Source organism: Rhodamnia argentea, chromosome 5 (assembly GCF_020921035.1).
Source record: "Rhodamnia argentea isolate NSW1041297 chromosome 5, ASM2092103v1, whole genome shotgun sequence".
In the NCBI taxonomy this organism is placed as follows: domain Eukaryota; kingdom Viridiplantae; phylum Streptophyta; class Magnoliopsida; order Myrtales; family Myrtaceae; genus Rhodamnia; species Rhodamnia argentea.
In genome coordinates this window covers 18,204,941-18,277,029 of record NC_063154.1, presented here as the reverse complement: position 1 = coordinate 18,277,029, position 72,089 = coordinate 18,204,941, and the positions used below count along the sequence as shown (strand labels likewise).

Below are 72,089 nucleotides of genomic sequence, written 5' to 3'. Positions count from 1 at the left end.
AAATTTTCTTATTGATATATGATGGAAGTTAATTGTTCTGTCCAATTCGAGAGGGATTAAGCTAGGTTGACCGTCCCACCAATTCTGATGGTGGGAAGGTCAAATTTGGACCACAAATTTCTCTTGGTGAAACCGGATCATTTGCTGATCTGATTTCATTAGTTTGACCGCCTACTTTTTTTTTATAAATCGTTTAGAAGACAAAATTATAAGACGTGGAATTTTGACTGACAAGCCTATCATGCGAATATGTGGTGCGTATATGCTAGACGTGGACTTTTGGGTGACAAGCATCTCACGCAAATATGTGGTGTGTACATGTTAGACGTGAACTTCTAACCGACAAGCACATCACATGGATATATGGTGTGTACATGTCGGATGTGGATTTCATATAATGCGGATATATGATGCGTACATGTCAGACGTGGACTTTTGGGTGATAAGCATATTACACGGATATATATGTGCATACACATAGACATAAACTTTTGATCGACAAGCATATCACGCGGATATTTGATGCACATTGTTCCGTCATTTTTATCTTCAATTGTGTGGGCCCTCTTATAATTTTGTATTTTAATTTTAGCTTACTAGTAGAGAACTAGAGAGGAGCTCTTCGAATGCTACTTCGAGTTCTACCATTGGACTAAGGAGATATGTCTATTCATAGACTGGAAAAACAGCTACAGTGAATCGAAAGGATGTGAACTCAAAAGTTATGTCAGTTATGCTCACATAAGTTGAGTCATTGACTCATGTCGGTTACGCTCACATAATTAAAATCCTAAAGGCTGAAACTGCAGCGGAACGAAAAGTCACATGAATTGAAAGGACACATCACCAATGTTGAGCCATTAAACACTTACAATCACAGCAGTCCAGATATGCACTACGATCTCTCACTGCAAAAACTCCATGTCGCAAAACAACTATCATGGTTAGTAATGAACTCGAAGAAAACGATAAAGTCGAAGAGTAAAAAGTTTTTGGAATAGTTCGAGATGTTCTTTCTTCTTGGAAAAAGTACAAAAAAAAAATTTCTAAATCTTTTGCACACATGTCAATTTAGAGTTAAAACTTTTAATTTTAACAATTGTGTCCTAAATTTTTTCTCGATTTGTCAATGACTATCTAACCAATTTTGGCTGAAAATCATTCGAATGGACATGACCATTCTTATTTGGCATAGTTAGTGCTGACGTGAGCAATGTTTATTTTTTTTAGTTTAACTACTTTTTTTTTAAAAAATCCTTTCCTTTTTCCTGTTTTCTTTTCTCTTTTCTTTCTTCTATTTTTTCCCAACTGTGAGCCGACAGGGTCATCGGCAGACCACAAGCAAGGTTTGGGCAAGGGCCTCAGTGTTTTCATCGGCCATCCCTTGCCCATATCTAGGAGAGGGCTGCAGCCCTCACTTGAGACGCGCGCTTGTTGGTCAGTTACGCCCATGGCGCTCTTCCTTGGATCTTGGGAACGGCTCGGAGACTCTCACCAGACCATGCGAGGGTCATTGTTCGTGTTAATATCAGTCATGCGGTCGTGTCACATAGGACAATTGGTATTTATGTTAGTGATTTTTTGCCAAAATTGTTTTGATGGACTAAATTATAAATCATCAAAAGATTTAGGACTCAATTGATACAATTGAAAGATTTATGACTAAATTGACATTGATGCAATAGATTTGAGACTATTTTGGCACTTTTCCTTTTTTTTTCCTTTAATACTCTTTTTCTTTTTCCTAAGTTTAATTTTTTTTCTTTTCTTTTAAATTTCCCTGATGCGGCTTTTGGTGAGCACCACATTGAGCAAGTATCACATCGGCACCACCCGTCTTAAAAAAGTAACATAAAAAAGGCATGTCATTATTTTTATTAGCCAAATTGAACGGGGCTAACGGAAGAACTTGATTAAACTAATTTCACAAATTTTACGATATGATTGAACTTTTTATATGTTAGAGGATTCAATTGTGCTCTTACGACAAGTCGCAGGACTTTTCAGTAAAATACATGACGTTACACATCGGCAAGTGCTTTGCTTGGCTAATAAGAGCAGAATTCTATGTGCCTACGTGAGGTCAAAAGCTTAGAAGCCTCACAATTACTTTGTTTGCTTCTCTTTTTGGTTTTTTGTTTTCTTATTCATGGAAATAGAGAAGAGATTGGTCCCAACTCATGGACCCCAGAAGTAAATATGCACTTGCCCAGTCGTTTTCCTATTTAAGCAATTTGATACACAATGATCATTGTTGATGTAATTTATATACAATAGGTTGAAAAATCCACTTTTGATCGGAAGCAGAAATAGAAGAATCAATTTTTATTCAGAAGTAAAAAAAGAAAAATTAATTTCTATCCAGAAGTTGATTTCTAAAACAAAAGTGCTGCCATGTGCACCCTTATAAACTTCCAGATTACATGTTTTTTTTTTTTCCTTGTTTTTTTGTCTTTTTCTCATTCATGGAGATAGAGAAGAGATTTGGTCCCAACTCTTGGGCCCCAGAAGTACATATGCACTTGCCCAGTCGTTTTCCTGTTTAAGCAATTTGCTACACAATTCCTATTTATCATTGTTGATGACATGATGTAACGTAAGAATATGTTAAAAAGTTACTTAACTATCCAAATCAATGGAAATGGATTGTCGATTGTTCAAAGAAAATTAAGAAGCTTGCATATCTTAAATTGGTCCAACAAAGATTCAGCAAAGTAGCAGGTAGAGAAATTTCCAATCTAAAAATTATTTCGTCAAGAAACTATTAAGAAAATCACGAAACTTAAATTGACACAACTCGTATGATGACCTAATTTCTGACTAAAAAGTTCTCCTTTATGTAGTATATTCGTGCACGAAAGTTCTCAATTATGTGCCAACCTTTTAACTTGACTTCGTTAAAGAATTTGTAACGTGAATGTGGAAGAAAGAACCCATACAGAAAGAACAGATGAAAGCTACTGTCATGTAAATAAGAGAGCACCCATATAAATATCATTTAAAGGCATGGCCTCTCAAGCGGACATTACTTATCGAATAAATCGGTTAGATTTGGTCTTGGGCTCGACTTGTCTCAGGAAGTTTTTTGTTTTTCCATAATTTCGGTATTTAGGAAATGTTTTTGAATTTTTCTTATTGATATATGATGGAAGTTAACTGTTTTGTCCAATTCGAGAGGGATTAAGCTAGGCTGACAGTCCCACCAATTCTGACTGTGGGACGGTCAAATTTGGATCACACATTTCTTTTGGTGAAACTGGATCACTTGTTGATCCAATTTCATCAGCTTTACTGCCTAATTTTTTTTTAATTATAAGCTAAAATTAGAAGACAAAATTATAATACGTGAAATTTTGACCGACAAACATATCACGCGAATATGTGGCACGTGCATGTTAGACATGGACTTTTGGCTGACAAGCACATCACGTGGATATGCGGATATGTGGTGCGTATATATCAGACGTGGACTCTTAGTTGACAAGCATATCATGCGGATATATGGTGCGTATATATCGGACGTGCACTTTTAATCGACAAGCATATCACACGGATATGTGTGCGTACATATTAGATATGAACTTTTGGCCGACAAACATATTACGCGGATATTTGATGCGCGTTGTTCCGTTATTTTTATCTTTAATTGTGTGGCCCTCATATAATTTTGTCTTTTAATTTTAGCTTACAATTGAAAACAAAATTGGAAGTGAAAATGATGAAACCCCAAAAAAATTTGAGGTCAGAATTGGACCATCCCACCATCAGACTTGGTGGGACGGTCATCATAGCTTTTTCCATTCGGGAGAGACTGAGTTGTATCTGACGGGCATTATGGCCTCGAGAAACTGATTTCACAACCCTCTTGAGAGAACAATTCTGTTTTGTGTGCTACATTTCTGTCAAACCTCCGATTGAGGACAAGGTTATTTCTCAATCATCGAGCAAGAGAATCAACAAACATCATGTCAAGAAAACGGAGTAATTGGACTTGTACTCTTTATTTCTCCAAACATAGGAACACCACAACTCTATTTTTGTCCTCTAGGACAGTAATGTTATCTCTTTTATGTGAACAAGACAAGCCATCAATCTCTTATCATCCTACCCAGGCTCGTTTCTCTCCACACACGTTTTGTCACTAACCCTATCTTCTTGACCTTCACGGCTCAAATTTCCCATGGTTGGTGACTCATCTTTCTTGCTAGAGTCGCCCGTAATTTCCTCCACGAAGAGCCGAATATTCTCATCGGATGATCCGCCTTCCGCCACTGTTTTCCTAGTCGAAATTGACCGAAAGGGCTAAATTGGCATAATTGAAAGGTTAACAACTGAATTAATAAATCATCAAAATGTTTAGGACTAAATTGGCTAGATTGAAATGTTCGTGACTAAATTGGCATAAGTACAATAGGATTAGGACTTTTTTGGTAATTTACCCGCCGACAAAAGGTGAGCAAGAGAGCAAATCTAGAGAGAGAGATCATCCTTTGGTGGTGGAAGAGAGAGATCTATTTATGTCATTAACATATCATTGTGATAGTCGAGAATATGATCTTATCAGTCCATGATTTAGCCAATCTTTTGGGGGATTATTTTCAATATTTTCCAAAATTTTCCGACGAAATCAACCTTGATAGATCAAGAAGGAGAGATCAACCTTTGCTGGTGGAAGGTGAGCAAAACTGGAATTTAATGTTAACGATTCACTTGGTATTATGTGACATCTTCTCGAACAGAGTAATTTTTATATGGTGAAATTACTCCATACATAAATTGAAAGCCCAGTTATACGGAGAAAAAGTAGAATTTGATTAAAAGATGATGAGCCGTGAGCCATTCTCCGGCCACTTAGATTGGAAATTTTTAGACTTGTGGATATTCTCTGTATCCGATCCCAAACTCCTTCCAATTACATCTAGAAAATTAATGGAACTTCATCGGTGCGTTGTTTCACTGAAAACACAAAATTTACAAAATATTTTCTGGAAAAATGATTTCTTATATAGCTTAGAAAAATTAGTTAATAAAAATAATTTTCATTATCGACAACAATTGATGCATGCCTATTTTTGTGGGTGATAAAAATATTTTTGATGTATTCATTTTTGTAAGTGATATAAGCAATCTTTTTCTCAAAAAGTATTTTTCAAATCTTAAGTTTTCCGTAAAATAAATGCAAGCTTGGTGCTGTGTTTAAAGGAAATGTCCAAACTATGGGCTTGAACATTAATACATGCACAAGTTCAAGTTCATCATGATTCTCATGATTTACTAGAGTTATAATTTGTCCATAATCGTGTCGGCAAAAGATAGCTTAGTGTGCAGTTTATTTCCATAACTTACCAGCTAGCTCATTATCTCACCAAAACTATTCCTATAGCACGTTTTGAAGTTTTACGTGACAAGTTGAAGATTTGCGGTCTCGAGTCTTCCACTTGAGGGGATGTATCAACCAAATATAACGCAATCGGTTTTGGAAGTTTTGGAATCATATCTTTGGAAGTTGGAAATTGTTTTACTTTATGTATTTCTTTTTCTTGCAAGTAAATCTTGCATAACGTACTCCTGAGTATATAAATATCCACCTAAGCTTAATGGAAATATACAACAATTTCTATTACAGCAGCCTCTTAATAGAATAATTCCGTTTTGCGTACTACATTTCTTTCAAAACTCTGATTGAGGACAAGGTTAGCAAGAAAATCAATAGACATTATGTCAAGAAAACGGAGTAGTTGGACTTGTCCTCTTTATGTCTCCAAACACAGGAACTCCACAACTTCATATGCTATTTGTCTTCTAGGACAATAATGTTGTCGCCTTAATGTGAAGAAGACAACCCATCAATCTCTTATCAACCTTCCCCTAACACGTTTCTCTCTACACATCTTTATCACTAATCTTATCTTCTTGACCTTCATGGCTCAAATTTCCCACGTTTGGCGAATCATCTTTCTTGCGGGAGTCGCGGGTAATTTCCTCCACGAAGAGCTGGATATTCTCATCGGATGATCCACCTGCCGCCACTGCCTTCCGAGCCTCGCCCTTTAGTGCCGCCGCGTTTTTTCTCAATTGCTCAGCCTTTGGCCCAACCATGACCTCTTCAATGCATTTCTCGATCACTTCACTGCTTATGTTTCCATCAACTTCCTTCTTGATCCTCACGCCAATCTTAAAGACATCCACAATGAGCTTCGCGTTGGTCGGCTGGTCGGTCCACTGTGGGTAGGCTATGAGAGGGATGCCCGAGCAAATGGTCTCGAGCATGGAATTCCATCCACAGTGAGTGATGAAACATGCCACAGCCGGGTGTGACAAGACCCTAGTTTGAGGAGACCAACTCACGACTTGACCTTGGTCTTTTGTTTCTTCAAGAAACCCTTCCGGAAGTTGCCCCGCACCATCAGGCGCCGCGAACTCAGGCGGCTTCACCACCCAAAGAAACGGGCGCATTGCGTTCTTTAGAGCCGTGGCTATCGCTTCCATTTGCTTGGCTGGTAACACAACAATGCTCCCAAAGGATACATAGATGACTGAGCAAAGAGGTTGCAAGGTCAACCATTCAATGCAAGTCTCATCTGATTTCCACATATCTACACTTGCATCCTCAAGTTCTTGATCTAGGCCTAGCAACGTTGGAGGGACTAGTGGACCGATCGGCCTTATTGGATAAAGCTCGCACATGGAGTCTATGACATGTTTCTCAAGCTCATGGAAAGAATTTCCTAAAACCCATTTGAATTTCTCCATGCCTTGGAATAGTTCAGAGAATAGTTTGGGGAAGCTGCCCAATGGGTTGTTGGGAAGCACAAAGGTCGGCAAATCCTCGGTCTCCATCGAAGGTAAACCCGGTAGTTCCACAACGATATCAGGGTCCGTTGGAGTCGGGAAGGCGCTGAGCTTATTGAAGAAGCGATAGTATATCGCGTACAACGCGCACGGCTGTATCCACAACATGGCACAAGGGACGTTGTACTCGACGGCTACGTCGCAAACCCATGGCACGAAAGGGTTCGTGACTAGGCATAAGAGTTTCTTTGGACTCGTGTAGTGTTCTTTGATTAGAGTCGAGAGATTACTAGGCCCATGTTTACCTAGGGTTTCCATGTAGAAGTCGAGGTTGGTCTTCCGGTCATAGTCAAGGCTCAGGCCATCGGAGAAGAACAGGAGCTTGATACCGGTGACAAGGTCAGCAGCACCAGCATCGGAGGATTTAAGAATCCGATGGCGGGCGATCTCAGTGGTGGCAAGGGTGACCTGGATACCTTTGGCAGCGAGACGCTTGCCAAGCCGTAACATCGGATTGATATGGCCTTGAGAGGAGAAGGCCACCAAAAGGACATGGTTCTCCTCTCTCTTCTCCTCTGCCTGAGCCATGAGCAACCACCACGCACCGGTCGCCACTGCTGCCGCCGGCACGTGCACAGAGAGAGAGAGAGAGAGAGAGAGAGAGAGAGAGAGAGAGAGATGGTGCTAAAGGAAGGAGGGTGTGGAGGAAAATTTGATAGGTAACTGCGGTCTACCACTGATTTCCTTTTCGTGTATATATAAGCGGAAATCTCGTAGAAAACCAATCGTAGGCAATGACGCAAGGTGATGGGGCACAAGAGACTGTGTGCACATGGAATTTTGGATGCTTATGGCGAAACCTCTACCCAAGAGAATATCACTCGCGACAGATAGATTCAGAGATGATGGCGAGAAACGAAGAACCAGCGAATTACATTATAGAATTGGTTGGGAATTAGCCTTTTCCAACAAAATTGGTTGAAAAAATGGGCTTATTGCATGTAATATAACAGTCCATGCCTTAATTTGTTGGAGGTATTATAACGTCTGTCAGTGTGACAAGAGTCCTACGCGGGAAGAACAGAAAAATTACTAAAAAAAGTCATAAACCTGTTGTAATTGTGCCAATTCAAAACTAAACTTTTTGTTTTGCCAATTCATTCATAAACCTTTTGCAATTGTGTCAATTCAGTGTATCCGGCAAATTTTAGCCGGCTGGCCGGCGACCTAATATTTTATTATTATTTTGATTTTTCTTTAATTTTTATTATATTTTTTTCTTTTCTTTTCTTTTTTGTCTTTTCTTTTTCTTTTCCCTTCCCTCGGCCTCGGCGAGGCTGAGGTGGCCATCCTCCGGCCGATCACCGAGCTCCGGCAAATAAAAGATGGGAGGGAGGAAGACGAGGGGAGGAGAAGAAAAAATAATAAAAAATTAAAAATTAAAATATTAAAATATTATGTCAATGGCCAACAGGACAAAATTCTTCACAAGATGAACTGAATTAGCACAATTACAAAAGGTTTAGGACTGAATCACCAAAAATAAAAAGATTAGGACTGAATTGACACAATTACGTCATAAAAAAAATAGCACAATTATAATAGGTTTAAGACTTTTTTTGGTAATTTCCCTAAGACGAACAGAAGGAAATTAATTGGTTTAAGTGTATGGAACACTAGGATAAGTGATATCTAAAGACATGAGTTTTCAATTGGACATGTGAGCATTGGACTGGATCTGTTATATGTGATCTTGACTGCCTTCCGGATGGTTTTATGGTTTGCAGGATCTTCAAGTTGGTAAAAATTGAAGATTAAACAGTTCGATTTTCCTATTAATAGGTGTGTTAGTCACCTCTCAAAGTCAACCACGAGAAAGTTGGGATTGTCAAGCGAGCACGGGTAATTCTCTAACAGGTGGCGCTTGTGCTTCGCACGGACTCTTTCAGGCCCTACCAATAGTAATTTGGTTTCTCTCATTCATTTATCATTATTTCAAAGTTGCTAGTGACCTATGTACTAGGCCGGTTAGGAGCTCGGTAAAGCGCGATTAATGAGAGAATTGGGTTGTGAGATTTGGTTACACTATATTAAACTAACGCTCGTGGATTGGTACTTAACGAAAACTTTTCATACAATCGTGGGCGAGTTTTATCTCCTGACATGCTTCTACATGTCCATGCATTTACCGTAATAAATCGAACATATAAAGACTTAGCAAATAGAAATAATGTAATAAATAAATAGCAAAAAAATGCAAAAGTGAATTAAGAGTTCATTCAAGTTTTCTAAAATAGACCAATGTTTCAAAGAAAATACAAATATGCAGATGTAACATGCCCCGAAAAAATTAGGAGTGAACATGTCGGACCGACCGAACCAGGAACCGCTCGGATTGGACCGGACCGGTGGTCCGATTTCTGGTTCTAGAGGGCGACGGTCAAGTTCCTAGTCCTAATATTGGAACCGGTGTTCGGGCAATCCGATTTCCGGTTCCAGGGGTACCGGACCAAATCGAACGGCCCGAACCCGACTGAAAGATTTTGCATTAGGTGGCCAAGTTAAAGAGATGGTCAAGAATCAAGTCAAATGATGGAGACGATTGAGAAGCATACTTTCATTCAAGCTTTCTAAAATAGACCAATATTTCAAAGGAAATATAAATATGCAGATGTAACATGCTCCGAAAAAATTAGGGGTGAGCATGTCGGACCGACCAAACTAGGAATCGCCCGGATTGGACCGAACCGGTGGTCCGGTTTCCGGTTCTAGAGGGCGACGGTCCGATTCCCGGTCCTAATATTGGAACCAGTGTTTGGGCAGTCCGATTTCCGGTTTCAGGAGTACCGGACCAAATCGGACGGCCCGGACCTGACTGATAGATTTTGCACTAGGTGGCCAAGTTAAAGAGACGGTTGAGAATCAAGCCAAATGATGGAGACGATTGAGAAGCGTACTTTCTTATTTCTCCGTCGATCATCCTTACCTATGTCTTCTCTCTCTAGATCTCTCTCCGTCTCTCTCTCTCTCTCTCTCTCTCTCTCTCTCTCTCTCTCTCTCTCTCTCTCTCCCCTCCTGCCTTCTCTTTTGGCCGTGTTCCAATGTTATGTAGTCCTGAACCTGAACACTTGTGAAATGACAGCTTCGGTTGTTCGTCTTCCTTTTTCTCCTTTTGGGTTTCCAATGTCAATAAGTTCTGCAGCTATCAACTTGTAACGAGACTGCTTCAGTCCGCACGGTGAAGGGTGCTCACAAGTCGCCAAATCACCAATTAAGAGCAACCAGCTAACATAGAGTTCGCCAAGTTGACAAAGCTCACAGATCCATTCTATTTGGATAGTTTACCGGTTCCATTGGATAGCCCGAAAACCGGACCAGACCGGTTGATCCAGTTTCTTGGATTGTCGGTTTGATCCGTGGTTCAGAAAATTGGGAGTCGGGACCACCGGTCCAGTTCCCGATTCTTGAGGAGAACCGGACCCGATCGAAAACCGATCATCCCTAGAAAAAACCCACTCTCTATAAATTCCTTTCCCCAAAACAAGCTTTTAAACATGCAAATAAAAATCTTACTAATATCCTTCATGGAATGAAATCCAAAGTCCATAATGTAAAAGTGGCAATTTTGAATATTTGTGATTCTCAGATTGTGTATATAAGGAAATTAAATCTACTCTAAAAGATGAAAATATGTAATTTTATCCTAAACACGCATACGGGCTTTGCTAGCATAACAATCTTTAGGTGATTGTGAGAATACCAGTATGTTGTGAGCCACAAATTTGTAAAAGAGTGGACCCCACAACAATTATAATTAATTGCTATTTGTTTTTTTTATAGCCAAAAACAGACTGTTACAATTCCTACCCTCTATTGTTGTTTCTCCATATAGCATAAAAAACTAATTTAAAATATATAATCATGGGAAGAAATACGCAAATGTGGAAATTCGCTTTATATGCAATGCAGCTAATTTGATGTGTTACCAATAAATAAAAAAAAACCGTTCATTGAAGAGAATCCTAATATTCCTATAACATGGCAAGTATCGTGATGCAAATAAAATGTGAAATTTCCGTGCCGATTCCTTCTAGTCGAGCCTCTCGATATGTCATTATACCTCGAGAAGTAGAAAGAATTATATACACAGACATATCAGTATGCTTAAAGGTGCAAACGTGAGCACAATCAGACATGCAAATATGAATTTTTTGCTAAATTTGCAAATATTCAAGACGCAATTTCCTATATGCAGAATCACTAAAGGATATAAACATGGGATTTATAAACCATGCCCTAGTTATGATTTGAAAAATGTAGGTCCAGCATGTCAATCTAACAACCGAACCTAGCACGTAAATACCTAAATGGAATCGCGTGCAAACATGACATGAAACACGATAGCAAATCTAAATATGAACAAAGGACAGACTTTTATTTATATGGAAATTAAACATGATGCAAATTGGTATGACCTAATTAAATTTAACAACACCAAACATACACCCCCAATATTCCTTAGGGAACCGGATCAACCCGGACCATGCTCACCTCTAAATTGTGTTACAACCAAGACCGCGACAAAGGATGGTGCGATTGACAGAATAGACACAACAACCCTGATCCATAAGGCAGCAACTAACTCTGGGGCTATGAGCATCCCGCAGGAGCCCTTACCCTAGTAAAGCACAGAATAGAAAAAATAACGAACTAATAAAAAATTAAAATATTACATAAATATCCACGCCAGCACTAATCATGCCATGTAAAATGACCGGCGTCCACATCAGCGATTTTAGATCAAAATTGTTTGGGATTGTATGGGTATCAATGTAATAGGTTTAATACTTTTTAAAATCAAGTCTTCTTTACTCACCTTGCCACGATGCTCCTCGTAGGCTTAGAAGTCATCAACTTCACTTAGATTTTTCCACCGATTGAGATCCCTTTTAAAGATGATCATGGATAATGGCAGGTTGTTCAGTCAATCTCGATCTTGATTAAGAGATAATTAGGCTTCAAAGATCATTATGCAAGTCAATTAGGATTAGACTGTCAATTTGGTTCGCAAACCTTCAAAATTGGAAGATGATGATAGCTCGAATTTGATCGATTCTACCCTATATACTAGCTAGCTGAACCAAGTGCCTTTTCCAAAGTAGATTCTTGAAGGAAATAGGGGGTCAGATTTCTACGGGACATCACCGAGTCGGGAAATATATATATATATTTTTTTTGCATAAATAACATGGTGACTTTTACCTCTTCTCCTTTTGTTTCTCTCTTTTTCTTTGGGAAATAAACTCGAAGGAGCCTAATCCCGTTTTTCCAAATTCTGCTGAATGCTTTTTGAAATGCAAGTCTACGGTGTTCAATAAATAAAAAGAAATTACCAGAAAAGTTATAACATATTGCGTTGGTACCAATTCAATCATAAACCTTTTGATTAGGCTAATTCAGTCTTAAACCCTTTTGTAGTGATATCAATTGAGTCCCTTCGTCTAATTTTGACTGAAAATTGTGAGTGGACATTGACCGTCCGACGTTACAGAATCGACGGTAACATGGACATTTTTACTAATAGTACAAAATTTTTGAATTTTTCAATATTTTTCAGTTTTCTTGTCTGTTCTCTTTTTTTTTTTAATTGTTTGGTGGCCATAGACGAGGGCTGGGATGCCCCCGTCGGCATGGCCAATGGGGGCATTGCAGCCTCTACCAAAGTGGGCGAGGGTCGGCCAATGGCTCTTGCTGGTCCATAGCAAAAAAAAGAGAGTAAAGCACAAGAAGGCAAAAAAGAACAAAAAAAAAGATACAAAAAGTATAAATATATAATTAAAAATATCCATATCAACGATGGTAGTGCCACAGAAAGATTGATATTCACATCAATAATTTCTGTCCAAATTGGCCGGATCGGGACTAAATTGGTCCAATCAAAAGACTAATTTATGTTCTAAGGACATTATCGTCCAATACTGTCTATTTGCAACACGCGCTCAAGTCGTTCTCTTTATAAACTGGTTCACTCAGTAAGAATTGCTGTTCCATTTTTCCTTTGATGTACGTTGTGAGAGTTTGACAGGCCAATTTATATTCTAAGGACATTATCGTCCAAGGACAGTGAGTTCCCCCGCCTATTAGCCAACAACAATTCTGTTTTGTATTACTTTTCTTACATAATTTCGATGCGGGTTGTATATATTACTCTGCCGTAATATTGATTTTCATGTTCACCCCGTTTTGTCTATCCACTGGACAATTCTAAATTTACCCTTCACAATGCTAATCCAGACACCTCTTCGACTTGGAGGAGAAAAGTAAGTTTCCACCCCGGTTAAACTCGAAGTTATGACAAAAGATAATCAGATTTACAAAATACCACACACACACACACACACACACACACACACACACATATATATATATATATGGTGGATTACATGCTATAAAAATTACGCATATACAAACTAACCAAAATATATATGTTAGTAAACTATAGTTAAAAAAACTGGTTGAAATAAATCTCCTCAATTTTAGTCCAAATAATGTCACATCAAGTTTTTTCCTTAACAGATATATCTTTTGGGGGACACCCTTAATTAATCCTGATTGATTGTATCTCATATTGTGATATCTTATTACCTTTCTTATTACCCTAGATAGCTATTATGTATAGCCTATAAAGGCTATTGTACTCTTTGTATTTTTCAGTCATCTCAATTCTCACCCATCTGGATGTCCATATTCATATATATGCAGGACTATATTTTTGGTCAACTTAAAATTTAGAACCTCAAATCAGGATCGACATATCTTCGGCGTTATCTTTAGGTGTGAGGAAAATCATTCTCACCATGAGAGGCTTGTCGGAGTTAGCATGTATTATTTCTTCATCTTATGCAGCAACTTTATCAACTTTCAGTTTGTCTTTAAATGGCTCCTTCGTGTTCTTATCATAGTCATTATCCACTAAGAAAGCTTTATCGGATGGTCTTTTCATGTTGATTCGCCAATTGCTAGCACGATGACCCATCTCCCCACAAGAATGACAACGCTTAACGGTCGTAGTTAGCTGTTTAGAAATGTTTGGCTGAGTAGAAAGTTCACTAGGAGGTTGTGCTGTAACTTGAGCAACTTTGGCAGTGCTAGCGGTACTCCTAGTTGCTCAGTTCGGCAAGGTAGAGCACTAGTGCCACCTAGAGCAAAACTGCTCTACTTTGAGTACGTGCTGATGTACATCTCCTAAATCCCAAATGTCAATAACTTCTAAAGCATCCTGGATATGAAGTTGAAGACCATCAAAGTACTTGTTCACAAGCACCTCTTCCAAACTTGAATGTTGTTGCGAATCATCAAATCATTGAATTTGTTGGTGTATCGGTCTATCGTTCGCATGCCTTCTCTCAAATTTCGATATCTTTTATAGGACTCGCTCTTGTATCATTTGGGAAGAAAATAATTTTGAATCTTGTCCTACATTTTCTCCATGAAGTGATTAGAACCTTGCCAACAGATTGGCCAGTTTGCTTCTCATGTCTCCACCAAGCTATGGTCCTGCCACGGAACTATATAGAAATGATGACTACTCGGTGATTTTCAGGGACATTCCTATGCTTGAAACTTCATTCACAAGTTTTAACCGATCGACAATTTCATGAGCGGAATTAGTATTAAAAAAATTCTGAAATGTTTCTCTTGTTTTCGTTTTCCCAATTCGATTCACGAATTTCTTGTGCGTGATAAGGAGCATTCTTCCTTTGGAAAAGATTCAGCACTTTTTGAAGAAGAAGAATCAATATTGGAGTATTCTGCTCTAGAATGGGGGTGGAGGATTGTTTGGTCAACCCTTAAACATTGAACTTCTCGAGTCAAGTCATTAATTTGTTGTTGTATATGCTGCTGCAAATTCTCAGCAAGTGTGTGTACTTCATTTAATGGAATGGTTCTGGCACCTCGACGTCTTGCTTATCTTGGCTTTATTGTCCTATCCTCCAAAGCTCTAATACCAAATGATGTAGTCTAAGAAGATTGGCCCACAATCAAGATTAGCTCGCTCAGCTAAGAAGCTCAACCCGCATTAAAGCTCGACGAGCCTCTAATCAATAAGCCTAACATCGATAAGCCCTCATTAGCAAGTCCCTCATCGACAAGAGTCTCATCTTTGACTTTGTCATCTCCCATGCATTGGAAGCTTACAACAAGATACTTTGGGATAGTCACAAGCAATAAAAATATCGTTGTTGAAGCTCCTAGTTTGTAATTTCTATGTGCTTTAATAATTTCTAATTTCTAGTTTTGGCTTTAGTCTTTTGCTTTAAAAAACCATACAATTTCTATAGAAAAGGGACCAAATTTGATTAATGAAATTCACTTAGCGCAATTTCCTTGAACCTCAAAGAGTTCATACCTCTTGAAAACCTAAAAGAGTTTTCATTCCATTCTTGAAAAGGCAGAGGTTTTCTAAAAGTTTGTATCCTTGAAGACTTGCAGCCATTTCAATTTCCTTGGAGGCCCAGGGCACGCATGGTAACACTTACGCTTCAGAAATCAACTTCTGGCGAGAAATTGATTTTTTTACTTTTCCTCAGAAGTAGAAGTCGATTTTTCTACTTCTACTCTGGAAGTTATTTCTAATCAGAGAAACTCTTTTGGTAATGGTTGAAAATTTCTACTTTTGAAGCATTATTAACACAAAATATTCTATGAAAAATTATTATCGAAGGTCAAAAAATTTCTACTTCATTTTTGAACATTTTAAATTTCTTTAAAAATAATTTTTATTATTAAAATATTATTTAATTTTTAAAAATAAAAATTTATTATTTATTATTTTAAACTAGCGGCAAGAGACGGTAGCTCGGGAGCGGTGGTAGGGGCGGTGGTCGATGGTTGGTAGCGATTGGCGACGGTCGCGACCGGCGAAAATTGGCGGTTGGCTACAATCACGACCGGTGAAGGTTGGCAATGGGCGATGGTCAACAATTGGTGGTGACGGTGATTGGCGATCGTGGGTGGCAATGGGTGGTGGGCGGCGGAGGTCGGAGGTGGTTGGCTACTAGGGACAATCGGCGGGTGGCGGCCGGCGAAGGTCCGTAGTGGGCGAGGGCGGACAATGGTTAGCGGTTGGCAGAGGTCGAGGGCGGCGGCCGGTGGAGGCCAACGATGGGCGGCAACGGGGACCTGTTTGCGGTGGCAAAGATTGGCGGATGTAGATATGATCGAAAAGAGGGTGATGGCGTAATAAAAAGAAGGTGAGGCGAGAAGTACTTCTTAAGTTGGAGAAGCTATTTTTTTTAACTTCTCAAATTTGGGCAAAAACAACTTTAGAAGTGAAAATTCACTTCTGAAGTGGAAATTTCTTTCAGAAGTAAAAATTTTTACTAAATGGACTTTTGCTTTAAAAGTTATATCACCAAATGGATTTCTGCTCCAGAAACACTTCGGGAGCAAAAATCCACTTCCAGAAGTGTTATCATGCACACCCGTAGAAGAGAAATTATTGAAGTTCATATCATTTCCTCTTTCTATCCATTCATATTCGTCCACTTCCTCTCAATGTCGACCTTTCTAAAATACTCATATGAGAAAACTCAAAATAGAAAAGTTGTAGATCCAAGAGTTTTCGTACTTTTTGGCTTTGGAATCAAGTTATTCCAACTTGTGTCATGAAAGTTACGACATATTCCCGAGTTAGCGCAAAACTGATATTTCTACTCGCTCTTGTGACAGGGTTTCACATTTATAAGTCACCGTGCCGATCCTTTTATTTGAGTAGTCTATCTGGAACGAGGTCACAACCAGAGGGGACTTCAGCATTTAATATTGTGGGGCAGGTAATTTAGTGTCCGGTTTGGTCTAAAGAAGATTTGCTACTTTCAAGTCACACTGTGCGACTTAAGGTAGTAACATGTACATCCGAAACTGGCGCTGAGCAGGAGCATCGGCAAGCGAGGTCAGAGGAAGCACTAGATGCTCCCATCGAAGGACAGCGACAATTTCCCATTGAAAGACCGATGCCTCCTCCTCTTCCATTTTGATAATTAGTTCATCCTATAATCTAGTTGGAGCTAGCTTTTGAGATTGATCTTAGCAGGGCCATGTCTGCCGATTACAGCTGCTTGTCTCCCTGAGGATTCTTGTGGCTTCCATTGATTGTAAAGTCGAACCTCAAAGTTGTTGACAGGCAAGTATGAATATGTCTTGGGGTCAAATCATGGGAAAATCAGCTGGTGGAAAGAGTCAATTGTGCCAAATTTGTCAGACGCAAATTCAATGCCTGGATGGGTTGTGGGGGTCCAAACCCTATCGAAAGTGCTAAATATACCTATGTTCGATTCATGCCAAATAGGGTATCGTCAAGAAGTTCCTGACGAGTGTAGCCCATCTATGCCTTTTGATCGAACCTGTAATGATGGAATATTTTTCGTTGATTTTGATCAAACCTTAGGTCAAAATTAGGCGTGTACATTTTGTTATGCTAGTCATGATTCCTTATTTAAACGTTTGGACCCATGAGAAAATGTAAAGCATCGATTAAACGGTCCCCTCTTTTAGTGGAGCATCAATTGTAGCTGCATCACACACACACTCACTCTCTCACTCTCTCTCTCTCTCACATCGAAGGTTTTCGCGTCACATGGGTTACGGTGTTCTTGACGACGGTGGCTAGTAGCAATTGAATTTTGTCGGAGGGGGACGCAGGGCGGTGGAGAGAGAGTGAGATTCCATTGGGTATGTGTAATTGTTCATAAATGGCGAGAATGTTAGGTTGGGACCAAAGGTTTTCATAAGGTGATTTAATGTCTCAATACCTTAAACACAACTAAACGTGGTATGTGAATCTAACTTGTCAAACGAATGTTCCGAACCAGAAACAGCAGCTTGAGAGGCACCAGCTGTCGTCAAACGGATGTTCCGAGCCAGAAACGACCGCTTTACGCAGAACCCAACGGCACTTTTTCTCCGCCACTGTGTTTGAAAGACGGGTGGCCTCCTTTCCACATTGCCTTCCATCTTGATCATCAGTTCATCATTTCCACCTTCGATCGTACACAAAGGACAGTCAAAACCCTAAAAACCTGTTGACCGGGCAGCATGAATGTCGCCTTGGTCAAATCTCCTGGAAAATTAGCTGGTGTGGAGGGAATCTAATATCCCTACTTTCGGTTGGCTTTGATGCCCTTTTGTCATTGATGCGTCTCTTTGGAGATATAGTTTTTCGATAGCTGTGTCAAATTAACTTCTGGCGAAATTAGCTGTGTTCTAACACCAAAATAAGTACCGTACCATAATTATGACATATAAGCTTTCTTTTTCATGACGATATATTAACTTTAGAGGACTTAATTTACGGGATCGAAAACAGTAATACCAATGCATTTAAGAAATTCGTGTGGTCCTCAACGATATTGAGTGATAAGAAAATTGAACAAAAAATATTAATAAATTAAACATGAGTTAGACAGAAAGATATGTTTTGCGGTGCACGGGATCCTATATTTCTTTGTCATTTTTGGACTATATATGCATGGAATATTCCACACTTTAAAGTCTTGTATTTTTCCTCTTAAATCATGTGAACATCCACCAAACAGTAAGCGACTCGTCCGGACACATCTGTCTGTCAGAGCTTCGATGTCTCAATCAAGAAGAACAGACGAAAGGGGAAACCAATTTTCCTTTTTTCCCTCGTTTTGTTTTGGAGTCCACTGTTCGTAGTTCTTTAAAAAAAATCGTAATTTGCCTTGTTTATTTCGAAAATCCAAGTTCGGATAAAAATTATACACATAAATATTTACTTATATCGCTTGAAATAATTAATAATTAAATAATATTTTTATTACCAATAATAATTTGTGCCTAAATATTACGTAGATGATGAAAATATGTTTCGTTCATATGTTTTATTTAAAGATGTAAGCGATAATTTTTGAAAATTATTTTTCAAATCATTCATTTTTTAAGAAATAACTGAACTAGAGTAGGCATTATGCTCACCCATCGCCCATTAGCCTTTTCACCGCGCTCGCCCGCCTCTCCCACTCGGCCTTTTGTTGAGTATCTTGTTGAGTTGAGCTCGAGCTCGAAGATTTAGCTGGAGAGGCTCGCTGCCCTAATTGAGTTTTTATTTTTTCTAAAAAAGATTTTTCAATTGACATAAATTGGATTTGTCAAAATGAGTCATAAACCCATTTCTTAATTCCTATTTGATGGAATGTATTGTTATATGAGTTATTTATATTTAAAAAATGGGTCATACATGAGTTTAAAATAGTAAAATTCAAAATAATGAGTGTTAAATGGGTTCATAATATAATTAGACATTCCAACCTCAATTTTGGTGTGAGTTTTTCTATATTGAGTTAAATATGAAAATGTTTTAACTATATAGGCTAAGTTGGATATGGTTAGGTATGGATTGGGTCATGTATGTGCCACTAAATTTGTATTACATAGAAATGGGTCAAACCGGTTAAATAGATCAACTTGAATTGGATTATTTTCGACCTAACTCGATCCGACCCACCAGTTTAACGGGGCCAACGTAGACAATTAACTCATGTTATTTAAGCATTTTTAAGATTGAGGCTACACAAATTGATAAGTCGAGTCGAGCTCGAATATTTCGCTAGTACCGTTAGCGAGGGCAGCAGTACTAGCCGCGACAGTGACACCGTGGGCGGCGGGGCCACTTGCCAACGGCGGTGGCTCAGAGGCCTTTTCATGCAGCGCAGTGGAAGGAATCGTCGCGACTCGTTGGGGATGGATAAGGTCAGAACTCAGAACGGAAGGAGGAGAAAATAGGGGGGAAATGAAAAAGAGAGAGAGAGGGAAGATCAAAATAAAGTTGGGCGATCTAAATCCGGTCCTGGCTACGTGTCAGCTTTAAATTGCATGTAGAGCATAGAGTACAAAATATCGAATGGCATCTCTAGCATTCCCTCAAAAGTAAGGGTCAATCATACACTTGATTTTGAAAGGAGAAGATATCTTGCTGACGATAGTCGTGGAATCTCGAAACCACAATAATTGTTTCGATTGCAAAAATATGAGAAAATTTATAAATAAAGAAAATAAGAGAAAAAAATAAAAAAAACAGTTGTAAATCTATTGCTATTCAGTATTAAACCTTTTAACAAATAATTTTAGTCTTGAATATTTTCATATTTTGCCAATTGAGTTCATCTGTCCATTTTGGTCGAAAATCGCTGATGTGAACATCAACCATCATATGTTGCACGTCCGATAACATAGAAAATTTTTATAATTTATTTTTAAAATATTTGAACATTTAATTATATTTTATTATTTTCTTTCTTTCTTTTTTTCTTTTCCTTTCGATCGGTAACACTCACCAGATTTGGGTGAGGGTTGCCTTGCTAGTGGTCGACGACACTCTTTGAATCCGGGCGAGGGCTGTCACTCCCATGGCTAGCAAGGTTGTGAAGGCCCCGGGGGAGGGCATGAAGGCCTACCCCAAGGCCTTCGCGGCGTCACCGGCCGCACACGAGGGCGCTCGCCAAATCCGGGCAAGGGCAGTCGGCTCGAGACGAGGCCCCCCACCCTCGCCAATCAAAATGAAAGGAAAAAATAAAAATAAAAAAATAAAAAAATATTATAAAAAATTCAAAATATTATTAGAAATGTCTATGTCGGCGCCGGTCATCCAACATTGGATGTTCGGTGTCCACGTTAGGAATTTATGTCAAAGCTAATCGGATGGGCTCAATTGTCAAAATATAAAACGATTTAAGTTTAACTTAGTCAAATTAAAAGATTTAGGAATGAATTAGAACAAATATAATAAGTTTAGGACGTTTTTTGTAATTTTCTCGAGAAGGGCTATAACACAGTTAGGAAAGCTTGCAATGTTTTCGGGTAGACAGTGGCAAGAGATGATTGAAACCAATTGAAATCAACATTGTCTAGATTAGCTTTTCAGCAAAGATTGTCGACTTTACACGTCAATTGATCGCGAAGGCATTGTACATTAGTCATTCTCGTGTGTACAAGAAAGATACGGGAAAACATAGACTTGGCTACAAAACGAGCCTCGACTATCGAGGGGCTAGATGTATGATTGAACGAGATAGTCTTGCATGATTTATAGAATCATATGAGATGCTACGTAATTTATAAAATGTACTGATTTATTAAATAATGTATCTAATTGAAGGAATGCAGCTAGTACAAACGAAAAATGCATGCAAATTGTCTCCGCTTTTGTTTTCTGCTTTCTTTTTGAAAATGAGGAACGATAGGTTTTCGTGGACGGACAACTTTGCCCCCTCTTATCAACCGTTCGATGCAAGCGTTTCAATACCTTCCGTATGATTGATATCTACTATCGACCCGTCTGTTGAAATCTCGGGTCGACTGCGGACTCGGGTCGACTAGAGTTTGAAGCGCTAGCGGGTGCGTTTGGTTCGGAGAGAGAGAGAGAGATAGATTATAGTAAAGTGAGGGCAAAACTCGAATACAAAAATATTAATGGGGTTAAAGTTGGAAGGAAATAAATCCACTAATTCTTGAATAGCATATCGAAAAATGCCAAACGCAAATGCCGGGTGAGAGTCGCATTGGGTGAATGGACTTTGGAAATGTAAATTTCGTCTCAAGAGCCTTTGCAGGCCCAAGTACATTAGAAAAGCCAAACCGGAAGACCTTGATTAGATTCATGTAGATGTTGGTTCTAAACCGAAAGACCTCGATTAGATTTATGTAGAAGTTAACCAAATATTATTGAAAGTAAAATACATCCAAAAATTCTGACAAAAAAAAATACATGCAAAAATGACCGACATACTTATAAAAGAAAGATTCTAAATCATGACTATCTTTTTCACTTTTGGGTGATAGTTCAAAAACGAAAGTGATCACACGCTTATGCTCTGTTTATTTCATGAAAAGTAGATGATTCAGAAAATATTTTTTTAAAAAATAATCGTTTGTATCGCTTGAAATAATTAATCAATAAAAAATATTTTTTTTCGACAACAATTTATGTCTAAACACTTTTACAAATGATGAAAATATTTTTCCGTCATTCATTTTTATAAGAAATACAAGCGATCTATTCTTTATAAAATATTTTTCGAATGATTTATTTTTCGTGAAATAAATGGAAGCTTATTAATTATCAGTATCAAGCATGGTTCAACTCGGAAAAAAAAGAAGAAGAATATTTGTCACGCGTGACGCCATTAAGCAAACGACAAAGGCGCAGTTCCACTTCCTTGCGGCTGTTCTTTCTTCCTGGTCACAAATCAAATCCTAAGACGGTCAGTCAAACACGAACCTCGACCAAACCCGCCAACAAGAAAGCCTCGCGACAACATGCGCTTGCACATATCAACACTGCCCGATGAGCATCGGACCTTCGTACTTACCCTACCAAACGTTCCCCTACAACGTCAATCCGGACATGAACGACCGATAAAATGAGTGGAACAAACCTAAAACTCTCCTCTCATCTACTGCTATATATTTCAGCTACTCCTCCTAGCACTCTCTCATCACCACCAACTTCAATCTCTCTCGATCTCGATTTCAAAGACACTCGTCTCGAGCTCGGTGAAAAGAATATGGGGTCAGAGGCGCTCGTCCACGTCCTCTTGGTCTCGTTCCCCGGCCAGGGCCACGTCAACCCTCTCCTGAGGCTCGGCAAGCGCCTCGCCTCCAAGGGCCTGCTCGTCACCTTCACCACCCCGGAGAGCATTGGCAAGGCGATGCGCAAGGCGAGCAACATCGGCGAGGAGCTCTCCCCCGTCGGCGATGGCTTCATCCGATTCGAGTTCTTCGAGGACGGGTGGGACGAGGACGAGGTGCGCCGCCAGGACCTCGACCAGTACCTACCCCAGCTCGAGAAGGTCGGGAAGGTCCTCATCCCGGAGATGATCCGCCGCAACGGCGAGCAAGGCCGCCCCGTCTCGTGCCTCATCAACAATCCCTTCATCCCCTGGGTTTCCGATGTTGCCGAGAGCCTTGGCCTCCCCTCGGCGATGCTCTGGGTTCAGTCCTGCGCGTGCTTCACCGCGTACTACCACTACTACCACGGCCTGGTCCCGTTCCCTTCCGAGACCGCGATGGAGATCGACATCCAACTTCCGAGGATGCCGCTCCTGAAGCACGATGAGGTCCCGAGCTTCTTGTACCCGACGACCCCGTACCCTTTCCTCCGGAGGGCGATCATGGGGCAGTACAAGAACTTGGATAAGCCATTCTGCATCCTGATGGACACTTTCCAGGAGCTCGAGCATGAGATCATTGAGTACATGTCCAAGATCAGCCCCATCAAGACCGTCGGGCCGCTCTTCAAGAACCCTAAGGCCCCAAATGCCACCGTCAAGGGCGATTTCATGAAGGCTGACGACTGCGTCGGCTGGCTCGACTCAAAGCCTGCTTCCTCGGTCGTTTACGTGTCGTTCGGGAGCGTGGTGTACTTGAAGCAAGACCAGTGGGATGAGATTGCTTATGGGCTGTTGAACTCCGGGGTCAACTTCTTGTGGGTCATGAAGCCGCCGCACAAGGACTCTGGCTATGAGCTGCTGACGTTGCCCGAAGGATTCTTGGATAAGGCCGGTGACAAGGGCAAGGTGGTGCAGTGGAGCCCACAAGAGCAAGTCTTGGCTCACCCCTCGGTGGCTTGCTTCGTGACGCACTGCGGTTGGAACTCAACAATGGAGGCTTTGACCTCCGGCATGCCCGTGGTGGCATTCCCGCAATGGGGCGACCAGGTCACCGATGCCAAGTACCTAGTCGACGTGTTCAAGGTCGGGGTGAGGATGTGCCGGGGCGAGGCGGAGAACAAGCTGATCACAAGGGACGTGGTTGAGCAGTGCCTCCTCGAGGCGACCTCGGGACCCAAGGCCGAGGAGATGAAGCGGAACGCAATGAAGTGGAGGGCGGCAGCAGAGGCCTCCTTCGCAGAAGGCGGCTCCTCGGACCAGAACATCCAGGCCTTCGTGGACGAGGTGAAGAGGAGGAGCCTGGAGGTGCTGGCCGCAAGCGTCAAGTCAGCGGCCAAAGGAGGAGCGGACCTAGCCGGCAAGGTGGCGGCCAATGGGGTTGCGGAGCTGAAGGAGTCAAAGGTCAACGGGGAGTTGCAGGTGGTGTCATGAGGTGGAGATGAGAAACTCAGGTGTGTCTCGTTTTGGTGTGTAGATTGTAAGGTGCAAGCTAATTGGCTAGGCGTCGGAATAATTTGGCTTTGACCAAGATGGGGTTCGTGTTTTGTAACTTGTAATTTAATATTTCTTTTTCTTGATTGTCTTTCTGTTTTTCCTATATAAATATATATATGAGGTGAGGATCCTTCATGGGATCCTGTGCTTCTTTGGGTGTCCCATCGAGTTTAAGCATATCTCTAATAGCATTTTGTCCGACTATAAATGACTATCTTTGTGACTAATAATGAATGTACTAGACAAACACCGGCACTTAGTATTAATTACTTTCTAAAGTAAGGTAAAAAACTTATGTAAGCTTGGACCAAATAACCATACGCTATATATATTTTTTAATTGCGTCGAACACATATTGAGTGTCCCGTCGAGAAGAGAGAAAAGAAAGAATTGAGCGGAAATATACTGGTTTGTACGGAAACAATTGTGGCAACATGCGCACAAGGATCCTATGATTTGCGTATGCATCTGTGAGATTTGATAATGTAACATTGCAATGAGGAGATATCGAAACCGACAAATCATCGGCCTGGCAATTCTTAGGCACATGTAACCCACGTGACGCGAAATTTTAACCATAATTGTGACGGTTCGTGACGTCTCAAACTGAGCAATCTATGCGTGCTAGCAAGCATCGCAATGTCCACAGCAATTCGGTCACGAATCAATAAATGTCAAGTTACATGCTATTGCTGGGAATGTCTGATTTTCCCTTAATGCCATTAAATCGAAATTTAACGTTGATTAAATGAAGACGATGTCCTAATTGATGGGGTCGGCTTCTAACGGTGTCACGTCCTAGTCATCGGAAAAAGGAGGGGAGAGCCACATGCGTACCCAACGGTCGGTCACCACTTACCTCGACGTATCTAACCATTCATAGAAATCAGCCAGTGCACCTAACCCGCCCGCAGATGTTTATCTAGCTTATGACCGGTCTCTATTTTCCTACATCTTATTTATTTATTTATTTTTCTTTGATTTTCATTAATATTTTTTTTTTTTGTACGACAATGCTCGGGTCAATTAAGTTAGTTTCTAACCCAACTCTAGTCGTGAAGTACCCCGCTAATTCCATGGTCCACCAAACACAAGATTTGCAGCTACAACATTGGAACTTTGGAAGACATGCTTTGGTTTGGTTAAAGGATGCATTTGGGGGTTCTATAAAGGGTCTAGACCACCAAACGCCACACCGGACAAATCACTCCCATATGTGTCTTTGTCCTTTGAGTTAGAAATCCACTGGATTCCCCCTATTGATCCACCTTTAATGAAAAAAAAATTATTAAAAATTATGAAAATAATATTAAAAAATATCCACGTCGGTATTGGCCATGCCAGATGGGACAATCGATATCCACGTCGCCGATTTTCGGTCAAAGTTGATCGAATTGATTCAATCAGTACAAATACAAAAAATCTTAGGACTAAATCGGCACAAATACAAAAGATTTAGGATTGAATTTGCTCCAATTCAAAAGCTTTAGCACTGAATTGGCATCCAAAAAAAAGTTTAGAACCGAATTGACACTAATACAATAAGTCTATGACTTTTTGAATGCTTTTCCCCGTACATCCTACACTTCACATCCCCGTCCGTAGCCAACCCTTGAACTTCCTCACTGTCTCGACGGGCAGTTCATGGGGCCACCATTTGTCAAAGACAACAATATAAAGAGAAAAGCTGTTGCAAATAAATCCCAGGTCAAGTATGGTATGCGTAAATGATTTCGCATTGGGGATAATTACACAAATAATTTATGAACTTTGACCCAATATATTGTATCGTCTATCAACTTTTAATTTGTTCAATATGATCCTTAAACGTTAGCTCAATGTCCATTGTTGCCTCTAAACTTTTAAATTGTTCACTATAGTCTTTGGATTTTTGGTAAATGTTCAACCTAATACTTAGATTATATGAAAATTTCTAATATTATCCTTCCATTATTCCAATTTTGGAGAAAATAATAAATATTTTTATATAGTCTAGAAACATTTCTCTTTAATAAATCCCGAAAATACTAAAAAAATAGAAAAACCAATCTAGACGATCCCGAATTGCAAAAATCCATCGTTCGTTACCGCCAACGGTAGTGCATATTGATTAGGACGCCGTTTCGCTTCAAGCGACCGAATTTGAGTCCAATCCGATGTCGTCGACTTGATCCGCCGGTTCTTGACACATCACCGTTTCGCCTTCCAATTGGGTTTCTGCCTTTCCAATAGATGACTATATCATGAAAATCTCATTTTTTTCATATATCTTACCAATTTTATTTTATGAATATTTTAAATTAATTACATAATTACAACATTATTTATTAATTATAGATCTTAATAAATTTTTACATTAATTATTACTAATTATATTATAAAGATAATCTTCACAAGAAAAGAATTATAATATTATAAGTATCAATAATTTAAAAAAATACGAAATTAAAAAAAAAGGAGCCCGGTGTAGGCCTTGCTCAGCGACCAATTTGCCGAGCAGGCCTCGCTCGGCACCCCAACCGCCGAACGAGGCCCAAATGTGTAAATATTTATTTTTAAAAAATATTTTTGTAAATATTTATTTTAAAAAAATTAATTTGGAAAAAAACCCTTGGGAGAGATGCTTTGGTTAAAGGATGCATTTGGGGGTTCTATAAAGGGTCTAGACCACGAAATGCCACACCGGACAAATTACTCCCATATGTGTTTTTGTCCGTTAAGTTAGAAATCCACTAGATTCCCTCTATTGATCCACCTTTAATGAAAAAAAGAAATTATTAAAATAATATTAAAAAATATTCACATCGGCTAGACATGGCCACGGGCCGTGAACCGCTAGTTTTCGGTTCATGAACAGTCGATCATGAACCGACAATTTCGGTTTGTGGCCATGGTTGAATTGGAACCAGCCCTTGAAGGGGCGGTCTCGGTTCCAGGCCGGTTCAAGGGCCGCTTCTTGGTCGACCCAATTTTGGCCGTTGGGGAGGGGGGGAAAGAGCGATTGGCTCTTTTTCCCTTTTTTTTTTTTTTTAATTCGGAATCGCCGGTTACGGGCCGGTTTCGAAATTTTTTAAACCATAACCAGCCCGTGAGGGGCCGGGCCGATTCTGGTTCGGAACAGGCGGTCCTAGTCAACGGGCCGGTTTCGGTTATTCCACGGGCCGGTTCTGGGCCGGTTTCGACCCAAACCGGCTTGTGGGCCATGTCTAATGTCGCCGATGGCCATGCCAGGTGGGACAATCGATCTCCACGTCGGCGATTTTCGATCAAAGTTGATTGAATTGATTCAATCAGTATAAATACAAAAAGTGTTAGGACTAAGTTAGCACAAATACAAAAGGTTTAAGATTGAATTGGCTCCTATTCAAAAAATTTAGGACTGAATTGGCACAAAAAAAAAGGTTTAAAACTAAATTGACACCAATATAATAGGTCTAGGACTTTGTGGATACTTTTCCCGTGCATTCTACTCTTCACGTCCCCGTCCATAACCAACTCTTGAACTTCCTCACTGTCTCGACGAGCGGTTCATGGGGCCACCATTCGTCAAAGAGAACAATATAAAAAGAAAAACTATTGCAAATAAATCCCCGGTCAAGTATGGTATGGGTAAATGATTTCACGTTTGGGATAATGACACAAACAATTCTCGAACTTTGACCCAATATATTATTTCGTCCATCTACTTTTAATTTGTTCAATATGGTCTTTAAAATTTATCCCAATGTCCATTGCTGCTCCTGAATTTTTAAATTGTTCAATGTAGTCTCTGGACTTTTGGTAAATGTTCAACCTAATACTTAGACTATATGAAAATTTCTAAAATTTTCCTTCCATTATTCCAAGTTTGGAGACAATAATAAACATTTTTATATAGTCTAGAAACTAAATTGAATATGCAAGGGCGACATTGAGCATTGAGTTAAAGTTTAGGGAACACCGAACAAATTAAAAGTTCGACATTGCACATTGGGCCTTGCATATAAATGGGTGAAAACGGGTAAAATAGATTAATTTAAATCAGATCATTTTCAATCGGACCCAATCCGCTTGCTTAACGGGCCTATGCAGAGGGAATTTTCCCTTACATCGCTTCTAGCAGCATTTTAATGGATTGCTATAACATCGTTACCGTCCTTAAAAAATGTCGCAAATTACGTGAAAAAAGGAGCCGGCAAATTTATGTTTGGTTGTAGTGGCGGTCGATGGTGATATTCACTTTTTAAGTGCTAAATAATGGGAAGAGCCCATAGGTTCGTTTAAATTGATTCAAGTTATTATTATAATTTTGATTTATGGGTAATTTTAGGTTGAGAGACCAAAATGGAAGTCTCCCCCTTAAAGAATAGTATAGATATATATGAGATGATTCGGTTGCAATCAGTGCAAATCATCAACCTGGTGGTTGAACCGGTTGAATCAATTGATTCGAGAATCGAAAATTAGATAGGTTTTTCGACTGGTCTAGATTTAAAAGCACTACATTCAATACTAATCATTGGATCAGATGAATCTCAAATGGAGCTCACACAATCTAATGGCAGACCCAAATGAACTAGGTTGAATGCCATCGGAATTCCTCTCTTTTACCGGGCAGAGAAACTTGTCGGCTGGACATTTGTATGATCAACCAGAAGTAGACACAAATTAGAGTAAATTGCATATAATTCAAAGTTGATGTCCTGCCCAAGCGACAGTCCATGAATGACAGATTTTTTTTTTTTCAGAAAAAAATTACGATCAATGAGGATTTAAGACAAACCTTGTCGCCGACGGGCGATAAAGGTAAGGGACGGAACCAATGTTCTATGGAAATATGTAACAAAGAAACCTCTTCCCGATCAATTTTATGTAATAATACCATTGTTAACCATGCTTTTAATTAAGCACATACATCTATCGACCAGGTATGGACTCAAGTTAGGAAGCGTACTTAGCCTTGTAGTCCTTCCAGAGCTGGTCAACGCTCTTGCCTAGCAGGTCAACAAAGTAGTCATCGCTGTAGCCACTCCTCATCTTCTTGTTCAGCTCGGCCACGAACCCGTTCCTCAGGCCATTGCAATAGTCAAGAAACCGCGCCGTCACGTCGTAACCTTGGTCCCACCTATCGCCCTGGCCTGGCCGCACCCAGTGGTCCGGCACGTACCCCGACTGGAGCCTCACGAAATCCGCAATCCCCTCGATGAACCCCCCGGGGGCCTGCCCGGCCCCGTTCCATTGCCACACGTGCGTCATCTCGTGATACAAGACCCCCGCGAACTCCCCCTTCACGTCCCCGGGGAAGCTCCCAAGGTACGTGGCGCTCACGTGGATCTCGTCATCGCTCGTGTAAGCCACGCCGTCCATGTTGTCTACGGACAAGCTCACTCGGGCGACGTCCTTTCGGCCTGCGGGATCGTTTTGTTGGAAGGTCCTCCATATGAAATCGGTTGATTCGGTCAGCATCTGCTCGCTGTAAGGGATCCCGATCTCATCAGTGAAACGGCTGCTACCGGGAGTGCCGCCGGCGTTGTTCGTCACGGTGTACTCCACCGCATGGGATTGCATGGAAGACGATAGGATCACGAGCGTAGCAAGGATGAACATGGACAGCGGGTTAGTTGTTTTGGGGATGGAGAATGGTGTTGAACTAATTGGGCTACTTATGGACGACGATGAAGGTGGTGGTGATAATCAAATTGGCCGGCCGCTGAAATGGTCAACATATAATGTGATTTGGTGGTCATAATCAAAAGACAATGCAACATATACAATGAGAATACATTAGCTCTTCCAGTCTAACCCGTTTGTCGTCGTGCATGGTCTTTGGAACACTACAAATCCAAGGCCACAATGAACAACCAATGTTCTGTCCTTAGGATTCTTCGCCGTGTACTTCGAGAATGAACTACACTATGATTCCTATTATAAGAAAGCAGACATTCGAGAGCAAAGGACAAGTTTTGCAATGCTAAATTGATTATGACAACCCTGCCCCCAACCTCAACAATTTATCGCCAAACTCCTTTTTCTGCCCCAAACGACACCTATTCAGCTAAGATCAATGACACGCAACTCAGCTCCAGGCTATTTGCGCTCTCCTCCACCTCGATCACCTGCGTCCGAGCCTCTAATGGAATCGGCTTTGCGGCAATTCACCCACCAATTGACTTCCCATCGTGTCCACCGAAGCACCCTAAAAGCACCGGAACACTCAGCAACCTCGAAACCCAACTATCTAGAACTAAAAACTGCCACTCGGCTCACCATCGTCCCCCTCTTGCATTGCACAAACTAGTAGGTGGTTTAGAGATGTACTTGCCTGGTTTGGAGCTCAGTGAAGATGGAATCAAGACTGTTGATGAAGTGAGCCCGAGCCGCCTTCCGTCACTCTTCGCACTGCGGCCACCGAGAGGACGAAAGGATGAGTGAAGATCGAAGGAGCGAGGAGCCACGGTCGAGCGCGGGTCTTGCAAATTCACCGTCATCATACGGTGGTGTCGCCGGTTCAAGAACGAATGAAGGAACTGCTTGTTATGTGGGGTATTGCAAAGGAGAAAAGAAAAAGGGAGGAAGGTGGCAGGGGCATGGGGGAAAATGACAACACGTGGAGGACATGTAGGGGGAAAATAAAGTGGCGTGGGGGCTTAATATAAAAGGCCTTCGCAGTTCAACCGTGAACTGAATTCGCCCAGGGACCAATTTAACAACTAGGTTCATAAAACAAACGAACACCACCGGTCCCGGATATCGCGTCCACTATTCTCATAGTCTCAAGCTAATCCAAAACTCATTCGCCTAATAATAACTCGAATCCGATAAATATTAATCCACCCGATAAAAATTCGGCAGGAAATCTAGGTCGTCACATACATGTAATTATTTTTATTTAAAATGTTTTTCAAATCATAAACAGAGTCTTGCCACATTGATTTGGAGAAGTGTGATCCCCAATCTCTACTAAATCAAAGTGCAAGTTGAACTCAATCCTCCCTTTTGGCTTGTATCTGCTTCTATCATTTGTGACGGTTGAATGGGTCAAAGTCAAAGCCCTGAAAGGGGTTTATCGTGTTTTTGCCGGCCTTCGGTCTCAACTTATTGGGGAAATACTGGGCCTCCATAATGCGCGGCGCTTTTTTGTCTTCATTTTTATGATGTTAATTGGTCGTTTGGTCTACAGTGGTTAAAACTTAAAAAGGCACGCGGTTTTGACAAAATCACGAGTTCGATTCATGTCGTAGGCGAATTCACATGTATTGTACCTAGTCACGGCCGGTTCGGTGGAACCGCCGGTTCCGATTCAGGAACCGGCGGTTCCGGTTCCACGAAAAGGTGGAACCGGAACCGGCCGTGAAAAATTGCGGTTCCGGTTCCAACCGGAACCGGCGGTTCCGGGCGGTTCCGGTTCCGCTGGAACCGGCGGTTCCGGTTCGAAACCGCCGGTTCATTCCGATTCATTTTTAATAATAATTTTTAAAATAATAAATAATATAATAAATATAATAAATAATAAATTATAAAATACAATTAAATTGTACATTGTAATAAAATATGGGAAAAAAAAAAAGAAGGAATGGGCTTGAACTTAATGAATTATCATTAAGCGACCTACATATCTTCTTGGGGATAGAAGAATCAAAGCCCATGTAGTTCTTTTTACCTTTGAGAACCCCAACTTACCTCATCGTCAATCGTCGCTACCCGTTGTGGTACCCGTGGCGGTGGTATCTCCAACATCATCGCTAAAAAATTCGTGTTCACGATCTAACTCTTGGTGTCGATATTTCGCCCCTCGTCCAATCGCCGACACAAGCTTGAGCTTCCACGAGTCCGGGCTTAATCTTGAACGGCGAGAGTCCAAAATTAATCCTCCGAAACTAAATGCTTGTTCAACTGCAACCGTTGAAGAAGGGGTTGCTAATATTTGACGAGCGATGAGGGCGAGAACTGGATACTCGATTTGGTGACTCTTCCACCACTTCGAGGATTTCGAAATCTGTACTATGTTACGCATCACGAAACTCAAATTGAGTGGTTAAATATTTTTCTAATTCAGAAATATTACTGTTGCCCCTTTTTGTTTTTTTTGCCTACTCTTAAGCATATTATACCCTCTACTAAGTGAACTACCACCTTCGCTACGTGAGGCGAGTAGATTGTAAAGATCCAGAATCACTTAAACCATATCTACTACAAAATTCTCCATATAATGCTACTATAGATTCTTTAACATGTCCTAATATATTTAAAATATCTATTGAATCATCCAAATGTAAACAATCATGATAATACACATTCAAATAATCTTGTAAACCGTCTAATTTAATACGTGGATCAAAAACAATACCAACTAAATAGACAAGAGGAATTTGCAAATAATAATGCAACCATTTTTCTCGCATTACTAAAATAGTTTGACCTAATTCGGTATCTTTTTCATATTCACTAAAAACACTACTAATATTAACACACTCTATTAAAAATAAATGCGTTGTAGGATAATAAATACCAGATAAAGTCTTAGTAGCATCATTAAAAATTTTCAAAATATCTAAAATTTTCTTGCAAACGTCCCAATGTTGAGGAAGTAAAGTAATTTCGGGAATATTTTGTGAAATAAACATACATAATAAATCTTTATATTCAAAAGTTTGCCGAAGCAACTCGTACGTAGAATTCCAACGAGTCGGAATATCTTTTGGAAATCTTCTTGGCCTTCTCCCATTTTGTTTACAAAATTTTCCCCATGATTTCATACATTGGGGACGACGCCATAAAAATTTAATTGCACTTTTTATTGGGGCGAGAGAAGTGTCAAGAGTTCGTAAACCATTTTGTACACATAAATTTAAAACATGACAAGCACATCTAATGTGAAAAAATTGTCCGCCAAAAGTGGGTTTGCAAATATTTTCTAATTCGGGAATAGAAGCGGTATTTGCGGCGGCATTATCAAAACCAATTGAAAATACTTTATTTATTAAATTATATTCTTCTAAAACTTGCCTAATTATTCTATAAATATTATGAGCCGAATGGCTTTCATCAAAAACTCGGAATGCAATAAGTCTTTTTTGAATCATCCAATTGTCATCTATCCAATGACACGTGACACTCATATAACAATGAATTTGCCAAGGATCACTCCAAATATCGCTACCTATATGCACATGTCCATTGAATTCCGCAAAAAATTTTGCTAAAGATTTTTTTCCTTTTTTATAAAGATGAAAAACTTCGCGTTTAAGAGTATTTTTTGGAATAGTTGGCGCTATGCGAACCAACGCAGTATTTATCAAATATTTCATATTAAAATTTTCACCAGTATTAAACGGAGCATGATCAAGGGCAACATATTCACCTAATGTTTGTTTATAAAGTGCTTCAGTGAAACGAAATAAAGGATGAGGCTTAGAAGTGGCGTACCCGGAAATTTGTTGTTGCGTATTGTCGATCCCCGCTTGCGTTGGATGTTTTTTCGTCAAATGCCGACGGAATGTTCCGTAGCCGTCTCCTTTCGTGAATTTATAAGTTTGCGAACAATATTTACATTTTACATTATACTTACCTTCGACTTCATCACGTACTTTGTCGAAGTGTAGCCACAAGTCCGATGTATTATCTCGGCCCTTCCGTTCCGGCTCATTTGCCGTTGACGTTTCTTCGACACCGGTGGGATGATGAAGACTTTCTTGTGTTGGGATGTGCTCGACGTTCGGAATCGGGACATAGTTGATATTATCGTCGTCGTCTTCCCAACTTGCATACTCACGAGGATCGTATTCATGAAAGGGATAGTCGGAATCTCCCATAGCCATCTTGCCCTTGTCGGCATTTCTGCTTCCACTTGCCATTTTTTGAGAGAATTGATCGGAAATCCGATTGAGAGAATTGAGTCGGGATTGAGAGAATTGGGAGAATTTGAGCGATTTGAGAGGATTTCGGAGAGAATTCGAGAGATTGTTCAGAGAATTTGTGACAAAAATGAAAGGATAAGCATATGCATTTATAGGCAAGAATCATTTTTTTTTATTTTTATTTTTATTTTTAAAAATGGAAAGCAACGGCCCAAAGCCGCGAGCGCGCGGGGGGGAAGGGGGCCCGGGGCGAAGAGCCCAACGGCTCTCGCCCCGGGCCCACTCTTTTTTTTTTTTTTTTTTTTTGGCGGTTCGGAACCGGCCCGGAACCGGCGGTTCCGGGCCGGTTCCCACGTTTCCGGAACCGTGGGCCCAGTCAACGGGCCGGTTCCGGGCCGGTCAACGGGCCGGTTCCGGGCCCACGGGCCCAAATGGCCCCCTCTAATTGTACCACACATATTTCATGTGGAGAGATCTATTGATTGTTAGTATTTCGGTCCTTGAGATCGTCGTTTGCGCAAAAATAGTTAAGACTCGTTCGGAATATTCTGTAAACAGTGGAGGACATTCACGGTAAAGTCCAGAGGAGGTCACTTCTATTGCTTTTTTTTTTTTAATCATTCAAGTAATGATAAAAAGGAAAAAATTGTCAGCATCCATGGCGGTACGTAGAAGGGCTAGTGTTCACGTTAGTTGGATGAATTGAATTGGCACAAATACAAAAAGTTTTGGACTAAATTGACGAAAATAAATGTTTGGGACTAAATTGACATAATTTTAATAGGTTTAGGAATTTTTGGTAACTTTCCTCAATTTTTTCAGGGAGAAGAAAATTTTGATGACATTGTGTAAAGTTTGGATTCCCAAGATTCATACCGTATGAAAAGGGAAAAGAAGAACGCGTAGTATTTTAACAAGAAATTGGAGAAAATCTTCTCATTTAGGCTTTGTTTATTTCACGAAAAATAAATTATTTTTTTTTAAATTTCCTAAATGATTGCATGGAATAAATAGCCAATGAAAAAATGCACAATATTTCTAGCTTTACTTATATGATACCGTCTATCGAAGTATTGTAAAACATTACTTAATGACAAATCATATATGCTCTTTATATTCATGTGATCTCTCTCTATCTACAGTTTAAGATTTGGGGTTAAACTTTTTAACATGATATCAGATACCGTTGTCAAAATTATATGTGTTGCTTGTAGTTTTGACTTGCACATAAGAGAGTTGTTGAATGATTGTCCAACATCGCTTGACAAATGGTCATATATACTCATTATATTCATGTGATCTCCCTCAATCTAAATTGCGAAATAGATTGAGAAAACTAAAGGATGTTCCTGGGATTACATGGTACATGAAAGGAATCACAAGCGTAGCAAGGAAAAGTTTAGACATGATCTAGGGTTTTCTTGCCCGGTTACCTTCTTATTCCTTTGGGTAACCATTTTTTCTCAGGGAGAATGCTGTTGAACTAATTGGGCAATTTAAAGACGACGATAGAGGTGATCATAATTAACTTGGATAACACCCTGAATTGTGCAACATGTAATTTTGTGCTAGTGGATTGGTCGTCGCTTGACTATAGTTTGATGGGGCTTTTCAAGATAAGATTACCCTATGGATGAGATATTATCCAATCTCTTCTTATCTAATTGTCGGGTAACATTGGAAAAATATATTACTTTACACATTTACTATTATTTAGTCTTGTCTCCTGACGATTGAGGACAAGTTTCCGTTGACTTTGATTTTAGACTTATACTTATGCCGACCTCGATTTTTGTGGAAAGCTTCGGGATTGTCTTAATTAACAATTAAAGAAAAAGTAAAAGTCATAAACCCATTTTATTGATACTAATTCAATTCTGAATTTTTTAATTAAATTAATTTATGCCTAAATGTTTTCACCTTGGTACCAATTGAGTCCATTCTCCTAATTTAGATAGAAAATTGCTGAGATAAATGCCGATTATTTTAACATTTTTAATGTTCTTCTTTTCTTTTCTTTCATGTTAGGTGCGAATGGCTGGTGAGGGTTGGCCTTGTCCAGGTGAGGGCAAGCTCCGACGAGGTTACCCTTGCCGGGCCCTACAAGGCCCTCGCCCGGGCCTAGGTGAGGCCCTAAGAGGCCGATCCTTGCCCATGCAACGCCTAGCAAGGCTGCCTTGGCCTGGCAAGAGCAACCCTCGTCGGCCAAAGCCTATTATGGAAGACAAAAAAGAAAAAAAAATTCAAAAAGAATTATCAAAACTTCACTAAAAAATATATCAACCTCGGCGCCAACTGTTCCATATCGGACGCCAATTTACAAATCAGTAATTTTCAGTTTAAATTAGCCAGATAGGTTCAATTGGTACCAATATGAAAAAGTTTAAGTCTAAATTGGTCCAATTAAAAGATTTATAACTAAATCAGTATTAATTAAACAGGTTTAAGACTTTTTAGGTTCTTACCCCTAACAAAAACATATGGAACCAGTCTCTTGCAACCAACGTGAGGAGCAAAATTTGAAAGAGGAACTGCTAGCTAGCTCCACGCGTTTCGTATAAAAATCAGTAGTTTGAAAAATATTTTTGCAATTTCGATCGCCATTCGAGATGAGATTTGTCCTTTGGGCATTTGCACGAACTGTCGGAAGTAGACGCCAATCACAATCAGAGTAAGCCGCAAATAATCCAAATTTGATTTTTATACGTTTTATTTCATAACGCAGTTTAACCATGCTTTTTGTCAAGCACATACATCTGTAGAACGGGGATGGACTCCAGTCAGGTGGCGTACTTAGCCTTGTAGTCCTTCCAGAGCTGGTCAACGCCCTTGCCTAGCAGGTCGACGAAGTAGTTATCGCTATAACCAGTCCTCATCTTCTTGTTCAGCTCGGCCACGAACCCGTTCCTGAGGCCATTGCAGTAGTCGAGAAACCGCGCCGTGACGTCGTAACCATGGTCCCACCTATCGCCCTGGCCTGGCTTCACCCAGTGGCCAGGCACGTACCCTGACCGGAGCCTCACGAAATCGGCAATCCCCTCAATGAGCCCGCCAGGGGCTTGCCCGGCCCCGTTCCATTGCCACACGTGCGTCATCTCGTGGTACAGGACCCCCGTGAACTCCCTCTTCACGTCCCCCGAGAAGTGCCCGAGGTATGTGGCGCTGACATGGATCTTGTCACCACTCGTGTATGCCACGCCGTCCATGTTGTCGATGAACAAGCTCACTTGGGCGACGGCCTTTTGGTCCGCGGGACTGTTCTGTTGGAAGGTCCTCCAAATGAAACCGGTGGAATCGGTCAGCGTCTGCTTGCTGTACGGGATCCCGATCTCATTAGTGAAACGGATGCTGCCGGTAGTGTTGCCCGCGTTGTTCGTCACGGTGTACTCCACCGCATGGGATCGCATGGAAGATGAGAGGACGACCAGGGTAACGAGGAAGAGCATTTGGGTCGACATAGTTCAGGTCAGACAGTTGTTTTCTAGTACTTCTGGTTCGCGTTATGCGCAAGAACATTGCCTTCCAACGTTGGCTATTTATAGAGGAAGCTGAACCACAATGCACCGTCCGGTAGGTCAAATTTGTGATCCGAAGGCGGCGGTCAGACGCGGAAGCTTCCACCTTGGGATGTTGTTTAGTCCAAGTGGATTGGTCGTCAGTGATAAGAGTCCAACCTGCTTTCCCTGCTTAGTCATCTTAGCATCCCTCCCAATGGGCAGGCAGCCCTGCTCGTAAAAAAATTAAGAGGTGGAGATATTAAAATCATAGATGAGGGTTCAACTCCCATATTCTGTAAAGAGGCAGAGCACAAAAGTAAAAAAGAAAAGAGTCAGAAATAAGACAGATCGAAAATAAAAAATCTAAACCTTCCGAACAATATAAATATATAATAAATATAACATAAGCATTTTTATACTATTAAAATTTCCAAGCAAACGTCCGTTATAGACACACAAAGAAAAAAAAGGCTGGTGGCGCGAAGCACAGCCTGCAAAGCTGGAGATTGCTCTCCTACGGTAGTCGAGTAATCCGGCGCCCGGTCTGGATGCGTTTCTTATTTTAACGTATTGGTGCCCGTATGCTCTGTACCTCTTATTCCTAACAATTATTTTTTCTTTCCCTGTAAGGAAGAAAGTACCTACGAGTTCAACGTCCTAGAGTTCAGACGACGAGGCTTCTTTAGATCATACTTAGGACCAAGCCTTTTCAAGTCACTCTTAGGATCAAAACGCCCATCATAGACACGCAAAGGCTAAAAAAGGCTGGCGGACGGTGGGCAAAGTCTTCGTTGACTTTGACAGTGGTCTTCGTCCTTTTGCCGGCCATTAAAATCTGAATTTACTGTGGAAAGCCATGGTGCCCTTTGTTAATAAATTAGCAGTTGGAATCGGTCTCTTTCTTTGACCAAAAAAAAAAATAAAAAAAATCGGTCTACTTCCGCCACCATAACTGGCGGCGCCTTTTTGCTTCCATCGTTACTTTTTGTACCACCGAGGCCATTGGCTTTTTGTAGCACCGTAACTTCACCATAATTAGATACACAAATCACAAAAAAAAAAAAAAATGAAGCAGAGAAAATTATACTATATATTCGCATCTTTATATTAGTTTAGAGATAAATCTTAATAGTCAATTGTTGGAAAAAATTAATGAATTGGAGTAACAATGTGGTCGGACTTTGAGGCGCGTAATCACTCTCTTTTAAGATCAATTTGCCCCACAAAGTTGCTACGGGTTTCTGGCAAATTCCCTTCAGGATACAACAAAGTCGCGATGAGATTCTTGGATAGCAATTCCAGTAAATCTCCTAAAACTCTCTACGAAACAATGAAGATTGGCTGTCTCTTTTTTGAAGGAAAATGAAAGAAATAAAAGTTCACTCAGAAATTGAACAGAATTGTCCTTTATATAACACTAATAGAACACATCTCTTGGTGTCCAAACTGTACATGTACGAACGCACCTATTCATGTCCGAAACATCGCACTTATTCGTGTCCGAAACATTGCACCAATTCATGTCCGAAACATTACAATTCGGACATGATTGTTCGTGAGTGATAACAATCATTCAGACACAACCGTTCGTAAGAATTGATTTCAAAAAGGAGGAATAATAATAATAATTAAGGTTTATTTCCATCCGCGGCGTGCAAAGTGCTAAGTGCGTCTAATAATCGCGTCAAAATCGCGCAATCACACGCGCACCCTCACGCGGGTATAGTGGGGTCTAGCCCACTTGCCTATTTCTTTATTCTGAAAGACTATTGTGACCTTCTAACTAATAAAGAGACTTGCATTCTTCTTTCTATCCTATGTGGGATTGAAAAGGTAGCTTTTGTTTTAACAAACAAACTTCAACAATCCCTCACTTTGTTTGTAAAACAAATAATTTTTTTTAAATATATTTTTTAAATATGATACAGCCAAAATTTCATGAGATCGGTATACATACATGAAGGTCTCTTTCGAGTTAAACCTTCATTTAGTGCAAGTATCTCAAAGTTCTATCAAAGTGACAAGTTGCTGCTGGCTTTTAAACTTATTACTTTTAGTAATAGTACCGGACATACTGCACATATATTAACTTCTTGTTTCAACGAGAAATTTATAATATACTTAGCACTGTTATGGCATTGTGCTTGTACCTTTTTATGAGCTCTCTAGAAAGCAACCATAACTTTCGTAAGAAGCGGCACCACTTCTAAGCTCATATAGGTGAAGTATCAATCACGTGTTTCTGTTACTAATGAACACGATACATTAATGTATTATACTTCATTAAGAATATAATTCAGCCTCTAAAACGTAACGGACAATACTGATTTCTCATGTCGGGGCTTATATCGGTATTATACAATCACTTTCAGTAACTTGTTTTTACCCATTAAACTATATTACTAGTGATGTGCTAGTATTTGGTCGGGTTACCATTACTGGTGATTTAATTAAATGGTTTCAACCCCATTTTTTTTGAGCTCATTATTACTACCTCTCTTGGTAGTGCCTTCGTGAAATGGTCAGCCAAATTCTTGCTTGACCTTACATAGACAATTGTTATGGTACCATCTTTAATCAATTGTCTTACATACTCATGTCTTAGACTAATATGCCTAGACTTACCATTATATGTGCTACTATATGCTCTTGCCAAAGTAGCTTGACTATCACAATGGATAGAAATATGAGGCATTGGATTAAGCCACAATTTGATATCTAACAACAAATTTCTAATCCATTCAGCCTCTTTTCCAGCTTCTGCTAAAGCTATAAATTCTGATTCCATCGTTGAGTGAGATATACAAGTCTGTTTCTTGCTTGCCCAAGATACAGCACATCCTCCTAATGTGAAAATCCATCCGGAGGTAGAATGTTTATCTCCTACGCTTGTAATCCAACTAGCATCGGTGTATCCTTCTAGTATAGCCGGATAATTATTATAGAACAATCCCAAATTTTTGGTTCTCTTAAGATATACAAAAATTCTTGTAACAGCATTCCAATGTTCTATACTTGGATTACTAGTGTATCTACTCAATTTACACACGAAAAATGCAATGTCAGGTCTAGTACAATGTATCGCATACATTAAAGATCCTATAGCACTCGGATATTCAAGTTGTGCTACTGCCCTACCAGAATTATAATTTAACTTCACATTGGAATCAAATGGAGTACTCGCCACTTTGTAATCAAGATGCTGAAATTTATTTAACATTTTTTCAGTGTAATCTCCTTGGCTCAACGAGTAAGCCCCACTATGCTTTTTTACTTTGATACCCAATATAGTATCTACTTCACCCAAATCTTTCATTCTAAAATTCTAAGTTAGATACTTTTTAGTCTCATTGACTCCGGTCATATTAGTTCCAAAAATAAGCATATCATCAACGGATAAACAAACCAAGACTCCATAGTCTTTAGTAAACTTAGTGTAAATACACTTATCAACACTATTATGTTTGAAACCATTGGACAATATGACTGAATGAAATTTCTCATGCCACTGCTTTGGAGCTTGCTTAAGTCCATAAAGAGATTTAATCAATTTACACACTTTCTTTTCATTCCCAAGAAGTATAAAACCTTCTGGTTGTTCCATGTAAATTTATTCATTTAAATCTCCGTTTAAGAAAGCAGTTTTGACATCCATTTGATGAACACAAAGATCATAAATGGATGCGAGAGCAAAAAGAATCCGAATAGATGTTATACGTGCTACGGGGGCATAAGTATCAAAATAATCTATTCTTTCCTTTTGTCTATATCCTTTGGCCACCAACCTAGCCTTAAAAGTTTGCACGGTACCATCAGAGTTATATTTTCTCCTAAAAACCCATTTACACCCAATATGTTTAGATCCTTTTGGCAAATCTGCTAATACCCAAGTATTATTAGACATAATTGAGTCCATTTCATCATCTATAGCTTCTTTCCAAAACGAAGCATCTCTAGAAGACATAGCATCACTAAAATATTTAGGATCATCTTCTAAATTAAATATTAAAGGGTATTTATTTACCACATTATTATCTTTGTCTTCTTCAACAAAAAAAATATGAGTAATAAAGTCGGGACCTAAATCTTTCAATTTTCTTGGTCTTGTGCTTCTCCTTGGTTCGATCATAATTTTCGAATCCTTTATTTCCTTTTCATGAGAATCTACTTGTATTTCTATAGGCTTTGAATTATTATTCTCAATAATTTCAAAGTCCGTAGAATACTTATTCTCAAAAAACTCAACATCTCTTGATTCCACTATGACATTTGATTCTAAATCAAGAAGCCTATAAGCTTTACTATTTTTAGCATATCCAAGGAAAACACTTTTAATTGCTCTAGGACCAAGTTTTGTTCTCTTAGGGTCTGGTACTCTATAATAAGCCAAGCACCCCCACACTTTAAAATAAGACAAGTTTGGCTTTCTACCTTTCCACAATTCATATGGACTTACGTTAGTCTTCTTGGATGGTATTTTGTTATGAATATGACATGCAGTAAGTAATGCTTTATCCCATAAATTAATTGGTAGCTTTGAATTAGAAAGCATACAATTAATCATTTCTCCAAGAGATCTATTTTTTCTTTCAGCCAAACCATTCTGCTGTGGAGTGTATGGTGCTGAAGTTTGATGAATAATACCATGTTCTTCACAAAATGATGAAAATTCATTCAAGAAATATTCACCACCTCTATCTGAACGTAGAACTTTAATTTTCTTTTCCAATTGATTTTCTACTTCAGCCTTATATTTCTTAAACATGGTAAATGCTTCATCTTTAGATCTTAAGAGATAAATGTACAAATACCTACTGCAGTCATCCACAAAGGTAATAAAATACCTTTTACCACCACGAGTTAACATTCTATTGAATTCGCATATATTGCTATGTACCAAATCTAACAAATTCGAATTCCTACTTGTACTCGGAAAAGGTTTCTTCGTTAATTTAGACTCAACACAAATTTCACATTTATCTAATTCTCCATTAAAATTGATAAAGTCTAATTTTTTCATATTCTTTAAATATTGAAAATTTAAATGCGCTAATCTACCATGCCATAAAATTGAAGAGTCAACAGTATAAATAGAAGATTCAATCTTATTATTGATACTTAGTTGATACATGGCATCATTGGCATAACCCTTTCCCACAAATATTCCATTCTTCGACAGGATAACCTTGTCGGATTCAAACAATACCCGAAATCCCCTTTTACATAACAAATCAACAGAAATTAAATTCTTCCTAATCTTGGGTACATACAATACATTCAGAAGGGTAATTTTCTTTCCCGAAGTGAAGTCTAACTCCACGGAGCCTTGGCCTTCAATTTTTGCAACACTGGTGTTTGCCATTTGGACCTCTCGATAGTTAATGTCAACAATCTCTTGAAAGTTCTTGATCATGGACTTATCCTTGCACACGTGGACTGTTGCTCCGGAATCCAACCACCAACCCGATTGAACAGAAGTACCGTTAATTTCAGTAATCGTGCCCACAACACCATCAATTTTCTCGGAAATTTCCAAGTTTGAAAAATTATGTGTAACCATGGCCACATAGTTTTCTTCAACAGCATTGGTATCCGCCTTCACAATTGGCATTGGTGTATTCTTCTCCTTGGAAGTATTGTTCTTGCGATGCCTATAGTCCCTTGCAAAATGGCCCACTTTGCCGCAAACGAAACAGCCTCATTTCTTTTTCTTTTGTGCTTTCTTAAAATTCTGCTCTCTCTTGCGTTTCAAGTTCGGGTTATTTTTGGATTGAAATCCATTACTCGTCAGGACATTCACTTTAGTCTCGTATAGTCCAGAATTTTCACGCAAGCGTGACTCTTCCTCAATGCGAAGATGTTTTTGGAGTTGAACCAAAGTTATGTCCTCTGTCTTGTGCATAAGCCTTTTCCCATAGTCCTTCCAACTTGAAGGCAATTTAGCAATGATTGCTCCAACTTGAAATGCTTCTGGTATGTCGATTTTGAGAACACGAATTTTGTTTACTAGAACTTGTAGTTCGTGGACTTGCTCCAGAAGGGGTTTAGCATCAATGAATTTGAATCGAAATATTTAGCAATCGGATATTTGTTAGTATCTTGTTCCTCTGCTCTGTACTTGAATTCGAGTGCATTCCAGATTTCCCTAGCCGACTTCATTTCCGTGAATAAGTCATACAATCGATTGGACAGCATATTGAGAATGTGCCCACGACAAAGTAGTTCGTCTTCATCACGTTTCTTCTTTGCCTTATTCACCCTCTCAATTTCTTCAGCATTTGGTTCTTGTCCTTCAGTGGTAGGAACAAGATCTTCAATAGGCGCCAAATTCGGGTCCAGAATATATGATATCTTCAAAGCCGTAAGCGAAAACATCACTTTGTCCTTCCAACGTGAGAAGTTGTTGCCGTCGAACCGATCTAACTTGACCATATCCCGATTCATCACTTTGATGGTTTGCGACTCCATTGTTGTGCGAAAGTTGATCCTAAAAATTGTTGGAAAAAATTAATGAAAGGGAGTAACAATGTGGTCGGACTTTGAGGCGTGTAATCACTCTATTTTAGGATCAATTTGTCCCACAAAGTTGCTACAAATTTCTGGCAAATTCCCTTCAGGATACAACAAAGTCGCAATGAGATTACTGGATAGCAATTCCAATAAATCTCCTAAAACTCTCTACGAAACAATGAAGATTGGCTGTTTCTCTTCCGAAGGAAAATGAAAGAAATAAAAGTTCACTCAGAAATTGAACAGAATTGTCCTTTATATAACACTAATAGAACACATCTCTTGGTGTCCAAACCGCCCATGTACGAACGCACCTATTCATGTCCGAAACATCGCACTTATTCATGTCTGAAACATTGCACCAATTCATGTTCGAAACATTACAATTCAAACATGATTGTTCGTGAGTGATAACAATCATTCAGACACAACCGTTCGTAAGTGACAACCGCCATTCGGACGCAACTGTTCATGTCCGAAGAGTTGTTGACACTCGAATTTTTAGTCGGTTTTCCTTTAGTTTTATTTTCCAAAATTTCCAAAAATTCATAAAAAGTCAGAAAATTAAAAAATCAACATTGGAAGCCTTGGCCAAGCCTAAGGAACCAATTTGGAACAAAAAATAATTTTTCATATTTTTCACATTTTTTTTATTTTCGAAAAATAGGAAAATACTTGAAAAATTCATAAAAAATACTTTTCGAGGTCACAAAAATACACAAAAATGTTCAATATTTTTCTTTTAATTCCCTTTTCATATTGACCTCGAGAAAAATTGAAAATTGAGTTCAATTTTAGGTGTTTCTTCATGACGCCTAAGGTTGAGTTTTCATAAAAAAAATACAAATTGAGTCTTTTTATTTGCAAATTTTTTGCAAATTTTAGGTCTAGGCATTCAATTGCAGCCCCTTTGAACTTTAATTTGATCAATTGCACCATCAATTGCATGAATTGCATGAATTAGGCCAAATCCCCCAAATTATTTGCAATTTAGCCCCTTAATTGGCCGATTTTTGAAATTACTTTTAATTGAGGGACTATGCTAGTGAAATTGGACCGTCTCCCCATGTTTTCATGCATTCTAAATCGATTGGAATAGGTTTCGTGGAGCAATTTGATCAATTACACATCCAATTGAACTTTTCCCCAATTTGGGCAAATTGAAAAATTTGGGGTTTTCATAGAAATTGATAAGAACTTTTGGGCAAAATCACATTTTTAGATAAAATCCAAGCCCCTAAGTCCAATTTTGAGGTTTAAATTGCAAAAATTCCCAAGCAATTACGATTAATTTTGAAAATTATGGGAATTTCACTTTATGAACCGGTTCAGACCGGTCTGACCGCCGGTCGGACCGATCGAACCGGTCCAGCACAGTTCATCATCTTCCCCAACTTACTCGCACGAATTGCAGGTTGAAGGCCGAGATTCATCACTCAAATTGAAGACCAATTCAAGCTTAATCGAGTCAATTGTTGGAGGTGTCTTGTTCATGGGAACAGCCCGCATCGATTGGCACCGACGGCGCGATCAATGGCCGCCGGAGGTGGCCGGAATCGATGGTCAAAGTCCCGGCGTGCTCAAAGTCAACATTTTCAAAAAAACAGGTTGAATTAGTGCTCGTTTGAGCTCGACCATAGGCTTAACGGACGTTGGACGGAATCCCAACGATTCTGTCACCGTCCGGCGACCTAAATGCGTGCGTTTGGCACGTGAGAGCCTCGGCGGAGCTTGGCCCATGCACGCGCAAATTTTGAAAACGAGTATAAAAGGCTGGGATGATTCTAGAACGAGGAGAGAGGCTCATTTGCTCGCACAGCCAACAAACTAGAGAGAGAAAGAGAGAGTGAGAGGTGAGAGAAGCTCTCGCGAGCTTTACCGTAGCTCGCCGGAGTTCGAACTGCGCAACTTCGGCCCGGCGAATCTAGGCCAAATCGGAACGTCGGACCACCGCAGGAAGTTCGCCGGAGCCACTAGGAGTCGATCGCACCGACCGGATCAGCTCAAGACCTTCAAAAACGGTGAGTTGAGCTTCACATCCTTCCACCGTGCGATCATGGCATCTCATCCTCGCGATCATGATTTTTTCAATTACCGTGTGCCTTTTACTGCTTGAACATCCCTACTCATCTTCGTATTGTTGTTTTGTCTCGATTTCGCACATAAACTTCCAATCGAGCCTCCGAAATCCAACCTCCATTGCCGTTTCCTGTCGAAGCTTGTCTAGGTAAACCTAGACCAAACCAGGTCAATCTGACCTGCGGGTAAGGCTTCCGAACTCTATTTGAGTGTTTCCCGTGATTTAATTCGCCTATATTGCTCTGTATTGCTCGATTAAGTTTCGCGATATCGTTACGTGCGAAGTTCATTGCTCGTATTTTAGCCGATAGAATTGTCTGATTCTGCGATATATTGATCTAGTGGAATAGGCGAGTCGGTTCGCGGTGGTTTTGTGCAATTCCGGCGAGATCTCACCGTTAGATCTCGCCGGAACTTTCCGGCCGTTCATTCCCGTGTCGTCGCTAGGAAGAAGATGACCGACGTGGCGTGGTCAAATAGTCAACAAGATGACGTGTCGAGCCCGGGTTGGTCCACGGTGTCGCCGACTCGGCTCGGCCGTTGGCGCGGACGAGCTGAGTCGGCCTTGATCCGACGGTCACATTAAATAGATGAGTTCAATTGTGGGCCGTTGGATCGTCTTTTTTATTTTTAGATATTTGATATAATAGGAAGAAAATAGAAAATAAGTGAAACGGTGTCGTTTTTGTTTAGGCAATTCGGCGTCGTTTAGGGGTAGAGATAGGTCGACGGCTCAGATTAGATCCGGGACAAATCGCGGCCGTTCGTTTGTTTAAGATGACACGACGCCGTTTAGGATTGAGGGTCGAGTGTGTCGTCGTTTAGACGCGGGAGGAATGAACGGCTAGGATGAGTTCTAGATTGCATCGTGGTCGTCTGTTTGACTCAAATTGATGCGACGTCGTTTAAGGTTAGGGAAGAATACGTCGTCGTTTCATTTAGTATGGGTTCGACGGCTGAGATCAATCTTAGGTTTGATCCTGGCCGTCCGTTTATTTTTAGTATATTCGGATATTAGGAATTAATATTAGAAAATCAAAAAATAAATAGTATAAATAGTAAACGGCGCCGTTTTGGGTGTCGTGAGTGAGTCTACGGGCGGTTCGACCGGGTTGACCGGTCGTTGACCGGGTTGACCCGGTCCGGTTTATTAATAAAAAAATAAAAAGAAATTTCCCAAAACTCCAAAAAATTGCAAAAAATACCTAGAAAATTCATAAAAATTCCCAGATTTTCACAAAAAATTTCTAAAAATTTCTAGATCGATTCGGGACTCATAAAGTCTGAATCGAAAATTTTGGGACTTCGAGAGTCGATCTATGTCGATCCGAAAAATTTCCAATATTTTTAAAAAATAAATAAAAATTCCAAAAAAAAAGAAAAAATTAGAAAAATTCAAGAAAATCACAAAAATGGGAAATGGCCACATTCAACTGGCCAAATTGAAATTTTATGATTTTCGGGTCCCGAACCCCCAAAATGACCATTACGCCCTTCTGGGCCTTCCGCCCCAAATTTTCACCAAATCACTCCGAAACCCGAATTTGATTTTTGTGTGTGGGCCGATAGGGCCATTTTAGACATACCGAGCCTTGATCGATTGATTTGATTGCTTGTGATGATTTTGATTGCGCTTTAAATTTTTGATTGTGATTGATTAAGATAGTAAAATTCATATCTGCATGAAAACTTAGAATTGTTAGGGCCTACCTCACCCGATATCGCATCTGCATGAAATCCTAGGTTAGAAAAACACTCAACACCGGTAACCGAAAGGGCGTCAATATGAAATTTGGCGTAACCAAGTCCCCGGACCCAAAAATCTCTGGTTTTCGCGGAACCGAACGGTTTCTCCCGATCGCTCGGTAAGGTTTTCCGATCGTACCTTCCAATAAATCGATCGGTGGCGACTCCAAATTGCATGTACACCTCGCACATGCCACCCGACCACACAAGGTCAATTTTGATATTTGAAAAATTTTACCCGACATCGCGATTCGAGTAATGGGTCTTGGGAGAGACCCGCGATCCCCTATATACATATAAAAGGGGGGGAATCGGCTCGTTAACCCTTCTCACCCCGCCGGGACCGACCGACGGAGGGTCGCGACAGACCGGCGACTCCACTGGGGAAAATCAAATTAAGAGGACTTAAGCCGATAAAAATGTTGATTGTTTTCTAACCTCGTTTTTCTGCAGATGCTCTTGAAGATGAGGTACGTCCACTAACAAAAGTGTTAAATGTTGATGCAGATGGGAGTTATAAGGGGTGATGTCTATGCTAACCATTTTTGATGCAGATATGGAGTTTCGGGTTGTTTGTTTATTTATGCAAATATTGAAGCGGTGTTTTGAATATAAATTGTTGTGCATGTCTTGCATATTTTGAGGATCACGACACTGCACACACAAGCGCCTAAACCCGAGCCGCGAAATCACCTTTTAGGTCGCCATAGATAGGGATCGGTATGCGAAGCTCTTGTGATTGATTGCACTTGGGTTGACCATACTTGATCCCGCTCGCTATGCAAGATTGATGGTCCTACCCACTTGTTGTTTGATTGCGCTTGTGGGCGGCCCATCGATTTGTATAGCGGGAGCCTTTTTAGGTCCATACCCGAGCCTTTTTGATTTCTTTAGAGTTGAACCTCACTTGTCTCATGCGCATGTGAAATGGACAGTTGGTATACCTAAAACCAAAAACCAAAAAAAGAGTAACATCAGTTGGTAAGGCTTTCTACCCTCTTTATTTTGAGCTTGTAAATTTAAATTTTGCATATCATGCATTTTCATTACATATCATCACAATTTGTAAGATCGTTTAAGTGATCGGGGTTGAGGGTCAATTTTCTTTTTTAGGATAGATGGCGCCCCGAGGTCGTGTTGATGTACCCGATGTATTCACATGGGAGCGGAGGACCATTCGACGCGAGGATCGAGTACCCGCTACTTTCCGAGTTTTTGGATTTGTCAATGGACGAGAGCTCAATGGACGGAACCGCATCCGTAGCGAGAGTTGCGATTATACCCGATGTGGACGATATTTGGCGCTCGAGCGCGAAAAGGAGAGAATTTGGGAGTTGTATATGAAATTGGCAAGAAAGCCTCGTGCGACCAAGACGGCCCCAAAACACTCCCCGATCAAGAAAGAGGAAGTCATCACCATATCCTCCGATGATGAAGAAGATGTCAAGCTTCCCGATATAGTGGAGATTTCATCCGATGAGGATACCATTCCGATTGCTTAGATTAGTACGACTTTGGGGCATTTTCTAGGCTTCATTATATTTTGAGTTTATTATGTACTTTCATCGACATTTATTGTCCGAACATCTCTAGATACTATCATGTTCTATCTATTTTGACTTTATTGTATTAGACTTGTAAATTTCATGAGTCGTCAATTTGTGAGCGACTTTCTACCCCGATTACGCTTAAACGATCCTAATCAAATTACATGCCATCTTTGGGTGAGATTAGGTCCGTAACTACCCTATTTGACTTATTTGGGTCAAGTGGGAGTAGTTGACCCTCATGTTACCAAAAGATGACATTGAATTTGGTTAGCACATTTGCATCACATTTCACGCATATGCATATTAAACTGTGGTAATTGACTTTAGGATCATCATTTTTACATTTTTAGATCATGGGGAATGGAGACATCAAAGTCATCCCAATACCGCGCAAGGAACTCGCTATATGGTGGGATCGCCTCGACATTGTCAACAAGGCTTACGTGGAAGGACGCTTGGGACGACTTGTAGATTTGATCAAAGTGGAATACCAACCGGCTCTCATCCAAGCATTAGCCAAGGCATGGGACGCACGCACGATGACATTCAACTTTCGAGGATTAGAGTTGACTCCTACGCTCGAGGAGTATACCGCTATTATTGGGGCCAAATTTGAAGAACGAATAGCTCAACCCCCTTTAGACATGGACTCCACTCGTTCATTATCGAGTTTTCTCCGTCTTAAAATTTCTGAGATTGAAAAAGTCTACAAGTCCAATTCCAACAAATTCACCTTCTCGTTCCTTTTCGACAATTATTCCTCTCTACCCACCGAAACCGGTTATAAATCGGGAAAGGTGTTCATCTTGGCTTTCTTTGCATTCGTTCTATTCCCGACTTCTAGAACTACCTTTGACCCCTCCATAACCCATATAGCCGGACAAGCATGTTGTCGCTGGGATTATTCGTACATGATCTTAGCCGAGACTTTCCTCTCCCTAAATCGTTCCAAAACTTCAAAAAAGGCTGTTTTCCAAGCGTCTAGCGGATTACTCCACTTGTGGTTCACTTCTCACATAAAGACTTTCCAACTCCGAGTGGGGTGCTATGAGATCAATGAGCACATTCACCCTCTTAGATCCTTTCTTAAATGTCAATCCCTTGTGCCCAAATATTCGTTTAAAAAGTGGGTTGAGCTATTGGACAATTTGAAACCCGAACATATTAGGTGGCGTCCGACTTGGCCCAAGATCGTGGAGGCTCGCATTTCGGGAATTGAAGATAACCCTGTTCCCTTATTGGGATGTACCGGCGCTGTGGCGTATTACCCCATTCGAGTGGTGAGGCAATTTGGAGTTCTACAAGAGATACCACCGGATGTTTGTCCCGGGATTTTCTCATTCGACATGACACGTGGGAAGCTTACAAAGGAGGCGAAGAAGTTATATCAATATCGAATTAAGCTTATTCTTCACGCTTTGAAAAATTCCCCGCTACAACAAGTTGAGTGGCCGGATTATTTGGACGATGAGATGAACATTCATAGAGCCTCCAAGGAGTATATCCAGAAGTTTAAGGAGTATCGCCAATCAACGGTCGAGCCATATGTACCCGAGTGCGTATCTCCTCGGATTGAAGAGGTGGAGTCATATGAGCCGGAGTATATAGTACCATACGTACCGGGAGTAGAGCCGTACATTCCCGAAGATCCAGAGCAGTGGATGTCAGAGGAAGGAGAAGACCCATACCGGTGGGATTCCGACGGATCGGAAGAACAAGAAGAGTGGAAGCGTCCCCGACTTGGATAGATCCATTCCCCCATTTAGATTTTGCATATTTGTTATCTTTTGGATACTTTTGAACAATTTGATTTGTAATAGATATATATTATTTCTTTTATGAGCATTTCATGCATACATATAGAAAAGTCAATTACCACGGATCAATGTCTCCAATCCTTTAATATTTTCCATACTGATTTCATGTTCTGAAAACAGGTGAGTGACAAATACGAGGACTCGTAGCAAAACGCGCAAATTAAGGATGGAACGAGAAGAACTCGCACCTCGTGTGGGTAATTTAGAGAACCAGATGAATGTGATCACCACAATGGTGGCGGAGATGAAGGCAATGATGATCGCTAGCCGGGGCCCTGCGGGCTCATCCGATGGAGTGAACGCTAATTCGGCGCCCGCCGCTAATCCCACTCTGAACCCGGAGCGACCTCATAAGGATCCTCCCGTTGTGATTGACACGGAGAAAAAGGAGAAGCAAGTCCTCAAAATGGAAGAGGAAATCAAAAGGCTTGCTAAGATCGAAGAATGTTTGGCGAGTCGGGGTTATGAACTCTCGAGGTTCGACAAGGTTGCACCATTCGAAAAGATAGAGGTTCCCGCCGACTACAAGGAACCGGACTTTGTAAGGAGATATAATGGGACCGGGTGTCCCAAGGCGCACTTGAAGTATTATTTGCGCCGAATGTCGCAATTCTCGGACAATATCCCATTATCGGTCAACACTTTCCAGGAGAGCCTATCTGGGGCAGCCCGGGCGTGGTTCATTGAATTAGAGCCAAAGAGGCTCGCCGATTGGGATAAACCGGCAGACGAGTTCCTTCGGCAATACAAGTTTAACACTTTGACCGCCCTCACTAGAGAGGACCTTCTCAGAACCGTAAAAGGAAAGAGCGAGGCCGTTCGCGCCTACGCCCAGAGATGGAGAGCGTTGGGCATGCAGGTAAAACCTCCGATCCCGGAAGAAGAATTGATAGACCTTTTTCTCAAGGCCCTTCCCTTTGAATTTTTCGACAAACCGAACACCTCTGGGTGTCGGACATTTGCGCACTCGATCAAGGTGGCGTAACGCCACGAATGGGCATTAAGAGAAAAGAAGATACCCGAGGCGCCTTTCGGACGCCAATACCCTTTGAGAAGGGATATTAGGGAACAAACTGGAGAAGTAGCCTTTGTCCCTAACCCGCCAAAGCCCAGAAATTTCTCGCCTTCAATCCCTACCCAAGGAACGTCCTCCTGGACTGCTTCCAAACCACCGGATTTCGGAAAAAAGAACCCGGTTGTTTTCACCCCATTACCCCGACCCTTATCCAAATTATTACCCATGCTGTTGGAGAACCGTTTAGTTGCAAAAGAGCCACCTAGAGCTCACCCGCCAAGATTTCCTGGGTATGATGAGACCCGGACATGCGTATACCATATGGGAGAAAGGGGGCATAACGTCGACAACTGTCTCGCTCTCAAGTTCAAGGTGCAAGCACCGATCGATGGAAAAGTTCTAGAGTTTGATAAGACCGAACCTAATGTGCAGCGGAACCCGTTACACGAGCATCGCGAGGTGAACGCGATTTTTGGAGGTGAAGAGGAAGAAGTTCTCGAGTTTATAGTGGATATGGATAAGATGCGGGACGTCTTGACATTGGCCTCGCAATACCCCGAAGGAGAGAGTATTTCCCGGAAGCAAAAGGAAGCTTGCTTAGAAAAATTGATCAATCTGGGCGTTATGGAAAGAATGGAAAACAATGCATTTAAAGGGGCCTACGTGGCGGTGAACATGCTGTCTGAAAAGTTTGCAATGAAACCTACTAGGGGAGCTGTTTTGAAAATACCCTCGGGATATTTGATGAGCATTAAAGATGGCCAAGAAATCGAAGAGATAGATGAATATGAAGTCCGCCTGGATAAAGCACGCAGAGGTGATAGAAGATTCATGCAGAAAGCTCTTGAGAGAGGTGAAGTAGTGGACAATTTAGGAGAAGATAGTGGTGGCTATAACTTTAAAGTGTTGTACTCGGCGCCCCAGAGTTTCTTTGTCGATTCTGGAGATGTAGTCCCCGATGGGTGGGGCGGCATGGATGACCCCGCAAGTGAGGAATTTGTAGGAACAATCGATGAAGTTAAGGACCAAGCGGTCCCTCGGAATGAACAGGAGAATCGAGAGGTCGATATGCGACTTTCTAATCTGGAGACGCACATGCGTCATTTGACAAACATGGTGGCGGATTTGTCGCGGTTGATGACCAAAAGGAATACCATGGCGGTAGAAGAGAGCATGCAGATTCTGGAAATGCGGCGAGCCATTGAGACACAAAACCGAAAGGTCGCCCTATTGCAAGGGCAAGGAGATGATGTGTCAAGGAAGATAGATGATTTGAAAGAGCTGATTACACCACTCACCCAAGTAAGAAATGTTCCGCCCCAAGGCATGAACCCAAGAGTGGTCTTCCGTACGAAGTATAATGGCGCTGGGTGTCCTCCGGCGCATATCTCATACTATCTTCGCCAAATGGTTGGCCACCATTAAGATGATGAAACATTGATCCGGAATTTCGGACATAGTTTAACGGGCCCCGCACTAGCATGGTTTCAGTTAATTGACCTAGACTGGGTCCCGAGCCGGGAAGATTTATCGGAGCACTTTATACGCCACTTTGAAGCTGGAATTAGAGGTTATTTCACTAAGGCCAATTTGCTGAATATCGAAAAAGGTGAAGACGAAAGTTTTGAACTCTTCGCCGGGAGGTGGAAGAAGCATGCTGTGATAGTGCAACCGCCGCCGTCGGAAAGAGAAATACTTGAGTTCGTGCTGAAGTCACTTCCGGCGGAATACTTTGATCGCATGTATGCGTACACTTACTCGTCATTCCAACATCCGGTGGAGATCGGTATGAGAATTGAGGGGATTATCCTAAGAGTCAGAAGGGAAAGGCAAAGGGATCCGGATGAGGAAAATGCCACGCCGATAAGGCCCGGTCCAGAACATAACCCCGAGGATATTCATGAGGATGAAATGATTGGGATGGTAGATGCCCCAATTCGTTTCGTGATTGATTTGAACAAAGTTGATAGCTGGGAGTTGGAAGCTTCTAGTTCAGAAAAACCATCAACATCCGAATCACTACCAGAAAAGATCATACCGGTGAGGATTAAATTACCGCCCGTAGAAGAGTATAATTCAAGGGCAGTTCACTGGGACTATAGAACAGGCGAGATTGACGCCATAATGAGATCCGGAAGGTGTTATCCACCAAGAGAAGCGGATTCTGAAAAGAGAGTCCCAACCGAGGAAGAGGTTGAGAAGTTGCAATCGGTCGTGAGGACCGGTGAATATGAGGTCGTTGATCAACTAAGGAAAATGCCGGCACAAATTTCCTTCTTGGATCTCTTCAAGAATTCCGAAAAGCATAAGAATGCCCTCTTGAAAGTGCTGGATGAGGTGCATGTTCCGGAGACAATTAATGAAGTTCAACTTGGGGACTTCGTGGGTGCTATCCTTTTGAAAGACCAGATATCTTTCTCGGATGAAGACTTCCCGAAAGAAGGGCGGGTCCACAACAAAGCCCTTTACATAGCTGTGAGGTGTCACGGAAAGGAGGTTCCTCATGTTCCGATTGATAATGGCTCTGCTTTTAACCTATGTCCTTTGGGCACCTTGAGAAGCTTGGGGATCAATGAAGATTTCGTGAAGACATCTAAGGCCACCATCCGGTCATTTGACGGAGTCTCCAAAAATGTTGTAGGAGAGATTGAACTGGACATTGACATTGGACCGGTAACTTTCTCTATACCGTTCCAAGTACTGGACATTCCAAGCGCCTTCACCTTGCTCCCGGGAAGACCGTGGATTCATGTGTCCGGAGCGGTACCTTCCTCTCTGCATCAAAAGTTAAAATTTGTGGTTAAGGGTCAGTTAATCACCGTCCATGGTGAGGTGGGACATCGAACGGCTTTAAAAGGGATGGTTCCATACATTGAACCTTCAAAGGAGGAGGAGCTGAGTTATCACACCTTCGACATTGTATCCGTCATGCATATATCACCGGATGCAAAAATAGCTGTACCGGAGCTTTCGAGACCTGCGACTATGGCGGGGAGAGTGCTACTCTCAAACGGTTTTATTCCGGGTGCCGGATTAAGGAAATATGGTCGGGGAATCCTTAACCCTCTAGATTTGAGCTCAAATGACCACAAGGTCGGTCTGGGTTATAATGGAATGGTAAAGAATAACACAAGTCGAGGCCGAGGTTGAAACAAGTGTTATGGAGACCGTGAACGCCGTGGACGCCAAGATGGCCATTTTATAGGCACCGATGCATGGAAGGCCAAAGGGAAGATGTTCCTAAACCCCTTATTCGAGGTATTCTCTAAGGGAGGCAAATGGCTGGAAGATGAGGACATCTCCGAGGATGCAGAGTCGGACTTATTCAACCCGTTCCTGGATAATCGGGTGAAGGTGATAATTGAGTGGCTGGATGATGATTTCCCCACCCCCGAGTAAAAGGCTCTTTCTGAACTTTATCTTTTAATGCATTTTGATTACTGCATTTGTTTTTGAAGCTTTTCGATTTTTAGCACCCTTTGGGTCACATGCTGTGATCCAGGAAGTGCGATCCTGTATTGCTCTTAATTGCATCTATTAATGAAAATCATCACAAATTTGATTACGTACATGTGGAGCAACGGATTGGTCCGATGATGACAATTGACTCTACCATGAGACTTGAGGCCCGATCCGCCATATGATCTTGGGTTTTAAATAGCTTTTAAGAACCAGGATGTCCGGAAGATTATGGACTAGTTCTCTTCCCTTTTTCTTCAAAATTGGAATTTGAAAAATGTTTTCATGATAGAAATCATGCATCCTTCAATTTTATCACCTTTGAATACTAACCTTTCATGGTGCATTTCGGGCATGTCATCCCACCCATACATAACAGGTTAATATGTGACTCGGATCAGCTTGATGATTATGCGTGCGAAGTTGATATAGACGAGGTTGATGTGAGCGATATCAAGAAAGAATGGGATTGTTTTGAAGAATCTAAACCCCCTATTTCCGAAGAACCCATCACTATTAACTGGGAGATTCGATTGCGTCAAGGAAGTGAAAATAGGAGGACACCTGTCCATGATGAGATGTTTTAAGAATGACGGTATTGCTCAAGGAATATCAAGATATTTTCGCTTGGTCATATGCTGACATGCCAGGTTTGGATCGTGAAATTGTGGAGCATGCTCTGCCCACCAATCCTTCTTGCACACCAAGAAATCAATCACCCGGAAGAATGAATCCCGAACCGGCGGATAAGATCAAGGAAGAGGTGATGAAACTCCTTAAAGTTGGATTTATCGAGGCTGTCCCATATGCTGATTGGGTCACCAACATCGTACCGAGAAAGAAGAAAGACGGGAGAATTAGAATATGTGTGGATTATCGAGACTTGAACAAAGCTAGTCCGAAGGATGATTTTCCCTTACCGCATATTGATGTGCTCGTCGACAGATCCGCGGGCTTTGAATTATTCTCCTTTATGGATGGATTCTCAAGATATAATCAGATCATGCTAAAGGAAGAAGATAAGATCAAGACCTCATTCACTACACAATGGGGAACCTTCATTTACAAGGTAATGCCCTTTGGATTGAAGAATGCGGGGGCAACATATCAAAGGGCTATGGTGACCCTTTTTCATGATATGATACATAAGGAGATCGAGGTCTATGTGGATGACATGATTGCCAAGTCCAAGCCTGGAGAAGACCATGTTAAAGTGCTGAAGAAGTTATTTGATCGATTGAGAAAGTATAAGCTCAAGTTGAATCCGGCAAAATGCGTATTTGGCGCAAGATCCGGAAAACTGCTAGGGTTTGTGGTGAGCAATCGTGGTATTGAAATCGACCCTTCCAAGATCAAGGCTATATGGGAAATAGGGACTCCCTCTCATCGTCAAAGAAGTAAGGGGTCTACTGGGAAGATTGAATTATATATCCAGATTCATATCTCAACTATCAGAAACGGCGAAACCTTTCTTCAAGCTGTTAAAGAAAGGCGCAAAAGTAAAGTGGGATGCGGAATGCCAACAAGCATTTGAGAAGATCAAGGAATACCCGGTACAACCTCCAGTGTTGGTACCTCCTATCCCTAACGTTCCTTTAACTCTATATCCGACGGTTAACGATGAGTCTTTGGGAGCTTTACTTGTCCAAACTAACCCCAAGGATCATAAGGAACGGGCCATATATTATTTGAGCAAAAAGTTCACAACATCTAAAGTCAAATACCCAGCAGTGGAAAGGACTTGCATAGCATTGGTTTGGGTCCTCCACAGATTGAGGCAAGATACACTGCATTATCATATAGAGCTGGTCACCGAAAATGACCCCATCAAATACCTTTTGGAGAAACCAACGTTGCTAGGAAAGATGGCTAAATGGCAGATACTGCTTTTAGAATTCGATATCAAAACCTCTCCCCAAAAGTCCATCAAGGGAAGAGCAATTGCTGACATGCTAGCCGAGAATCCTCCTAAGGATGTTTTAGAGCGAAACAAAGGAGGTCAAATTCTGAACATATCCCAAGACAAATGGACAATGTATTTCGACGGCGTAGTGAACCTCACTTGGATCGTGTGCGGGGCGGTTCGATATCCCCCGAAGATCAACATTATCCGGTTTCAGCCAAGTTGGTATTCCCCCGCACCAACAATATTTCGAATATGAAGCCCGCATTCTTGGGTTACAATTGGCCATATCATTAAAGGTGAAGAAGCTACTGGTATATGGAGATTCCATGCTGATTATTTTACAAACTCAAGGAGAGTGGAAGACGAAGGATCCCAAGCTTATTCCTTATCATAAATACCTAGAAAAGCTGATCCAACGCTTTGAAGAGATCACTTTCGAATATCCGCCAAGAACTCAGAATCACTTTGCTGATGCTCTGGCCACATTATCAGCAATGTTACAAGTGCAAGATGGCCTTGAGATAGAGCCATTAAGGATTGACATCTTGGAGCAACCCGCATACCGCATGGTCATTGAAGAAGAACTTGATGAAGAACCGTGGTATCATGACCTTAAGAATTACCTATTGAAGGGCGAATTCCCACAAGACAGTCAACCGAAAGATAAAAAGTACATAAGCAAGATGGCATCTAAATTTTTCCTCAGCGGACAGATCCTATACAAGAGATCCTTTGACTCAGTCCTATTGAGGTGCGTGAATTCGAAAGAAGCGAATCTCATTATGAAAGAGATTCATGAAGGAGAATGCGGACCGCATATGAATGGCCACATCCTCGCTAAGAAGATCATGAGACTCGGGTATTCTTGGATGACTATCGAGTCGGATTGCAACCAGCATGTTAGATCCCGTCATCAATGCCAAGTGTACGGCGACAGGATAAATGCACCGCCAACAGAGCTACATCAAATGTCAGAGCCCTGGCCATTCTGCATGTGGGGAATTGATATGATTGGCCCTATCAATCCAAAGGCCTCCAACGGACATCGTTTTATTCTAGTGGCTATTGACTACTTCACCAAATGGATTGAAGCTAGCTCGTATGCCAATGTCACTGCGAACAACGTGGCTAAATTCATCAAGTGAGATATTATCTCAAGATATGGAGTGCCAAGAGCCATCATTACGGACAATGGCTCAAATTTGAACAACAAGGTCGTCGATCAACTATTGGAACAATTTAAGGTACGACACCTTAATTCTTCACCTTACCGCCCACAAATGAATGGAGCCGTGGAAGCGGCTAACAAGAACATCAAGAAGATATTAGCTAAGACTGCTGAGAAATATAGAGATTGGCATGAAAGATTGCCATATGCTCTCATGGCCTACCGAACTTCAATTCGTACTTCAACTGGGGCAACTCCCTATTCTTTGGTATACGGTATGGAAGCAGTCCTACCGGTAGAGGTGAAAATCCCCTCTTTAAGGATCCTGTCTCAGGTAGAACTCACAGAAGATGAGTGGGACCGGCAGAGACACGAACAATTGAATTTGATTGATGAAAGGCGATTAAGGGCTATCTGTCATGGTCAAAGTTATCAGAAGAAAGTGGCCAGAGCCTTTAACAAGAAGGTCAAGCCTAGAAATTTTGAAGCGGGGATGCTAGTTGTGAAGAAAATGCTCCCAAATGCCCAACATCCAGGAGGCAAATTTATGCCAAATTATGAAGGCCCCTACGTGATTCAGAAGGTCTTATCCCGGGGGAGCTCTTATACTTGTAAACATGGATGGAGAAGAATTAGCGAGTCCAAGAAATGCGGACGCCGTGAAGAGATATTTTCCTTGAAATAAATTGAGCTTCGGAGCGATTGATGAGCAGATCCGAGTCACATAGAGTTTTGCATTCGTATGACATTTGCATACATACATTTGCATACATTTGTATTTTGTAGGTGGACTGGGAGTTAGGAGGAATCCTACAGAGCCACGGATCAAAACAGGGAAGCTATTTGTCATTTTGGACTACAGATTTTGAATATCACGACCTGATCGATTCCTTTTGTTTTTTTTTTACAGGAAACGGGAATCAACGTCCGGAAGAGATGAGAAGAAATCACTTCGGAACTTAAAATTTTGAATATCTTGAGCTGATTGTTTCCTTTTGTTTTTACAGGAAACAGGAGTCAATATCCGAAGAAGACAGGAGGAAGTCGCTTCGGGATTTGAAATTTTGAATATCTTGAACTAATTGATTCCTTTTATTTTTTACGGGAAACAGGAGTCAACATCCGAAGAAGACAGGAGGAAGTCGCTTCGGGATTTGAAATTTTGAATATCTTGAACCGATCGTTTCCTTTTGTTTTTACAGGAAACGAGAGTCAACATCCGGAGGAGATGAGAAGAAATCACTTCGGAACTTAAAATTTTGAATATCTTGAGCTGATTGTTTCCTTTTGTTTTTACAGGGGACAGAAGCCAATATTTGAAGAAGACAAGTTTGAGGTTCTCTTCCGTTACAAAGAATTTTCATACGCCGTTGTGCTCGAAATTGAAAAACTTGGATTCATAGAGCCACAAGGCCCTTTCAAAGAGACATTCATTACAAGTTTCAGAAACATCCTTTGAATATATCTTTTGATGAGAACATTTTGCAAACGATGAATTTTGATGAAAACGCCCTGAGTTTCCATAAAAAGGGCATGTTTTGAAAATTTTTCAAGAGAGTGATCCTTCGGATGAAAAGAGGCAAACTTTGTCCTTAAATACGTCCCCGATACACTTGAGTGATGAGTGGGGAGTGACAGAGTGTAAAAGCTTATCCTCGGGACGTAGGGATCATTCGCGGTGATTACATGGATTGAAGTGATGAAAGGCGTTTCCATTTCAAAATTATCCATACGCATTTATATCCCTTGATAACCAATCCGAGCCAAAAAGGGAGAATTTTATGAATACAACCCTGTCAAGAACCACCCCACACCGGGGCATATTTGGAGGTTCATTGGATGATTTCTTGGAGTAAAGATCAAGTAAGACTTTATTGTGCTAACCTGCATCAATCTTTTTGTGATAGCTTCAGGTGATTTCTGGCAAAGACTCGGAACACCTCAAAGTGAAGAAAAGCACTTCATTTCTATATCCCCAAACACTTACCTTTTGAAAAAGCCAATTTGAGCCATTGAATATTCATTTCTAAACCCTTGTTGGTGATCACCTCCCCACACTAGGGCAAGCATAGGAATTACCAGCAATAAGTCAAAATGCATAATTTGGAAAAATTCTTGATACCGGCCTCAAAAGAGCCGGTCGATGCAAAAATGATGAAGAATGAAAGGGCTAGAAAAAAGCAAAGTGCCTGGTAAAAGCAAGGCCAAAGCCCATGAAAAGAGCACCCCGAAAAGGGGCAAATCCTGAAGAAAAATCAGCAAGATGAAAAGAGGAAAATCCTCAAAATCATTGAAGAAAGAACGAGCATGAATCAATTGCAAAAGCAAATGAATGCTGGAAAAATGTTAAGGTGATCACCAAAGTTCACCCCTTTTTGAAAATATGGCCGTTCTTAAAGAGCCCACCTTAAGCCAAAATACAACCTGTCACCAAAACTTTTCCGATCTAAGAGGTGTTTCAGGTTAATGCAAGAAATCATACAGGAAGCTACCGCTTAAAGAGGTAAGTACAATCCTGTCTTATCATGACTTCGGGGTTCTTGACTTGTAAACCCGAAGAAGCTATTGTCGATCAAGATACATTTCTAAGCCTCAAAATGAATATCCTTTGATAAGCCTTTGACCTGGACTGAATTACGGTCCCTTTTAAAATGCCTTCTCTGATTAATCGGATTGTATGCATCTCGAATGATCCCAAAACCTCAAGGTTAGGTTTTACGTGAGCAGATTTGAATTTCAAGAAAAACCTTCCCAAATGGTGAGAAGCCCTCTTGGATGAAGGAAAACCCTTTTTAAAAAAAAAACTTCTAAAACAACCTTTTTGTAGAACATTCGGGATGTGTCATTTAAAATCCATTCTCGGAGGAAATTTGAATTTATGATTGGATACATTTCCTTCGCAAATACACTTTGAAAATTTGTTTAAGAATTCTTAAGTTTCTCCCCAGAACTTAGAATTGCCATTCTGATGATGTTTGATTGAACTTTCCGCATGTTCCTTGGTGATCCCAAATCCTCGGAAAAGTTACATTTTAAAGATTTGATTAACTTGGATTTTCTGCGGGTCTTCCGGAGTCACCAGGTCCTCAGATCCTCCACTTACCCTCTCGGACGGTGAGTAGCTGGAGAGACGAAAGCCGATCTGCTTTTTAGATGGTGAGTCCCCGCATGGAGGATAACCAATCTCTTTTAAATAGGTGAAACCCCTTTGTTACAAGGGTGAACCTTCCCCTCTCAGACGGTGAGTAGCTGGAGAGACGAAAACCGATCTGTTTTTTAGAAAATTTGAAATAAGGTTTGAGCTCTGTAGGTACACTAGTTAACCTAGGTCCTCGGATGGCACCCTCTCAGACGGTGAGTAGCTGGAGAGACGAAAACCGATCTGCTTTTTAGAAAATTTGAAATAGGGTTTGAGTTCTCTAGGTACACTAGTCGACCTAGGTCCTCGGATGGCACCCTCTCGGACGGTGAGTAGCTGGAGAGACGAAAACCGATCTGCTTTTTAGATGGTGAGTCCCCGCATGGAGGATAGCCAGTCTCTTTTAAATAGGTGAAACCCCTTTGTTACAAGGGTGAACCTTCCCCTCTCAGACGGTGAGTAGCTGGAGAGACGAAAGCCGATCTTCTTTTTAGATGGTGAGTCCCCGCATGGAGGATAGCCAATCTCTTTTAAATAGGTGAAACCCCTTTGTTACAAGGGTGAACCTTCCCCTCTCAGACGGTGAGTAGCTGGAGAGACGAAAGCCGATCTGCTTTTTAGATAGTGAGTCCCCGCATGGAGGATAACCAATCTCTTTTAAATAGGTGAAACCCCTTTGTTACAAGGGTGAACCTTCCCCTCTCAGACGGTGAGTAGCTGGAGAGACGAAAGCCGATCTGCTTTTTAGATGGTGAGTCCTCGCATGGAGGATAGCCAATCTCTTTTAAATAGGTGAAACCCCTTTGTTACAAGGGTGAACCTCCTTTTCAGACGGTGAGTAGCTGGAAAGACGAAAGCCGATCTGCGTTTTAGATGGTGAGTCCCCGCATGGAGGATAGCCAATCTCTTTTTAAATAGGTGAAACCCCTTTGTTACAAGGGTGAACCTCCCTTTCGGACGGTGAGTAGCTGCATAGACGAAAGCCGATCTGCCCCTTTTTAAATGATGAATCCCGAGTGGATAGTCAAACCCATTTTGAATAGGTGAAACCCCTTTGTTATAAGGGTGAACCTCCCTTTTAGGTCTTCAAATCACCACTTGACACTAGACGGACGCCGACCATTGCAAAATCGCGCCAAACCGTCCACAGGTAATTCCGTACGTTCAATTTTCCAACCTCAGATCAACAAATCTCAAACCATAGACAGGTGAGCTACGGGTAAGTGTCTCTCTCTCTTCTTATCTCTCTTTCATATAAATGAGCATGGACTGAAACAATTCCCCACAGAGTTAGAGCTTAAACTGCGAAGGTAAAGCAATCGAATGTCAAGACTTATTTTCTTTGGATTTTTCCCCAACAGAGTCGATTAAGGATCCAGGTGTCACCTTGTCTTTGAAAGCAACCTCTAACCGAGATTACTTTCAAAGAGGGGCAAATGTTGACACCCGAATTTTTAGTCGGTTTTCCTTTAGTTTTATTTTCCAAAATTCCCAAAAATTCATAAAAAGTCAGAAAATTAAAAAATCAACATTGGAAGCCTTGGCCAAGCCTAAGGAACCAATTTGGAACAAAAAATAATTTTTCATATTTTTCACATTTTTTTATTTTCGAAAAATAGGAAAATACTTGAAAAATTCATAAAAAATACTTTTCGAGGTCACAAAAATACACAGAAATGTTCAATATTTTTCTTTTAATTCCCTTTTCATATTGACCTCGAGAAAAATTGAAAATTGAGTTCAATTTTAGGTGTTTCTTCATGACGCCTAAGGTTGAGTTTTCATAAAAAAATACAAATTGAGTCTTTTTATTTGCAAATTTTTTGCAAATTTTAGGTCTAGGCATTCAATTGCAGCCCCTTTGAACTTTAATTTGATCAATTGCACCATTAATTGCATGAATTGCATGAATTAGGCCAAATCCCCCAAATTATTTGCAATTTAGCCCCTCAATTGGCGATTTTTGAAATTACTTTTAATTGAGGGACTATGATAGTGAAATTGGACCGTCTCCCCATGTTTTCATGCATTCTAAATCGATTGGAATAGGTTTCGTGGAGCAATTTGATCAATTACACATCCAATTGAACTTTTCCCCAATTTGGGCAAATTGAAAAATTTGGGGTTTTCATAGAAATTGATAAGAACTTTTGGGCAAAATCACATTTTTAGATAAAATCCAAGCCCCTAAGTCCAATTTTGAGGTTTAAATTGCAAAAATTCCCAGGAAATTACGATTAATTTTGAAAATTATGGGAATTTCACTGCCCGAACCGGTTCGGGCGGGTCTGACCACTGGTCGGACCGGTCGAACCGGTCCAACAAGATTCATCATCTTCCCCAACTTACTCGCACGAATTGCAGGTTGAAGGCCGAGATTCATCACTCAAATTGAAGACCAATTCAAGCTTAATCGAGTCAATTGTTGGAGGTGTCTTGTTCATGGGAACAGCCCGCATCGATTGGCACCGACGGCGCGATCAATGGCCGCCGAAGGTGGCCGGAATCGATGGTCAAAGTCCCGGCGTGCTCAAAGTCAACATTTTCAAAAAAACACGTTGAATTAGTGCTCGTTTGAGCTCGACCATAGGCTTAACGGACGTTGGACGGAATCCCAACGATTTCGTCACCGTCCGGCGACCTAAACGCGTGCGTTTGGCACGTGAGAGCCTCGGCGGAGCTTGGCCCGTGCGCGCGCAAATTTTGAAAACGAGTATAAAAGGCTGGGATGATTCTAGAACGAGGAGAGAGGCTCATTTGCTCGCACGACCAACAAACTAGAGAGAGAAAGAGAGAGTGAGAGGTGAGAGAAGCTCTCGCGAGCTTTACCGTAGCTCGCCGGAGTTCGAACTGCGCAACTTCGGCCCGGCGAATCCAGGCCAAATCGGAACGTCGGACCACCGCAGGAAGTTCGTCGGAGCCACTAGGAGTCGATCGCACCGACCGGATCAGCTCAAGACCTTCAAAAACGGTGAGTTGAGCTTCACATCCTTCCATTGTGCGATCATGGCATCTCATCCTCGCGATCATGATTTTTTCAATTGCCGTGTGCCTTTTACTGCTTGAACATCCCTACTCATCTTCGTATTGTTGTTTTGTCTCAATTTCGCACATAAACTTCCAATCGAGCCTCCGAAATCCAACCTCCATTGCCGTTTCCTGTCGAAGCTTGTCTAGGTAAACCTAGACCAAACCAGGTCAATCCGACCCGCAGGTAAGGCTTCCGAACTCTATTTGAGTGTTTCCTATGATTTAATTCGCCTATATTGCTCTGTATTGCTCGATTAAGTTTTGCGATATCGTTCAATGCGAAGTTCATTGCTCGCATTTTAGCCGATAGAATTGTCTGATTCTGCGATATATTGATCTAGTGGAATAGGCGAGTCGGTTCGCGGTGGTTTTGTGCAATTCCGGCGAGATCTCACCGTTAGATCTCGCCGGAACTTTCTGGCCGTTCATTCCCGTGTCGTCGCGAGGAAGAAGATGACCGACGTGGCGTGGTCAAATAGTCAACAAGATGACGTGTCGAGCCTGGGTTGGTCCACGGTGTCGCCGACTCGGCTCGGCCGTTGGCGCGGACGAGCCGAGTCGGCCTTGATCCGACGGTCACATTAAATAGATGAGTTCAATTGTGGGCCGTTGGATCGTCTTTTTTATTTTTAGATATTTGATATAATAGGAAGAAAATAGAAAATAAGTGAAACGGTGTCGTTTTTGTTTAGGCAATTCGGCGTCGTTTAGGGGTAGAGATAGGTCGACGGCTCGATTAGATCCGGGGACAAATCGCGGCCGTTCGTTTGTTTAAGATGACGCGACGCCGTTTAGGATTGAGGGTCGAGTGCGTCGTCGTTTAGACGCGGGAGGAATGAACGGCTAGGATGAGTTCTAGATTGCATCGTGGTCGCCTGTTTGACTCAAATTGATGCGACGTCATTTAAGGTTAGGGAAGAATACGTCGTCGTTTCATTTAGTATGGGTTCGACGGCTGAGATCAATCTTAGGTTTGATCCTGGCCGTCCGTTTATTTTTAGTATATTCGGATATTAGGAATTAATATTAGAAAATCAAAACATAAATAGTATAAATAGTAAACGGCGCCGTTTTGGGTGTTGTGAGTGAGTCTACGGGCGGTTCGACCGGGTTGACCGGTCGTTGACCGGGTTGACCCGGTCCGGTTTATTAATAAAAAAATAAAAAGAAATTTCCCAAAACTCCAAAAAATTGCAAAAAATACCTAGAAAATTCATAAAAATTCCCAGATTTTCACAAAAAATTTCTAAAAATTTCTAGATCGATTCGGGACTCATAAAGTCTGAATCGAAAATTTTGGGACTTCGAGGGTCGATCTATGTCGATCCGAAAAATTTCCAATATTTTTAAAAAATAAATAAAAATTCCAAAAAAATAGAAAAAATTAGAAAAATTCAAGAAAATCACAAAATTGGGAAATGGCCACATTCAACTGGCCAAATTGAAATTTTGTGATTTTCGGGTCCCGAACCCCCAAAATGACCATTCGCCCCTTCCGGGCCTTCCGCCTCCCCAAATTTTCACCAAATCACTCCGAAACCCGAATTTGATTTTTGTGTGTGGGCCGATAGGGCCATTTTAGACATACCGAGCCTTGATCGATTGATTTGATTGCTTGTGATGATTTTGATTGCGCTTTAAATTTTTGATTGTGATTGATTAGGATAGTAAAATTCCTATCCGCATGAAAACTTAGAATTGTTAGGGCCTACCTCACCCGATATCGCATCTGCATGAAATCCTAGGTTAGAAAAACACTCAACACCGGTAACCGAAAGGGCGTCAATATGAAATTTGGCGTAACCAAGTCCCCGGACCCAAAAATCTCTGGTTTTCGCGGAACCGAACGGTTTCTCCCGACCGCTCGGTAAGGTTTTCCGATCGTACCTTCCAATAAATCGATCGGTGGCGACTCCAAATTGCATGTACACCTCGCACATGCCACCCGACCACACAAGGTCAATTTTGATATTTGAAAAATTTTACCCGACATCGCGATTCGAGTAATGGGTCTTGGGAGAGACCCGCGATCCCCTATATACATATAAAAGGGGGGGAATCGGCTCGTTAACCCTTCTCACCCCGCCGGGACCGACCGACGGAGGGTCGTGACAACAATCATAATTAATAATATAGAATATAAATATAAAAAGAATTGATTTCGAAAAGGAAAAATAATAATAATAATTAAGGTTTATTTCCGTCCACGGCGCGCAAAGTGCTAAGTGCGTCTAATAATCGCGTCAAAATCGCGTAATCACACGCGCACCCGCACGCGGGTATAGTGGGGTCTAGCCCACTTGCCTATTTCTTTATTCCCAAAGACTATTGTGACCTTCTAACTAATAAAGAGACTTGCACTCTTCTTTCTATCCTATGTAGGATTGAAAAGGCAGCTTTTGTTTTAACAAACAAACTTCAACATCAATCCGATCTCATAAAATCTCAAACACCGAATAACGGCAATAACTACATCAAAAGACACATAGCCATCCATGGTCGCAAATGCTTTTAATTTTACTGGTATGAATTTAATATGGTAATGTGACAAATAGGTAACACCTCAAACAATAAACAAACATTCCTCTTTGTCACTCACCATCCTCTTTCATTATGTGTCATGAAACTTGATGTGCCACTAGAGAATATCCTTATTGTTTCAACAAATCCACATATGTCTTGCCTTTATGTGTAACGAAACGTATGTCTATGACTAAAAATAAATGCCCCAGCCATCACTCAAAATTTATATAACGCATTGAGATTTTAAACATATATGTATTCAATATGAAAATAATACATTCACAAACACTTTAATCAACATAAAAGAGTTAATACATATCAAAATTGTTACTAAATGTAACAAAACACAGATGTAAACTTTATTATAGCAAAAACTAAAGAGCTCCCACTAAACTACAACATTCCATGATGCTTCTAATCCCATGTTAATGATATGTTGTTCAAATACACAATAGCGTAAACCTTTAGGTAGTGGATCAACAATCATATCATCTATAAAATATGCTCTACCGCAACGTCACTATTTTACACGGATTCATTTATGGTAAAAAATTTGACCTCCATGTACTTAGACCCCTTGAGACCTCTGTTGTCGTTAATGAACAACACTACAGAGTTATTGTCATAATAAAACTGTATGGGTCTATGTATAAAATCAAATACAGTAACCTCTCTATTGAGATTTTATAGCCAAACAAACTGAGTAGCAACCGAAAAGCATGCTATAAACTCTGCTTGTATAGTAGATGATACCGTTTTTTGTTTCTCACTTTTCCATGATATTGCACCACTTTCTAACATAAAGATGTACCTTTTGTTGATTTGTTGTCATGTTGACAATGATGCATAGCCTGAAATTGAGTACCCTACTAGTTGTAGGTTCCGAACATATTTGTAAATCATCATGTAGTTTCTAGTCCTTTCAAGTGCCTCAAAATCTTCTTGGCAGCAACTCAATGATCGTGTTCTAGATTTGACTAACATCTGCCTATAAGTACCGTTGTAAAAGCAATGTTCGGCCTATTGCAAACTTGAGCATACATGATACTGCCTCGTGCACTAGCGTAAGGTACATCCTTTATCTGAATGAGGACATTGTGAAAGTGTCGTGCCCGAATTCCAGAGCAATCAACAACCCCGCTAAAATGCCTCGGGTCATAAAAGGATGATGTCCGCCTCATTCACTTGGCTCGCATTGCTCAAAATGACCTCCTTGCAAATCGGCGGATTTGCTCTTGCCAATCTTATTCTCAACTAGGTCTTTCTCGGTCGGAAGAAAATCAAAAGAATCATAACTTTTATACGGTGATTACTCGAGTGCCATAACTATTAATCGATCACTTAAATGTCGTAGCATTTTAAAAGTATTCATCCAATTGCCAAAAATCCGATGTGGTATGGTATTTGTGGTGAACGTTTAAAAAAAAAAAATATGACACTCAAATGAGCATCGTGCATAAGTTATGACACTCAAGTGATCGGAAAAAAGTTATGACCCTCAAGTGAATGTTTTCTAGAAGTTGTGGCACTCAAGTGACCAAAAAAAAAAAAATTATGGCGCTCAAATTAGCGTCGTACGAAAATTATGATACTTGTGATATTTTTATCCCTTCTTTCTTTTTTAGTTAGAAAAAAACCGAGGGATTTTCATTGAATTGGGTAATCGAAGAGGATTGTATCCTTATTACATGGTCGTCCTTTCTTAATTGATCTGCAATCATGGCAAAATCGAATTTTACTTTTACTATTCACACCAATGCTTTTGAATAAACCCCCTAATCACTTTGGATCTTATCTTTCTCACTTGATCCGGCTAGATCTGTCTCAATTGAGGTTGCGCGACCCTAACAATGCTAAACCAGCCGCCACCAAATTTTTCCTCTAATTGCCTCTCCATCTCTTTCATGTGTGTCTGGCTGAGTTGGACGTAGTGGCAACCACGGGGAGTCGCTTGAGGCCGACTAGAACAGGGGGGCCCTTGCCAAGCCCTTGTCACGCCTCGGCGGTGCGGCCAACTCCACCCACCCCAGCCCTTCCTTCCTAGTGGTTGTGCGTGAATGTGAGTTAGGTTAGGATCGTTTTAAATCTTTTTAATTTTTGTTCATATCTAAGTTAGAAAAATTTCATGTCGCCCTGATCAGTCTAATCAGCGTTGACGCACTGCCGAGGTGGAATGCCATGTCAGCATCCCGTTTGCGTTTTTAACAAAAGGATCAACTTGAAACGAAAATATGTATAGCATGCAAACTGTGGGGAGAGACATGTTGTAATAGCTTTACTTTCATTTTATTTACTATATGAGATGATTGATTATACTCAAAAAGTAAAAAACCCAAAATATAAAAAATTGCCAAAAATGTTTCTTTTCCCAAAAAAGATTCCTTTTTTCACTTTTCGCTCCGTAAAACTTCTTGCACCAGGAAAACTATGGGGAGAGATATACTTTAATAGCTTGGTTTTCATTTTATTTACTCTATAAGAGATGATTAAATTAATTTCCTTTTTTAATTATGATAGGTATATACATATTCATTTATTTTCCTTCCTAAAAAAAGATGCAACGTCGTATAATTCAATATACTAATTTATATAAGAGCCTTAATATCGCTTTCATCAATCTTCTACAGAGCGAAATGTGGAATGCGTGGATTCCTTGCGACATAACTATTCTAATTCACTGCCTCCATTAGAGGCGATTGGTTCCGATGTGTGTAGGTTTGAGACTTGGAACCTCGAACTTATCGCACAAAGGTTGGTTTCCAGTTTTTGAAATGGAAACATAACAGGTGGCCGGAACCAGCCGACAGCCATTTTTTCTTGTTTATATTTTATTACAACTACCAGGGAAGGACTGAAGAACAGCACAGAAACTCAAGATCCCGCGAGACTCGAAATAGGCATGCTGACATAAAACCGGGGCAAGAACTCTGCTTCAGGGAGAAGACACGGAACCCATTTTTCCACAGTGGCAGCGCAAAGCATCCTAACATAAAACCAGAGCAGACAACGGAAAGTGCTCACGTTACCGTCTCCCGCAAGACGAAAAGAGCAGGGATGAAGATGAGCCCAGACGAACAAATCCAAGGTACAGTAACTAGGCTTCCGCGAGACTCGAAACAGGCTCCAAAGACGCTCACTTGTCTTAGCATTAGAGCAAGACAAGATGCAAAGAGCTCCAAGATTGAGTGCCCGCGGAGCGATAGCTGGACAGTTTTTATTTGCCCGCAGAGAAGTCAGAGTCAGAACTTAACGGAGCTGGGAGACTGACAACTGTTCATGTGCACGGTTGTGAAATTGATCATGATGAATCAATTAAAGAAATTCCTCTTGTGCAATAATATTTATTCCGGAAGATTTTGTGTTTGGAGATTTCTTTTTAGGGGATTCAATTAAGACAAATTCGCTTCCAAAGCTACATGACTTTTTGAAGGGGATTGAGAACGAAAAGTATGCAGCTGTGAAGATAGTTCCTAATGTAAAAGATCGGGATTTATGCTTTTCCATGTTTGAAGCAATTTCATTACCGGGGCCTTTTGTTTCATTAAATATGAATAATTTAGATTTTTTTCTTAGAAATGATTGTTTATATCGCTTAAAAAATAAATTAATGAAAAATATAATTTATCGATAATAAAAATATTGACTAATTATTTCAAGTGATTATATTGATTATTTTCAAATATATATATATATATATATATTAAAATTATTCATTTTTTGCAAACACAAAGAGTCTTAAATCATTTTTCACAAAACAAAAAGAGTCTTCAATCATCCGAAAGGTGGTTCACAAAATTCCCCATATGTAAAGCACTTTTATTAGTTGACGAAGCCGAAAGGGTGTCCACACAACTCGCCGGAGTCGCGTTCTTCTCGATGGCAGAGAATGCTAAAGAACCAAACTTACACTGAGTTTACACTTCTAATTAATTAATTTTATCATCTTTAGATTTATTATTGTATCACTAAGGTTTAAATTGATAATGTTCCTTTTTTATATTTGTCTGACTAGGAAACTAGGTTTACCGACTACATCACTTACGTCGATATAAATGCATTTCTCACTGAGAATTTTGTTGATGATGTTGCTTGTCTTTCTTGGTTTTTAATCCCTCCTTCCACGAATCTCAATCATAATTTGCTACATTTTGGCCCGGCATCAAGCTTAGCTCGGACAATTGCCTTGATCATGGCCCTCCCTCCATGGCAATATCCTTTTGGGTCGCCCACGTAAGAGCCAGTTTGATACCCTTCACTTGATTGTTGCCGAAAATCGCTAACATGGACGCCGACGTATTAGGATTTTGCGTACAATTACAACGAAGTAAAGCCTAAAAGCGATGAATAAAAATCAACACACAAGGTTTTATCCTGAGTTACCCTTAACCTAGGATTATATCTAGCAGATGATTCAACTATAATTAGCACCTCACAGCTCTCGTTACATCCTCAATTACAAGAAAAAGAAATAATATATAACAGCAACTATCCATGGCCTAAATCCAAACTACCAATAAAATGAGTGTAAAGCGGGACTCCCGTGCTTTCTTATCCATGGGGAGTATGAACCACACTAAAAAATGACCATCCTACGTGATACGATCGACGTTGTCATAGATTTCCATTTTCATTATTTTTTATTTTTAATAATAATTTTTCTTTTTTCATGTTATCGTTTCTTTTCTGTACTCTTTTTTTGTTTGCATTGAGGACCAGCGGCCCTCGCCGGCTCTAGGAGAGGGCCGCAATGCCCTCGCCGGCCACTAGCGCCGCTCCTCCCCCAAGAGGCCCTCCAGGTACATGGCGCTCATGTAGATCTCGCCGTCGCTCGTGTAC

At 40.7% G+C, this 72,089-nt stretch overlaps 3 protein-coding genes across 4 annotated transcripts; 1 reads left to right on the top strand and 2 right to left on the bottom strand.

Moving 5' to 3' along the window:
- Positions 1-5,684: 5,684 nt before the first annotated feature.
- On the bottom strand, positions 5,685-7,504 carry LOC115750665 (UDP-glycosyltransferase 84B2-like). Its single transcript, XM_030688170.2, has one exon. It carries the CDS (start codon positions 7,378-7,380, stop codon positions 5,884-5,886), a length of 1,497 nt encoding a protein of 498 aa, XP_030544030.1. The 5' UTR covers positions 7,381-7,504; the 3' UTR covers positions 5,685-5,883.
- A 14,800-nt stretch (positions 7,505-22,304) lies between these two features.
- LOC115750639 (gallate 1-beta-glucosyltransferase 84A23) lies at positions 22,305-24,176 on the top strand. Its single transcript, XM_030688132.2, has one exon. The coding sequence runs from the start codon at positions 22,380-22,382 to the stop codon at positions 23,913-23,915; it is 1,536 nt and encodes a 511-aa protein (XP_030543992.1). The 5' UTR covers positions 22,305-22,379; the 3' UTR covers positions 23,916-24,176.
- A 4,689-nt stretch (positions 24,177-28,865) lies between these two features.
- LOC115733384 lies at positions 28,866-37,348 on the bottom strand. 2 transcript variants are annotated; one of them, XM_048279575.1, is made up of 2 exons: positions 37,054-37,348; positions 28,866-29,357 (listed from the first exon to the last, which is right to left on the bottom strand). In XM_048279575.1, exons 1-2 carry the CDS (start codon positions 37,270-37,272, stop codon positions 28,899-28,901), a joined length of 678 nt encoding a protein of 225 aa, XP_048135532.1. In that variant the 5' UTR covers positions 37,273-37,348; the 3' UTR covers positions 28,866-28,898. The 2 variants fall into 2 exon arrangements, with proteins under 2 accessions (XP_048135532.1, XP_030519898.1); XM_030664038.2 differs by lacking the exon at positions 28,866-29,357 and having other exon boundaries at positions 36,487-37,346.
- Between the last annotated feature and the right edge of the window lie 34,741 nt (positions 37,349-72,089).

Bases quoted from the DNA above. Each gene is read 5' to 3' on its own strand.
- LOC115750639 (XM_030688132.2), top strand. From the start codon at position 22,380: ATGGGGTCAGAGGCGCTCGTCCACGTCCTCTTGGTCTCGTTCCCCGGC.
- LOC115733384 (XM_048279575.1), bottom strand. From the start codon at position 37,272: ATGTCGACCCAAATGCTCTTCCTCGTTACCCTGGTCGTCCTCTCATCT. The intron at 29,358-37,053 runs GCCGTCGCCCAA...GCAGGCCGAAAG, and splicing joins ACAGTCCCGCGGACCAAAAG to GACGTCGCCCGAGTGAGCTT.
- LOC115750665 (XM_030688170.2), bottom strand. From the start codon at position 7,380: ATGGCTCAGGCAGAGGAGAAGAGAGAGGAGAACCATGTCCTTTTGGTG.